We start from the raw sequence: 72089 nt of genomic DNA on the forward strand, positions 1-72089 counted from the left end.
GCGAGAAACACGTGGTTTGAGTTTGAGGAGGCGCAAGCCACCTCGAGGTTGTTGGGCTTCTTCTATCCTCCACGACTATACCCCATAGGTTGGATATCGTTATTGTGGGTGTTAGGACTATTGATAAAAGCTAGGTTTCATCTGCTTCAGAGCCAATGACAATAGTCCTTACATACAGTTCTCAACAAAAGTCTACATGCTTTGTTTCCTTGTTGAATCGTCAACATGTAGTTCTTGACCCTCCTACAATTCTTTGGGGAGACACTAGGTACAAACCTGCCCAAATCGGATGATGGTGACACTTGGCATCGTGTCCCTCCTTGTGTACATCGTCTTAGAGATTGGTTGAACTTCTTACGGGGGTGTCATATGAGTCCTACCCCCCCCCCCCCCACACACAAGAGCTTTGGGAGATACCTTGGCAGCTTCAATAACCTCACCTTGAGAGCTGATCACGTGCCCCAACCCAACTCCAGTTGCATGAAGGAGCATTTTCTTTGTTTCAAGAGTATTCAATTCTGTCATAGGAGAGCAACACCACACACATATGTTGCAACTGCCCTTCCTTTGGTGTGTTGTACACCAATATATCATCCACAAACACATTGAGCATCTTGTACTTCGTGAAGAATTTTGCTCCAGCCAACTCATTGAGCATCTTGTTGACGATTGCTATGAAATGTTTTTTTCTTGATAGTGAGTACATTGATGCGGCTGTAATCCATACAAAAACGCCACCTGCCATCCTTCTTGCACATTAGCGAAACCATAAATGCAAAGGAACTATCAATAAGCTGGATAGTGCCATTGCACAACATAATCATCGTCCCTCTTGCCCCCCATTAATTTTCTCACAACCTGTTATCTTCCCTATGGTGTTCACCCCATTGAAAACCACCTATGTGTGTTTGGTTACATTAGCTACCTCAACACCTATGCCAGAACACAAGATGTTTTGGTGTCTTGTTCTTCACGCGAAAAATGTTAGTGTCCTCCGATGTTAATTTTTACTAACACTGTTTACCTTATGTTTCTTCCACACACATGCCTTCCGTAGAGAAACCCATGCTTCTTGAGTCATTTTGTCTGGTCTACTTCTAGCTCCAACACGACCTACCTCGTACCCTTATACCTGCCACCCACATCTATCCATGACCATCTCCCACTCTAACACACCCACACCACTCCCCTCTGACCAGGCACGCCAGGTGACGCTGTTGTGAAGTAAAATCATCTTCTTGGTTTCATATTCAACAGTTGTCACCATGTGCACCATGTTTTGATAATTTTGCACTTTTAACCGAGAGGTTAGAAGGATAAGTTTTAGAAAAAGAAGCGCAGAGTTACAACAACTGGATTGCTAATTATCTTGATTTCAGATGAGTTTTCTTCTCAAACCCTAATACTTCAAAAGAGATTGTCTAGTATGTACACGAAGTGCATCCGGTTTTTGCGTAACCCTCTCAACTTTTTAGAACATGCTATTTCAGTAAAATTATGATACCATGCCAAATTTCAACCTTTTCAGGGTTCATTTGTAGTGCTTTTCAATTTCAGTGTCATTTAGCTCAAAAAATTATTAAATGCATGAAAAATAGAAAATAGTAAACTAAATATAACATTATTAGATTAACAGAAAGTGTTAGGTTAAACTAATTAGTTAACACAATATAAAATATAAAATTATTAGGTTAACAAAAAGTATTTTATAATATTATTCATTTGTAGTGCTTCTCAATTTCAGGGTCATTTAACTCAAAGAACTCATTAAAATAATCAACTAAGAAGCTTTTATAAAACTCTAATAGCAAAAAGAACCAACTAAAAACAATTAATTAAAATATTTTGTTATGATCAACTAAAACAAAACTATAATATTATTAAATAGCAAAAAGAATTAACTAAAAAACTTTTATAACATACAAAAAAATAAAAAAATGCCAACCTACTAGGCCACAACGGCATGCATACGACTAGAAACCCATCAACAAATGGACCAGGCCGCAGGCCCGCGGGGCAAGTAGGCCCAACTAGGCAGGGCTAAAGATTAGGCATTTATTGTCTGCATTAGAGAGAAGCTCACCACGGTAGCCCCAGCGTGGCTTATAAACAACTGTGAGTTGCCTTCACTCGGCGAGGTGGGGCTAAACTTCCAGTTCACCTCGACCGTTCCAGCACCACCCCGTTAGTCTCGTTTGGTGGCTCCAACCGGGTCTAGGGGGGGGGGGACTTTAGTCCCGGTTAGAGCAACCAACAAGGACTAAAGGTGAAACTTCGCCAGCCGAAAGGGCAGGAGCCCAAACATTTAGTCCCAGTTGGAGGCTCCAATCGGGACTAAAGACTAAAGGTTGGGGTACATAAGCGGCCGCGCGAAAATGAAATCCCCACTTCTCCTTCGATCTGCTCTGACGCCGGCCGCCACGCTGCCGCGACGTGCCTTGCCCCTTGCTGACGCCCTCACCAACACCCTCACTGCGCCCTGCCCCAAGCCGATGCCCTCGCCGCACCCTGCCTCTCCCCGCAACGCCCTCGCCGATACCCTCGCCACGCCCTGCCCCGAGCCGACACCCTCGCCGCCCGCCTTCCCTTCAACAAAAGGTGAGGCCACCTCTCTCACCTCACCTCCCCCTCCGATGACCATGTTGTGGCGAGCCCCCGTGCCCCTCCCCCGAGCCCTTTTAGAACACCGATTTTATTCGTTTCCACAATGTACCACTAATATAATTTCTTCATTTAACTTTGCACCTACTAGAACACTAGAACATGTTTTCTGGTAGAAAAATTCAAGTTGTTTTACTGTTTTTGGAATTTGTTATTCAAAGACAATACTACGTTGGTTCAAACCGTATTTTTATGTCAAACTTTCCCAACTTGACGTGCTTAAATAATTAGCCACAATTTGGCTTGTGTGAGAAAATGTTGGCATACTTTTTTTGTAGTGTATTTTAATGTAGTGAATTTTAAATGTGTTTCATTTTAAGTGTATGTCATATTTAAGTGTATCTTAATGTAGTGTATTTCAATGTAGTGGATGCACCGTTTCATTTTTTGTGAAAAGTTTATTGAATAGTTGTAAAATTTTATTAAATAGTAGGAAATTAAATAGTTGTAGAATTTGTTCTCGACGTCGACGATGCCCGGCCCGCATCCTCGTCGTCGACCCGGTGGCAACAACCTGCTTGAGAGGCGCCATGTCCAGGACGTGGTTCGTCGGGCTAGCACTGGGATGTGCTACCTTCCACGACGCGCATCTTGGTGAGAAACCGGGCTCACGTCATGGACCCGGAGCTTGTTTGGTGACGGTCGCGTGGGCCACTTCCGGTGTGGAGGCAGCCGACCCTCCAGGAGGAGGTAAGTCGCCGTGTCAGGGAGGATGACGAGCACGTCCATCACTACTTGCTTGCGTTGGACGTCAGGTTCTCCAATACCTGACAGGTTCTTCAGGAATCTCACTCGAGCTATGATCCTGTGTTGGTTTTTTTCTCTTTAGGTGTCCACAACACGCGCCTTAGTACAACGGCAGCTCTTTAAGTGATCGGTTTGGTCAGGAACCGCGAGTGAACTAAATTATACTCGAGATGTATTCGAGATTATATTCAATAATATTTAAGATGTATTAAGTGGATTATTCGATGTATTAGTGATATTGTATATATGATGATTTTGCTAGATAAAGTGAATACTAAATAGTTTTATCTTTCTTCTCAATTAGTTAAGCTATGGATGCTATCGAAAATACTTATATCACACACAGGCATACACACATCCCCCCCCCCCCCCAGCGAATCCTACCTTATTGAGCCCTTTTTGTGTGGTCTACTTCCAGCTCTGACCACGACCTACCTCGTACCCATGTGCCTCAGATCCACACCCACTACGATATCGCCTCCCAGTCTAACACACCCGCACCTCTCCCCTCAGAACACGTCACCTGGACCCAGCCAACATCACCCTTTTCCCGCTCGACAATACCACCCTCAGCTCCAGCTCGCTTAATCTTTTGTGCCGTTGACCACATCTTTCTGCCGATCTATGCGCCCTCTCTCTACATAACATGTCAGCCATGTTCCCCACTTAGTTCTATCCCATTAGAGCCACCCCACAATGCACACAAGAAGCACATACATGGGATTTAATTCTTTGTTGTGGAATGACAGTTGGTCTTTTGTTCTTCATCCAACATGTGTGAATACCATCTTGGCGAAATGCATCTTTCGACCCAAATTCAACACGAATGGTGTGTTGGCGAGGTGCAAGGCAAGGAGAGGGGCATGGGGTGTTCGTGGTATATATATTTTTGTGGTAATTTCTTCCTTCAAAATATTAACTCCGGTGACCAAATGAATATAAGCCCGATGTACATGTATCCATGTCGGACTGATATTTGTCATATCAATCTTTCAGTCGTACCCGATTCTCTAGGATTGCATTGGACACATATCCGTGTCCAGTTGTCTTACACTATGTGGAAATCTTTGATGTTCGAATTAGAAATCCAAATCCGAGTCGGATTCGGACAGTTGTGTTTGTGTCCGATGTTGTGCAGTGCGCTCGCATTATAAATATATACCAATGCAGTTAAAAATGGAAAGTTATTGGTTTTGAGTAACACAGTATTCGACATACATGGTTTTGTTTCGTGAAAAATTGGATTTCTTTTGTTTCAGACATATTTCTTGGCCCCATTGTTTTTTGGATTTCCTATATCCAAACAAGGACACTCTTAGAGCGTATATAGAGCCGGAACAGAGCGTGTTAATTACTGCAATGATGCCAATATATATATATCTCCAATATATACATTGTGGAGTAACATCATTAACTTGTGAAATAGTATGTAAGCATGTGACACACTTGACGTTTCACTACAAGACATAAATACTGAAACTATTTCCATTCTTGTTTGCAAAGCTAGTTTTTGGTTTCTTCTAATGAAGAAATGTTTTGGAAATCACAGTGCAATTAATGAGATTATCGTATTGCTAGGACTGGATCGACCCTATTATCATCCATTAATCTCATAGATATACGTATTGTGACCCTTTTCCTGTCAATATGAAATTGACACAGCGCCTGAAAAACAATCTACGCGATTCTCTTTTGAAGTATTGAGAAATCAGATATATGCATGCAATATTGAGCTTGCTATGTATTAATGTGACTCATTAAATAATTCGGAGTCACGATATAAAATTGCTGGAGCTGGATGCATGGTAGTTAAACCAAAGATCTAACTTATAGCAGGTGGGCTAATGTGAAATAAAACAGCACCAAATCAGCTCAAGAAACTAAGAATCTCATGAAATAACCTCAAGAATTAGTTCTAGATGCATCAAAGTAGCAAGCACACACAAACATATATAGCAGCTTAATTGCAGTCATCATTTATTTATCTATTTAGGGGGGATCGATCGAGAGGTATTTGCACCCCAAGTCTGGAAACACAAAGTCAAAGAGAGGAAAGGCAGAATATAATATCGGAGAAGCTAAACACCAAATATAGCACACGCAAGCACAGCTCCAACAACTGTCAACTGAGAACACTTTAGCAAGCTGCTCGATCGATCTGTTGATCACTCCTACTCCTGCTCCTCCTCCTGTTCCTCTGCCTCGGGAGGCAGAAGGTTCAGATCAACGTCGAACACGATGGGCTTCCGAGCTTGTTCGGCGGCGGCTAGCTCCTCCCTCTCGAGCCAGGAGCAGCCTTTCTTACCACTGTGGCTGGCGCGGTGGCCGCCCAGCGCCTGCCGTGTCTGGAATGGCATCTTGCAGCGGTCACACATGTAGCGCCGCTCGAGCTCGAGCTCGAGCTCGCCGAGAGGTTCTGGCCGGGGCGGCTCCATGCCGCGCCAGCTGCGGTCCGTGTGGCTGCGCATGTGTCCATGAACAGCCTTCACAGTGGCGAACATGCGGAAGCAGACGGGGCAACCGTAGGGCTCTACATGTGCTCCACCGGGGACGGCGGCCGGCCTCTTGCTGCCACGGGCGATGGCAGGGACCACGGCGTCCTGCTCGTGCAGGGACTTGAAGGTACAGGGGTAACGAGGATCCTCACCTCCGCCGGCGCCTCCGGCGAGGAGGTAATGGACCTGGCCAGCTCCGGGCATGATGAACACTTGGGAGCTCGATCCTGTCATCATGTTGTGGGTTGGGTCTGCCGTTTCTGTATATTTCTGTGTATGTAGACGAAGACGACACTCTCTAGCAGCACTATATTTTGTGTGTATATAGCGGCTCGGGACTGATGTACTAGTTGTGAGTAGGTGCGCCGCAGGCGTGATGAGTATCTGTTTATCTAGTTCGGTCTGGTCTTTATTAATTCATTCATATTAGTGTCGCCGCTCGCGAGGCTGTAAGCTTTGCTAAGAAATATTTGCAGTAGTTTGTAATTTCATATAAAGACAAAAATAATTTACAATTTCAGTTTCTGGTTAAGAAGAGAAGCCATCCCTGGTTTTTGCAAAAACCCGTGGGCTGTTTATTAAAACCGGGCACTCTCCAAACCCTATCACAACCTGCGTGCTTTCGGTGGTAGGATTTTGTAGTCTTGCCATTGTGAAGGGTTTAAATATGGGGTCCACTCTTCCAAAGGCTTCGGTCACTATTTGCAGATTCCCGTGTGTCCCTATATCTCGTTTTAAGCGACGCATAAGGAAACCCTCGCGCCAGAGCAGCTCCAGATGGTCCTTTGTTTATCTTTTATGTTTTTTTTTCTTTAAGTTAAACCACCAACAATTATAAACGTAAATATTACGAAATATACTTTACATAATGTTTTAAAATAATCTTTGTAATGCCGCTAATATTTGTTAAATGTGTATAGAAAAAATGTTAACAATGTACACCAAAAATGTATTCAAAAAGTATACAATGTGTGAAAAATTCGATAACGTTTTTTTATGAAAATAATTAAGCTGTAAAAAATGTTGAACAAGTATTTAAAAAATGTTTAATTTATACATGAAAATGTTGACTGTGTATTAAAAATGGTTAAACTTGCATTCTAAAGTGTTAATTATGTACAGATAAGATGTTGACCTTGTATTAAAAAAATAATGAACTTATATTTCAAAATGTTAAATCTGTATAGAAAAAATATTGACCATGTGTTCAAAAGATTTTAAACCTGTATTAGAAGAATGTTAAATATGTATAGAAAAAATGTAGACCAACCATGAATATATATAGGTATTGTCGGAGCTGGACGGACGACGAGGAGGAGCGCAAGCACCAATGAAGGCCGATTTCACTGTCTTGACTCTTTTGACATTGTTTAGCCCGATCTGACCCCATCCATGATTTTTTTTTTTGGATCTAACAGTTTTTCCTTCTGCCACCCGCTATGGCGGTAGGCATGCACACCCTACTGCCACTCCCTCTGGTGATAGGGGTCGGGTCAACGCAGATGATGTTGTTGGGTCAACAGGGTCAAACGGCGTCGTCTACATTGACCCAACCCTACCGCCACAAGGAGTGGCGGTAGGGTCTGTATGCCTACGGCCACAGCGGGTGGCGATTGGAAAAAGGGTCAAATCTGTTTTTTTTTTCGCAAATGGGGTCAGATCAGGCTAAATTTAGCAAAAAGAATCAAAACCGTGAATTTGGCCACCAATGAACAACTACACCATCCGTGAGTGACTCATGGAAACAACAATGGAAGAAGACGGAGCTGCTGGATCTACATCGTCCAAACAATGCGGCAAAGACCGTACATCCGACGACTGTACAGAAGAAGAGGATCAGTGCACCCGATCGGTTGAAGCATCAGCGGCCGGACATACAACGCGACATAGCAGGGTTGGACATCCGCCCCTCCCGAAAATTCGGCAGAGAGGCACCCGAATGCCGGCCACCTCTCAAAAATTCGGCAGAGAGGCACCAGAATGTCGGCCCCCTGCCGGAAATTCGGCAGAGATGCATCCGAATGCAACTGAAGAACGGCCACAACTTGGTGAGACATTCGGCGCCTGCGTGCATGAAGCCTCAGGACCAAAGCCCATGTATCCTTCTCATACTTACCCTTTCGCCCCTAGCATTAGAAATAGACCTCATCTCCTCATTTCTAGGGTTAGCTAAGATTAGAACAAAAAACTAGAGCTTAGCTCATGTACCACCCCTTGTGGGGTTCCTCCTAAGGGAGTAGGATCTTATCATAGATCGCCAAGGCCTCGTAAGGTAGAAGGTTTCCCCAAGTGAAGCAGCATGGCTCATCTCTCCTAGATTTGGATGAACTAACCTTGTATCTTTATTTCCCTTGTTGTTCTTGGATCTTGATGCATCCCATGTATTTCTTGTGATTTGAGGAGTACTTGGTATGTATCTTGTTCGATATAGTGTTTTCACCTTTCATTTCTCCATGTTTTCCCCTCATGTTCTTTCTCGAATCCACATCCAATTCGTGAAAATCAAGACAAATTACACTGGTTAGGGTTTCTCCCCATATCATTTACTTAATCAGCATCCCTCTTGCCCCATTAATTTGCTCACACCCTGTCATTTTCCCTATGGGTTTCACCCCATTTATGACCACCTCCGTGTGTTTCCTTGAATTTTCATTCCCAACACCTATGCCGGATTGCATGACAAACTATAACCCTCGGTCCTCTCATTGATTTTTTCTTGGTTACCCAATTAAACAGAAGGGGTACCAGTGTCTTGATTTTCCATGTTAATTTTATCAATAACGTTTACCTTGTTTTTGTATCCGCACATGCATACACATGTGCCCCCCGCAGCGAATCCCGTGCTTTTTGAGCCGTCTTCACTAGTCTACTTCCAGCTCTGACCACGACCTACTTCGTACCCTTGTGACTGACACCCACATCCACTCCTGGATCGCCTCCCACTCCGACACGCCCACACCACTCCCCTCCAAACACGTCGCTTGGACCCAACCCAAGATCACACATTTCCTGCTCGGCAACGTCAGCCTCTGATCCTGCACCACACTAGCTCGCTTTGTATTTTGTGTCGTTGACCACATCTTCCTGTCCATTTTTGTAGCCTCTCCCTACACACCACCTCAGCCATGTTTCCCACTTAGTTCCATCCCAGTAGGGCCACCCCACAAAGCACGCAAGATGCATACATATGGGAAATATCCAGTTATTTCATGACTAAAAGGAAAATTTTGATGTGTATTTTCTAACTCATTTATTCTGTTACCTCTCCTTATAAAGTATCACTTTGGGGTTTGAACTGGTATCATGTAATGTATTTAATGCCTTGTTGCAGAACAGCACTTGGTCTTTCGTACCTCGTCCAACATGTGTAAATGCCATCTTTGGGAAACATATATTTCGACCCAAATCCTCCGAGGGTATGCTAGCGACGTGCAATGCAAGGAGCGCGCGGGGGGTGGGGTGGGGGGGGGGGGAGTCTCCTGCCTACAATAAACATGAGGGTAATTGAACATGCCGAGATATTGGTTCTATTGTCAAACCGTCTATTATTCATATGGTGCCCAGTCTCGCCACATCCTCCTCGTGGCCATATCTTTTGAAGGAGATCACTGTAAAGATAGACTTTCTTAAAAAAGTGAAGGTATAAATGTGAGGATATTGAGCATGGCGAGACATTAGTCCGACTGCCAAACCATCTATTTGAAGGACATTATTGTGAAGAAACACATTCTTAAAAAAAGTGAAGATATATTTTATCGACCAACATACTAGTGTAGGAATCCTTTTTGGATTCAAGTGTCCGTTCTACAAAGACTATTTTGGAAAAATAAAAAACCATAACACTCTGGATCCGTTACATGCATTAAAGTTTGAATCCTAATACATAAGCCACCCCATTTGGTAAAATACCTTTTTCCCTTTTTGAAAAGCCAGGTACACCCTCGCTGTTGCATCAATTGATGCACACACACTAATGAAAAACGCGTCTTTAGTCCCGTAAGGGTCAATCGAGACTAATGGCCGTCCCTTTTTGGTCTTGATCGTGTTACGAACCGGGACTAAAGGGGCTCCAAGTGACCGCTGCGTAGTGCTCAGACAGGAGGCCCTTTAGTACCAGTTTGTAACACCAATCGGGACTAATAGGAAACCACGTGTCAGCCGTTGCGCGCTGGTGTTTAGGTTTTTTTTGAATGGAGGGATTTTGGGGGGTTTAAAGGTTTCATTTTGTGCTTTCCTTTTCATTTTGTGGTTATCATTCAATTCTTTTTCATTTAGGCTTTTCATTTTATATTTTATATTTTTCATTCAACTACACGCTAGCTACTAGTAGCAATGAAGGAACCGTTACACAACATCGTCATGAATATAGAGAAGTAACCTCTTTCTCCATGCTTGGTCGAACAACAAGTTTTTATATATATTCGACGCTACTACACATAGTACACGTTCATGCATATATGCAATATAAATCCCTTACGATCCCTAATATCTAATTAATTACCAAAGTTGCATTCCAATTCGAGATGGTATTCTTCGGTTTTAGCTATGACCTCCTCAAGGAAGAATCCCGCCAATTCCTCTTGAATTGCTCGTATGCGATCCTTTGGTAGGAGTTCGTCCCGCTTAAGTTGGATCTAATTTAAAAAAGAGGGTCAGTATATATATGAAACTCAACACAATTGATGACAATAAAATAAAATTATGAATATTATTTACGTACTTCAAGTTGTTCTAAAAGTCTACCCGTCTCACAGGTCATGTGGCGAATGAACTCGCAAAAGTAGTATCGATATAAATTATTCCCGTCTCCCTGCCTCTAGCACTTTACGAGAATAGAGTTCAACCAAAATAATAATCAAGCATGATAATGATATTGAAACTAGAATCAAAGAGATGCACGGACCGAGCTAGCTAGTACTATTTACATTGAGTTGTTAAAATCACAGCTCCGGTTTCCATTCACCCCTAATCTTCTTGATAAACTCTTTACAAACCCTGTATGGCAAAGAAAATAAATAAAGGAGTTATTAATTACTTGATATCAGCAAAATTGAAAAAAAGTTGACGATATAGTGCGATAATGATTGAAATTACCTCTTGAGCATTTTCTTCAGGTTCACCTACATCTTAAGGTCTTTACGTGTTGAGTCCATGACAAGTACTATTCCTGTGTCAAATTGAATGACTACAATAAAGTGGAACCTACGCACACATAACTCATCAATTACACTTAATATGAGTATATGTTTATCTAGTTCGGTCTGGCCTTTATTAATTCATTCATATTAGTGTCACCGCTCGGGAGGCTGTAAGCCTTGCTAAGAAACATTTCCAGTAGTTTGTAATTTTACATAGAGACAAAAAAATTACAATTTCAGTTTCTGGTTGAGAAGAGAAGCCATCCCTGATTTTGCAAAAAGCTGAGGGTTATCTATTAAAACGGGGCACTCTCCTAACCCTATCACGACCTGTGCGCTTTTGGCGGTCGGATCTTGTAGTCTTGCCATCATGAAGGGTTCTAGTATGGGGTCCACTCTTTCAGGGCTTCGGTCACTATTTGAAGATTCCCGTGTGCCCCTATGTCTCGCTTTAAGCGAGGCCTAAGAAAACTCTCGCATCAGGGTAGCTCCAGATGATCCTTCTTCTATGTTTTACGTTTCAATTTTTTCTTTTAGTTAAATCTCCAAAACTTACAAACATAAATATTACGAAAATATACTTTACATAATATATTAAAAATAATGTTAATAATGCCACTAAAAAATGTTATATGTGTATAGAAAATATGTTAATAATGTACCCGAAAAATGTGTTCAAAAAGTATTCAATGTGTGAAAAAGTTGATAACGGTTTTTTTGTGAAAATAATTAATCTTTAGAAAATGTTAAACAAGAATTTAAAAAATGTTAATCAACCATTTAAAAAATGTTGAATGTGTATAGAAAAATGTTGACTATGCATTAAAAAAAATGCTAAACTTGCATTCTAAATTGTTAATTATGTATAGATAAAATGTTGACAATGTATTGAAAAAAAAATAAACTTAGGAGTATTTCAAAATGTTAAATGTTTATCAAAAAAATATAGACCATGTGTTCAAAATATTTTAAACTTGTATTAGGATAATGTCAAATATGTATAGAAAAAATGAAGACCATGTATTAAAAATATATTAAATGTGTAGAGTAAAAATGTTGACCATGTATTAAAAATAATAATCTTGTATTTGAATAATGTTAAGTGTGTATAAATAAATGTTGACAATGTGCTTCACTGAAATATGTTAAATATGTATAGTAAAAATGTTGACCATGTATTAAAAAAAATTAAACTTGTATTTCAAAAATGTTATATATGTATAGAGAAAATGTTGACCATGTGCTTCACATACATAAAGGTGAACCGTCTCATTTATATGAGTTCACTTGACCCTTTGAGGATGGTGTAATACTTGACACTTTTCTTATGTGCATACATAGGTATTGTGGGAGCTGGGCGAATGACGTGGAGGAGTGCAAGCATCAATGAAGTATGATTTCACTATCTTGATCCTTTTGACATAGTTTAGCCCAATCTGACCCCGTCCATGATTTTTTTTGGATCTGGCCGTTTTTCCTTCCGCCACCCGATGTGGCGGTAGGCATACACACCCTAACACTCACTACTGGAAAACAGATATTTGCCATCTGCTGCTTCTTTGCCGTCTGATGGCTGATGGCAAAGACCCTCTTTGCCATCAGCTACCAGAAACCAGACGGCAAAGAGCAGGCTGATGCCAAAGGTACTATTTGCCATCAGCCAGCTCTTTGCTGTCTGCCAGCTCACGACAAAGAGCATGCAGGCAGACGGCAAAGAGCATGGGCGGCCCACACCGCAGCCCCTCTCTCCCCCCTAACGACCACTTTTTTTGCCGTCTGCCTGCATGCTCTTTGCCGTCGGGAGGCGGACGACAAAGAGGGTCCCCCTAACGACCGTTAGCCCCACCCCTACGCGCCTCTCTCTCCCCCTAACGACCACCCCGACTCCCCTCTCTCTCACCCCCGACACCACCGCCGCCGCCGCGCCCTCCTCCGGCCTCCCTGCGCCTTCCTGCGCCCTCCTCCTCCCCGGCCGCCGTGCTCCTTCCTCCTCCCCGGCCGCCCTGCACCCTCTCCACCGCCGCCCTGCGCCCCCTCCTCCACCCCGACCGCCCTGCACCCTCCTCCACCGCCGCCCTGCGCCCCTCCTCCTCCCCGACCGCCCTGCGCCCCCTCCTCCACCCTGACACCCCTCTTTGTCACCCCCGACACCACCACCGCCGCCGCGCCCTCCTCCGGCCTCCCTGCCCCACCGCCGCCGCTGCCGACGCCACCCCCACCCCAGCGTCCCACCCCACCGCCGCCGCCCTCCTCACGTCCCTCACCGTGCCCCTCCTCCCCCTGCTACCCTCCTCCCCCTCGGCCTCTCCTCCCCCTGCGGCCCTCCTCCCCCCGGTTAGTTTTCTTTCTTCTTTTTTTAATAGTTTTTGTTTAATTAGTTATATGTTTTACTGAGGTTTTGGCTTAGTTTTAGTTTAGTTTAGGTTCAGTTTTAGTTTAGATTTAGTTAGGATAGTTTCCTATTTAATAAAGGAGAAAAGGAGAAGAAGAAGAAGGAGAAAGGAGAAGAAGAAGAAGGAGAAAGAAGAAGAAGAAGAAGGAGAAAGGAGAAGACGAAGAAGGAGAAAGAAGAAGAAGAAGAAGGAGAAAGGAGAAGAAGAAGAAGGAGAAAGGAGAAGAAAAAAATAAGAAGAAGAAGGAAAAGAAGAAGAAGGAAAAGGAAGGGAAGGAGAAGAAAGAAGAAGAAGAAGAAGAAGAAAAATAGGAGAGGAAGAGAAGAATAAGAGGAAAAAATAAAATAATAATAATAATAAGAAGAAGAAGAAGAGAAGAAGAAAACAAGAAGAAGGAGAAGAAGAATAAGAGGAAAAAAGAAAAAAGAAAATAAGAAGAAGAAGAAGAAGAAGAAGAAGAAGAAGAAGAAGAAGAAGAAGAAGAAGAAGAAGAAGAAGAAGAAGAAGAAGAGAAAAAGAAAAGAAGAAGAAGGAGAAGAAGAATAAGAGGAAAAAAGAAAAAAGAGAATAAGAAGAAGAAGAAGAAGAAGAAGAAGAGAAGAAAAGAAGAAGAAGGAGAAGAAGAATAAGAGGAAAAAAGAAAATAAGAAAATAAGAATAATAAGAAGAAGAAGAATAAGAGGAAAAAAGAAAAAAGAAAATAAGAGTTAGGTCACATTATTTTTGATTATCTTATAAAAACATCATATTTGTGTTGATCGGGTGAATTTCAATGTGCAGTTGTTCGACGACCTCCACGTGCGTTGAGCTCCGCCCCTACGTTTGTTGGTGAGCACAAATGACTTCTCCTCCTACCCCCCTTAATTTGCTCTGTCCCGGTCTTCGTGCCGATGAAACTTGCTAGCTATATATAGGTTTCTTCAATCATGAGTATGCGTGACCAGTATGCGTCTCCCGTTCGAAAGGGCGACATCTATAAATATGCATGTCTTTGCATATTTATAACCGCCATCCTTTCGAATTGTCCAACATTATCCATGGACAGCCTGAGTATGTGTAGATTGGGTTCGTTTTCCCGTATGCTGTGCTCTGGATCCGATGCAGAATTTCGTCAGTGCCTCCCTGTTGTTCTCCGGATGCACATCCTCTCTGTTTATTGCGGAGACGTGTATCAGGAGAACAGCGGGGAGATGCTGCCGAAATTTTGCGTTGGATCCGGAGCAGAGCATGGGAAAACGAACCCAATCTACACATACTCGGGTGGGATTAGGACCTATCTTTACCTATTAGCGTATAGGTTGCCTGGACGTAATAAAAATGGCGAACCTGATTAACCGATGAATATAAATGCTAAATTATATATAAATATATTTCTTCTGTCTTTAGTAGCTACGCAAGATGAGTGATCGTGCGTGGATGTATACCGGTCACCCTAGTCAGAAAGAGATGACGAAAGAATGGTTTTTAAAAACAAAGGAATTTGTGAAAGCCGCATTCGCAAATGGCCAGGAAAGAAACTATTGCCCCTGTCCTGGATGCGACAACTATAAAAAGACGACATAGGCTGTAATGATTAAACACCTGCAGAGGAGGGGTTTTAAGCCTAATTATACGGTGTGGACATTTCATGGTGAGTCTATACAACGCACAAGAGCTGAGGTGGTCCGTAGTCGCACGGACGAGCATGGTACTGGGATCGAAGACATGGTGCAAGACTTTGATGATGCTGGTGATTCGGAAGATGAGATGGAGGAATCTGCAAAGGCCTTTTATGAAATGTTGGAGTCTTCAAAACGTCCTCTCCATGAGCACACTGAGCTCTGTCAGCTGGATGCAATTGCACAAGTAATGGCTCTGAAGGCTCAGTTCAACTTGGAAAGAGAATGCTACGACGCGATGATGACACTATTTGGACGTTTCCTACCCAAAGGCCATGTCATGCCTGCAAACCTGTACCAGTCGGACAAAATACTTCGTGTACTTAAGATGCCCTATGAAAAGATAGATGCATGTGAGAAAGGATGTGTCTTATTTAGGAAGGAGTATGCACACTTGGACTATTGTCCCAATTGCGAGTCTTGCAGGTATCTTGTGGTAGACAATGGTATGGGTGAGAAGAGGCAGACCAAAATCGCAGTTAGTGTTCTTCGGTATATGCCAATCGTACCAAGACTTCAACGTCTTTTCATGGTCGAAGAGACAGCCAGACAGATGGCATGGCACAAATTGGGCAGAAGAACCGAACTAGATGCGGATGGGAATAAGGTGATGGTACACACATCGGATGGGGAAGCGTGTAAACATTTCGATGGATTGCATCAGGATAAAGCGGCAGATCCAAGGAATCCTCGAGTCTGCGCCGCCACGGATGGTTTTAATCCCTTCGGCATGACGGCAACCCAATACAGTTGTTGGCCTGTATTTTTCATTCCACTGAATCTCCCCCCGGGCAGATTATGCAAAAAAATAACATATTTCTGACGTTGATAATTCCAGGGCCCAATTATCTGGGGAAGAATATGAATGTGTACCTGCAACCGCTTAAGGATGAATTGGAAGAAGCTTGGGAAAATGGGGTCAAGACATACGATGCCGCTAGAAAAGAAAACTTCAAAATGCATGTGTGGTACATGTACTCTATGCATGACTTGCCAGCATAAGCGCTATTCTCTGGATGGTGTGTGCATAGAAGGTTCCCGTGCCCCCAATGCAAGGCAGCTCTTCAGTTTCATTGGTTGCAGGAGGGTCGGAAGTATTCTTGCTTTGACTTGCATAGACAGTTCCTGGATCCTGACCATCAGTTCAGAAAAGACAAGAAGAACTTTACCAAAGGTAAAGTTGTCAAAAACTTGGCACCACCTGCGTTCACAGGCCAACAGATCCTGGATCAGTTAAACGCCCTCGAGCCTGATCCAGAGCGTCCAGGGTATTTCAAGGGGTATAATTCAAAACATGCCTGGACTCACAAGCCATGCTTCTGGGATCTGCCTTACTTCAAAGACCTCCTTCTTCCACACAATATCGACATGATGCACACTGAAAAGAATACCGGAGAGGCTATTTTTGGTACATTGTTCGACATAGATGGGAAGACAAAGGATAATATTAAGGCTAGATTCGATCAAGAGACACTATGTCATAGACCGTTACAAAACATGCGAGAAGGCAAAGGAAAGCAGAAGTGGTCGAAGCCAAAGGCCTGGTTCAATCTTGGAAGGCCAGCTATGAGGGAAATTATCTTGTGGGTCAAAATGCACTTGATGTTCCCTGATGGGTATGCAGCGAATCTAAAGAGGGGAGCGAGTCTTGAAAAATTAAAAATCTTTGGTCTCAAGTGTCATGATTGGCACATATGGCTAGAGCGGGTAATGCCGGTGATGTTACGTGGCTTTATTCCTGAGGATGAATGGCTAGTACTGGCGGAGCTGAGCTATTTCTTCCGTGTTCTTTGTGCGAAAGAATTGTCGCCTGGCGTGGTAGAAGACATGGAGGAGTTTGCACCGGAGTTGTTGTGCAAGTTAGAGAAGATCTTTCCATCGGGCTTCTTTAATCCAATGCAGCATTTGATTTTACATCTACCGACCGAGGCAAGATTGGGTGGGCCCGTGCAAGATCGTTGGTGCTATGCAACTGAGAGGATGCAGAAGACCCTTCGAGCTAAATGTAAAAATAAGCGTAGAGTTGAAGCATCGATGGCTGAGGCATTCATTACTGAGGAGGTGGCAAACTTTGTGACAGCACACTACGAAGCCAAAAATCATCATTTGCATAATCCGAAGCCTCGGCACAATGATGGAGACCCTAAAAAAGGTGGGTCCAACCTCAGCCTATTCAAAGGGAAGCTCGCACCAGCCGGTGCTTCGAAACCAATAATGTTGGATATCTAAGAATGGCGGAACATTTCGTTGTATATCTTCAACAACCTAACAGAAGTGCGGCCGTACATCGAGTGAGTTCTCGGCACATTTTCCCGTAACTTCTAATTCATTTGAACTGCTCTTATTCCCGGATATTTCAAACAGCCGTTACGTCTTCAAATTCTCGGATGGAGCGGTGATCGAAAATGATTCTGTCGAAGAGTATGAGCTTCTGTCAAAGATAGGAGGCGGCTATCCCGGTTTCATCTCTTGGTTCAAACAAACGGTAACTATCAATAATGGACCATTTCATTCTTGGTCTAACTTGCGGCTAATGCAACAACCGTTTCGTATTAAACTTGTAGGCTAATTCAGAGTCTATGGACGCCGAATTGAGACAAGTCGCTAATGGTTTTGACCATAAGGTCCGTTCATTTGAGAAATACAACATCAACGGGTATCTCTTTCGTACCTTTGGAAAAGAGCTATCTATGCCCGAGCGGAAATCTACAAATTGTGGTGTCTCTGCTATCGGCGAAGGTGTTATCGAGTATTATGGAAGAGTTGAAGCAATTTATGAACTTCAATTCTATGGTGAAAACCCACCGAACGTCGTAGTCTTCAAATGTTATTGGTTCCAGCCGAAAAAGACTTGAAGGACTCATGAACATATAGGACTAGTCGAAATCAATCCAAACACCCATTTAGATGTTCCCGATGTCTATATTACGGCTCAAGAGGCGACCCAAGTTTTCTATCTACCGTGGGCATGCCAAAAGGATAAGAATCTGGAAGGTTGGTATGTCGTTTATGAAGTGCCGCCACATGTCAGACCACCTCTCCAAAATGAACAGGATTATGAACCTCACAGTAACCCAGACACATATGATGGAGAATTCTTCCAGGAAGCACGTCTTTCCAAGAAACGTTTCAAGAACCGCCGTGCTTCATCCAAGAACATGGAAGTAGACAACGACAATGAATCCGATTCCAGCCCTGAGCCACAACCATAAGACCTGGAACTCGTAGAGGTTACTGATGCGGATGACCTGTCAATGCTTCAACGATTAAAGGAAGGCCTTTCACAACTTCACGCCGTTGAACCCGATGAGCACGTCATTCATGAAGACATGCGTGATAGTGATGATGATGATGCATTTATTGATGATGATTATTAGTTTGTAAGATTCACAACTTAAATTATATATATTTGAATCTTTATTATTCATGTACATATTATTATTCATGTTAGTCATTCAATTTTTTTATGTTGTACTAATTTCTTTTAATCTTTATCATGGCAGGTGTTGAAAGATGGTGGGCGTGGGTCCAGAGCGCTCGACGGGTTCTTCCCAGGCGCCCCGCACGAGGGGTGGTACTTCCCTTCCACCCCTATCTCTCCGTAGAGCCTTGGCAGACAGTCTTTCGACACCAGCCGGAGGTTCTTCTTCGTCGGCAACATTGCCCACTGGGAGAGGTGCTGGTCGGGTAGGGAGGAAGGGGAAGGGTATAGGGAGAGGTGGTGGCCGCGGAAGATCCAGGAGGACTGTGGAGCCGTCCTCGCCACCACCACCAGCTCATTCACCCGAGCATCGGACTAGTATGGTCGATCCGTTTGCGGAGGAGGCTACGGGGACTCCGGTCCAGGAGCCTGGTGTTCACGGGCATTCGTCCCATGAGACTTCGGTCCAGGAGCAGCCTCAGGTCGAGGTGCACTCGGCCCAGGAGCAGCCGGAGGAGACTACGGTTCCGGAGGCTTCACCCGACGTGGAGAGGCCCGGATGGGAGCCTTGGCCGGATCGTACCGAGTTGCCGGATTGGACCGAGGGTCCGGGTGGCTCAGGGGGCGGGGATGGCGGGAATGAGCTTACGGATAGCGAGGGCGATGTGCAGGTGGACGGGGCCACCGTGTACAAGTGTGGTAGTACACGTCTCCCGGTCGCCCCGGCTACCCGCAAGCAGAGGCCGGTGATTAAACCTGAAGGAGATAGGTAAGTACATTTACCCTTTTTTTAGCTTTTGCCTTCAAGTGTGTTCAAATATCTAATGCGCTGACCTTATCATACTGCAGGGGATGGGTACACCCTCTTGGAGTCCGCAGGCCGAACTCCGTCCTTGGTGTGCTTTGCCGGACAAATTTCCCGGGGTTTGTCACGTTGCGTGGTGAGGGTCAGGTTCCTACACTAGGATTTACCTGGGAGCACTACCAGGCTGCGCAGGCCCCGCCGGAGGAGATTATAGATGGTGTCTTGTGCCACACGAGGGCCGAGATGGTGATCAAGAGCTTTTGGGTAAATTATCCTTTTACAGAATCTAAAATTAACAATATACCTAATTATTGTACTAATCGGTGTTTTCACGTTTGATTGCAGACCTTCTATAGGTGTGAGGATGGATATGAGGAGGAGGCGGCCAGGGTTCTCGAGGTCGAGTGTAGGCGGTTACTACAGAACTTGCGCCACGAGGCTCGGCCGCAGGCTATTCGAGATTACTACCCCACGCGTGGTATTAAGAAGGAGAAGAAGGATTGCCGCGGAAAGTTTCTAAATAAGGAGCAATACATGAAGGTAATTACCTATTCTTAAGTCCTTCTACGTAGTTTTCTTGATTTCATTCATAGGCGTAGCGCTGAAAATTCTTTCTAATAACTTACAGGTGCCCCCGAGATGGTGTGCGGATAAGATGCATTGTTGGGAGGCGTTGGTTGACGAGTGGTGCACAGGCAGCTGGCGAGCCGTCCACGAGAATGCGAAGGATCGGCGTAGCCAAATGGTTGGTGTGCCACACCATCAAGGCAGCGCCAACTTACTTCAGTTTGGACAAAACTGGGTATGTGATTTGCTTCATGATTCATGCAATTCATTCTTGATGCTAATATTTTGTTCCCCTCTTTTAGGCGCATCACAATAAGACTGAGATGCCACACTTGTACGACCTTTATGGCATGGCCCATACTGCCTCGTACAAGATGGCGAATGCATTCTATGAGTCTGACCTGGATGATCCCAGTAACTTCACCAACATATCATCCCACCAGAAGCTCGTGGCATACAGAGACGTGGGGAAGGCTATGAAAGGGGATGACTTTAACCCTAGCCAGGAACCTTTGGATCCAGAGCTGGTGATGATATCTGGTGGCGGGAGGCCCCATGGCTCGATAGCCATTGGAGATGGGATAATACGTTGTCCACTCACTCTTCTGGAGATCAAGGCGCGCCAGTCGAGCAGATGTCCTGAGATAACGCCTCGTCCACGGCCAGTCGAACTTGCCATCGAGGTTAGTTGTACGGACTAAGAACACTTTCATCCATTTCATTATGTGTGTCACCATAGATCATTACTGTGGTAACGAGGAATGGTTTTTCAGGCTGCTCTTCAGAAAGAGAGAGCGGCAAACCAGGCTGCTCTTGAGAAAGAGAGATTGGCAAGCCAGGCTGCTCTTCAGGCTGCTCTTGATGAGAGGGACCAGACCACGGTACGATTGCTTGAGGAGGAGAGGGTCCGGAATGAGGCGGGTCAACGGGCCCTGTACGAGATTTTTGTGGTATGTTTTTTTTTCACATTAGCCAAATCATGTGTGTAATGTCTGTTTCAATACTAACTAATACGACCCACTCTTCAGGGTCTGTGCGAGAAGAGCGGTCAAGTCCCTCCGCCGATGCCCGTCTTCTCTTCGATTGGCACGGTGAGTTTCATTATAAACTAGTATTAATAATTGAGTGTCATCATGCTAACTGAGACATTGCAAAATATCTTTTCTGCAGAATAACTCCCGAGCGGCATCGCATGACCCTTCTCCAGGGCAACCGTCTCCAAACGAAGCCGGCGCGAGCAACCGTGGTGTTTCTCCTCCTTGATGACCACTACGGTAAGTTTCTCCTCCAAACTTAGCTTGTTTTCCTCTAAAATGAGATAATTAGCCCATTTAGCTCCAAGAAGACATAATTAGGTAATTTAGCTCCAACAAGAGGAGAAGAAATAGGAAAAATGAAAAGAAAGAAGAAGAAGAAGAAGAGAAGAAGGAGAAGGAGGAGGAGGAGGAGGAGGAGGAGAAGGAGGAGAAGGCCAAGGACCTTCTAGTCCTTCTCCTCCTCCTCCTTCTCCTCCTTCTCCTCCTTGATTTCTTCTTCTTCTCCTCCTCCTCCTCTTTCTTCTCCTCTTTCATATTATCCTTGCTTTAATTTCCCCAACAATGACATAATTAGTCCATTTAGCTCCAAAATACCATAATAAGCTCAAAATGGCATAAGAACCTTGGTTAGCTCATGAATATTATATACTTAGCTTGTTTTCCTCTAAAATGGGATAATTAGCCCATTTAGCTCAAAAAAGACATAATTAGGTAATTTAGCTCCAACAAGAGGAGAAGAGGAGAAGAAATAGGCAAAATGAAAAGAAAGAAGAAGAAGAAGAAGAAGAAGAGAAGAAGAAGGAGAAGGAGGAGGAGGAGGAGGAGGAGGAGAAGGCCAAGGACCTTCTATCCTTCTCCTCCTCCTCCTCCTTCTTGATTTCTTCTTCTTCTCCTCCTCCTCCTCTTTCTTCTCCTCTTTCATATTATCCTTGCTTTAATTAACCCAACAATGGCATAATTAGCCCATTTAGCTCCAAAATACCATAATAAACTCAAAATGGCACAAGAACCTTGGTTAGCTCATGAATATTATATACTTAGCTTGTTTTCCTCTAAAATGACATAATTGGAATATTTAGCTCAAAAAAGACATAATTAGGTAATTTAGATCCAACAAGAGGAGAAGAGGAGAAGAAATAGGCAAAATTAAAAGATAGAAGAAGAAGAAGAGATGAAGAAGAAGAGAAGAAGGAGAAGGAGGAGGAGGAGGAGGAGGAGAAGGCCAAGGACCTTCTAGTCCTTCTCCTCCTCCTCCTTCTTCTTGATTTCTTCTTCTTCTCCTCCTCCTCCTCTTTCATATTATCCTTGCTTTAATTAACCCAACAATGACATAATTAGCCCTTTTAGCTCCAAAATACCATAATAAGCTCAAAATGGCATAAGAACCTTGGTTAGCTCATGAATATTATATACTTAGCTTGTTTTCCTCTAAAATGACATAATTGGAATATTTAGCTCGAATAAGACATAATTAGGTAATTTAGCTCCAACAAGAGGAGAACAGGAGAAGAAATAGGCAAAATTAAAAGATAGAAGAAGAAGAAGAGATGAAGAAGAAGAGAAGAAGGAGAAGGAGGAGGAGGAGGAGGAGGAGAAGGCCAAGGACCTTCTAGTCCTTCTCCTCCTCCTCCTTCTTCTTGATTTCTTCTTCTTCTCCTCCTCCTCCTCTTTCTTCTCCTCTTTCATATTATCCTTGCTTTAATTAACCCAACAATGACATAATTAGCCCATTTTGCTCCAAAATACCATAATAAGCTCAAAATGGCATAAGAACCTTGGTTAGCTCATGAATATTATATACTTAGCTTGTTTTCCTCTAAAATGACATAATTAGCCCATTTAGCTCAAAAAGAAGGAGAAGGAAGAAGAAGAAGAAGAAGAAGAGAAGAAGAAGAGAAGGAGAAGGAGAAGAATAAGAAGGAGGAGGAGAAGAAGAGAAGAAGAAGGAGAAGGAGGAGAAGAAGGAGAAGGAGCCCTCCTTCTTCTCCTTCTTCTTCTCTCCTTTTTCTCCTTCTTCTTCTCCTTCTTCTTCTCTTCTTTTTTCTTCTTCTCCTCCTCCTTCTCCTTCTCCTTCCCCTTCCCCTCCTCCTCCTCCTCCTTCTTGTTTTTCTTCTCCTTGTTCTCTTCTTGCTTCTTCTCTTTCTTATTCAATTTAGCTTATTTGTCATATATATGTTGTTGTTGTTCTTCTTCTGACTTTCTTATTCCCATTTTGCAGATTGGATGTACTACATGCATGGAAGCTGGCGTTGGAGTGCTTTAGTGTCCGTTTTTATTTGAGTTGATGAACAATGTGTTGATGAACAATGTGTTGGTTCTTTGTATGTGTTGACGAACAATGTGTTGATGAACAATATATGTGCAACTATATGTATGTATATATGGATGAAACTTTGTATGTGTTGGTTCTTTTGATATATGGGATGTACGTTGATGAACAAATGGCATTGATGAGCTTTATATGTATATCATATATGTGTTGTGATCTATTTATGATATATGTGCTATGAATTATATGTATATGTGCTGTGAAATAGAAAAAATAAATAAATATGTGACAATATAGGCTCTTTGCCGTCTGCCAGCTGATGGCAAAGGCCTTTGCCGTCAGCTGGCCGACGGCAAAGGTGCCACGTGGCGCCCAGCTGTGCAACCTGGGCAGTAGCAGCTGGCCATATAGTCTCTTTGCCGTCTGCTTCCTGGGGGGCAGACGGCAAAGAAGAGGGCACAGAGGAGGAGGCAGACGGCAAGAGTGGAGAGAGGGGGGAGGGGAGGACCCGACAGACGGCAAAGATGGTCGTGGAGGCAGACAGCAAAGATGGAGGGGGAGGGGAGGGGAGGAGAAGGCAGACGGCAAAGATTGACGGGGAGGCAGACGTCAAAGAGTAAGGGGGAGGCAGACGGCAAAGGCTCCGTTAACCCCTAGCGGAGGCAACATGTGTCGGCTGCCGTCTCAAGAGCTTTGCCGACAGCTCCTGAGGAAAGCTGACGACAAAGAGCTTTGTCGTCAGCCTTATGCGGGCAGACGACAAAGAAGGACCTATGCCGTCGTAGGCTGACGCAGAAATTTTGCCGGCCGTGACAATCTTTGCCGTCTGTGGTATTGTCTTTGCCGTCAGGGATACTGTCTTTGACGTCTGTGACGGCAGACGACAAAGAAGGTGATTCCTGTAGTGACTACTCCCTGTGGCGGTAGGGTTTGGGTCAACGCAGATGGCACCGTCGGGTCAGCCGGGTCAAACGACATCGTCTACATTGACCCAACCCAGCGGGTGGCAGTAGGAAAAAGGGTCAGATCTGATATTTTTTGCAAACGGGTTTAGATCGGGCTAAAGTTAGCAAAAATGGTGAAAACCCTGAATTTGGCCAACAATGAACAACTACACCATCCGTGAGGGAATCTTGGAAGCAACAATGGAAGAACACACAGCTGCTGGAGCTACATCGGCCAGATAACGGGGCAAAGACCGTACATCCGGCGCCTGCGCAGAAGAAGAGGAGCAGTGCACCCGAGCAGCTGAAGCATTGATACTTGTGATCTGCGTTTGGTTTTGCATGAAGAGGAAGGGGTTATCGCAACATGATGTGGGTAAGTATTTTTCTAAGTTATGAAACCAAGGTTTATCGAACTAATAGGAATATCAATAACAATCATCTTCAACGGCTGCACACAAAAGAAAAAACAACTTGTACCCAAGGCGGAGAAGAGGGTTGTCAATCCTCTTGTTCTTGTTATTTGCAAGCGAGTGAGGTGTGTAGATAATTATAGATATCAAGATACAATAAAAAAGTAAAGGACACAACAAGGTATTGAAGGTTTTATCAATATGTTGTGAATAAACCCGGAGAGACCATAGTTTCCGTAAATGGCATCTCTCAATAAAAATAGCATACGACGGTAAAAAAATAACCCGAGGAACACAAAGACGTCTTTTGTCCCCTTCTGTCATTCGGATATAGAAAACACGTTTTTTCACAAAAAAATAAAATTTATTTCTGAATTTTTTTTCATCAAAAAACTAAGAAGCACCGATGAAAAACTGAAACACCAAAAAACCGAATAAGCCAATCTAAAAGACAGAAAAACGTGCAAAAAATAAAAAAAATAAAATCCAACGAAAACCCTCAAAAAACGATATGCAACGGCGGCTGAGAACGCGCCAAACAACGACGCATGAAATGGTAGTTGGAAGGCTCCCAAAGGAGTGTTCCCTACTAGTTGCTATCTAGATCGACTCGTGTGAGGGAGCGATGGCCCTAGTGCATAGTCTGCCGGGCGATTTAAGAAGGAAATTGCTTATTTTCAATCGGCTGATAAAAACGACTCGTAAGTCTTCTTTTTTCCGCCATGTGTCCTTTGTAAACTCACACATCATTTTTCTCTCTTCATCTTTTCTTCTTGAACAATCACACAAAGTTTATTCTCACGTGCTTTGTACTTTCTCTCAGATTCCCATTCTCTTCTCCATTGAAGCAGCAACCAGCTATCATCGGCTACAAAGGGACGGAGCAGGGAACACCTGCTTCCCATTCCCGGCAACGACATTTGTAGACGGGCCTGCATCGCAGCTTGGGTGCGTTTCATACCAGCATCCACTTCCGCTGCCCACGCGCTTCTTCATCGTCACATTTGTCACCACCGCCGTGCTGGGTAACGTAGCATAAATTCAAAGTTTTCCTACGCATATTCAGATCTTTCTACGGAGAGACCAGCAATGTGAGAGGGGTAAGAGCATCTTCATACCTTTGAAGATTGCTAAGCGGAAGCGTTGCTAGAACGCGGTTGATGCAGTCGTACTCGCAGCGATTCCGATCTAGTGCCGAACTACGGCTGCTCCGCGTTCAACACACGTGCAGCCCGGTGACGTCTGCCGTACCTTGATCCAGCAAGGAGGAGGGAGAGGTTGGGGAAGAACTCCAGCAGCACGATGACGTGGTGTCGATGGAGAGATGAGGTATCCCGACAGGGCTTCGCCAAGCACTGGCAGAGAGGAGGAGGAAGAAGGGCAGGGCTGCGCCGAGAGAGAGGGAAAAGTCTATCTCCCAATGGTCATAAGTACCGAGTATATATAGGGGAAGGGAGGGGCTGCGCCCCCTTGAGGGTTTCCCCCTCCTGGGGGGGGGGGAGGCAGCCCTAGATGGGGCTGGTGCGGCAGCCAAGGGGGGAGGAGGGGTGTGACGCACCCCTGGTGGGCCTTAGGCCCACCTGGCTTAGGGTTTGCCCCGCTTTTCTCTCCCCTGCGCATTGGGCTGAGTGGGGAGGCGCACCAGCCCACGTAGGGGCTGATTCCCTCCCCCACTTGGCCCATCTTACCTCACGGGGTCGTTGCCCCCTTTCGGTGGACCCCCGGGGCCACCTCCGATGGTCCCAGTGGTCCCGGTACGTTACCGGTGATGCCCGAAACACTTCAGGTGTCCGAAACCATCCGCCCTATATATCAATCTTTACCTCCGGACCATTCCGGAGCTCCTCGTGACGTCCGGGATCTCATCCGGGACTCCGAACAACTTTCGGTAACCTCGTATAACAATTGCCTATAACCCTAGCGTCATCGAACCTTAAGTGTGTAGACCCTACGGGTTCGGGAGACTGGCAGACATGATCTAGACGCCTCTCCGGACAATAACCATCAGCGGGGTCTGGATACCCATGGTGGCTCCCACTTGCTCCACGATGATCTCATCGGATGAACCACGATGTCAAGGATTCAATCAATCCCGTATACGATTCCCTTTGTCTGTCGGTATAGAACTTGCCCGAGATTCGATTCTCGGTATACCTATACCTTGTTCAATCTCGTTACCGGTAAGTCTCTTTACTCGTTCCGTAGCTCGTCATCGTGTGACTAACTCCTTAGTCACATTGAGCTCATGATGATGTTCTACCGAGTGGGCCCAGAGATACCTCTCCGTCACACGGAGTGACAAATCCCGATCTCGATTCGTACCAACCCAACAGACACTTTCAGAGATACCCGTAGTGCACCTTTATAGTCACCCAGTTACGTTGTGACGTTTGATACACCCAAAGCACTCCTACGGTATCCGGGAGTTGCACAATCTCACGGTCGAAGGAAAAGACACTTGACATTAGAAAAGCTTTAGCATACGAACAATACGATCTACTGATATGCTTAGGATTGGGTCTTGTCCATCACATCATTCTCCAATGATGTGATCCCGTCATCAATGACATCTAATGCCCATGATCAGAAAACCATGATCATCTATTGACTAACTAGCTAGCTAACTAGAGGCTTGCTAGGGACACATTGTGATCTATTTATTCACACATGTATTACTGTTTCCTGTTAATACAATTATAGCATGAACAATAGACGATTATCATGAACAAGGAAATATGATAATAACCATTTTATTATTGCCTCTAGGGCATATTTCCAACACGCCGCGCCAGTCGCCGCCGCCACATCGTGCGATGCATAGCAGAAACCACTGTCACCGTCGTGCGATGCGTCGCAACATCCACTAACGAAGCAGCAACATGCCACCACAGGCCAATGATGCAACGAGGGGCACAGCCTGGCTATTTATCATCCCGCCGTCGTGATGTTGTGATGGAGCATCGTCAGAATTGCATTGGGGCATCGTTGGACCGGCGGGGTTAGCGCATGCTATGATGGAGCGTTGCCGGAGTTGCATTGGGGCATCGCCTGGGCCGACGGGGATGGCGCATGTTATGATGAAGCATCGTCGGAGTTGCATTAGAGCATTGCCGGCATCGGCAGGGCTGGCGCGTGTTATGATGGAGCATCATGGGGGCCGATGGGGGTGACGCATGTCGTGATGGAACATCACCGGAGTTGCATTGGGCATCGTCAGGACGACGGGGTCGCATGATGGAGTGATGGAGCATTGGCGGACTTGCATTGGAGCATTGCCGGAGTTGCCTTGGAGTATTGTTGAGGCTACATGGTGTTCCCTTGGAGCATCTCGGGATAGGACACTGGTCCGGCAAACATTGGCGAGGCTGCACTCCGGATAGAGGTTGTTCCGCTGTTACGACCCGCCGTAACAGCATCATGCTCATGTTTGGAGCAGATCATGCCTAACGGCTGGGACGCTTTGCATCTGACGGCATGCTAGGCGACTGATCCCTTGCGGAGATAAGTCGATGGTATGTAGCACATGATGCACGAGGTTCAACGTATGTGCTAGCTGCGAAGGCCGTGTGTCGGAGGTCCACGCACCGCACTGGGCGGACAATAATTGCGCCCCGTGCTAGTTATATGCCTATTTGGGCCTGCACATTAGGGCCTGCACATTAGCATCCGCAATTCCGCATGCCTTCTCCTGTCTAATAAAAAGACTACGACTAGTATGCTACGGGCATTATATTTGATGATCTTTTCCATGCCATTTTTCCAAACTAAAAATTGATCAAAAATTCAAAACCTAGACGATAACCACTACACGCATGGTGAAAGCAAAGTCCGACCACACGATAACGACCGCACACGTGGTGGAAGCAACATTCGATCACACACCTCATGATTATAGATTGAGTTATGTCACCGCATGGATGCACAAGTGATGAAATTGATGATATCAGCACGTATCCTTCTGTCATTTTAGTTTTTAAAATGATTTATCTCACAAATAAAAATCCGATTGAAAAACTGTTTTCACCATTAAATCCGTCGTTACAAGATCTTCGAAACCAGATCTCATATCAATATGTTTCGGCGAATTTTTATTTTTTGGTTAAAAGTCGTCATATCTATTACACAAAAATTCCCATCATAATTAGAATGAATTTGCTATGATATATTTCAACTATTTTTTTCTTCTATGTTGAAGTAAATTTTGACAAGTTACAAAAAAGGAATTACTAAAATCTGTAATAATGATGAATTACTAAAAATTTTCATGATCCATGAAATAATTTTGGCATGATTCGTAAGTAAAAACAAATTATGTCATCAATTACTTAAAAATGTGTGGTTAGTGGCTCAAATTTTCCATGAACCACAAACTAAAATTGACATGATGAATTACTTCAATTTTTCATGATACATGCACTAAAATTTGCCATGGTTCATACAACTAATACGTTCGGTGTTCAAAATATTAGAATTGCCATGGTCAAAATACTAATATTGTCATGATTTATAAACTCAATTTGACATGATGAATTAATAAAAAATTCCATGGTCCATGAATTTAAAAGATACACCATTTCTAAGTCTAAAAAACTAAAAAGATCCGGTGATGTCATATGTTTGATGTGGCAAGATGGATGGATATCAAGGCGTGCGGACCATATTGCCTCAGCCACACGTGTGGGCGTTATCATTTAGGTAAATTTATAAAAAAAGTCATAACTGAAAAAATGTTTGACGCTTCCTGAAATAGTTCTAAAATTTCAAAAATGTTTTGAGTATCAAATTTGATGAATTTAAATAATATTGATGAGAAATATATTTATTGAATAAACTCATAAATCTACTCCCGGTATAAAATTTGTTATCAGCATACCTAGAAAAAGTTCATTATTTATTATAAAATATGTGCATCATATATAGAAAATAGTCCTCATGTATTTAATAGTTTTATTTTTCATTGAAACAATACTACCTTTTATTTCCAAAATTGTTCATCATGTATTCAGAAATATTCCCTATACATTTCAAAAGTCATCAGGTATTGACATCATCCGTTGAATATCTCAATAATATTATTATTTTATGTGAAACTTTAATCATGTAAATGAAAAATAGGTTTAGTGTACTTTAGCAAATATTCATGGTATAGTACAAAATTGACCATATTGTATTATAAAATACTTGTCATGTATAAAAAAAAGTTCAACGTGTACTTAATTAAAATAAATTTCATTAAATGTTTTTTCATCAAATTTAATAAGAAGTACTTGCATCTAAAAAATTAATCAAACATTTGAAAAGCATTATCCGATATTATAAGAGTGATGCACTTTTTTGAAAAAATCAGAAAAAATAAAATAAAAATAAGAAATTAGGATAGGAAAAGGATAAAATCATGAAATGGAATAAAATAGGAAACACTCCTCAAGTAGAAAGGAGACATACCTATATTGGGCTTCCTTAATGCATGACAAACCTCGATGTGCGGCCACTAGCCTTTGCTGGCAGATCGATGGGTTTTCTTATTTCCCGCCGGTTGCCGAAAACAGAGTACTCTATGTATGTGAAGGCACCCCTCTAATAGCGTGTTTCTATAGTGGGGCGATCCTTATAAAGTCTCCCTTCTATCCAATTTTCAGAAACTCCTAGAAGCCCTGTTAAAGAATTCATCCAATCAACGACTTAACTTGCCGATTAATCCCTACTCGTAGAGTCACCGAGTAGCCAATAAACCAAAAAATCATTTGATTAATTGATTAAATGGCTGATTACCTTGCCGATTAGCCCATGAATCCCCAAATCATCACCCAACCTAGCAGCTACCAATTAACGATTTCCTCAATAATGCGTAGAAGAATTTGGCTGGTTTCTTTGTTTTTTTTTCGTTTTTCAATATTTATCTTCTGACTTATTACTTTTTGTATTTTTTTAAAAAGTTAATGAACATTTGTTTTGTCAAATTTGTGAATAGCTTTTAATTATTGAACAATTCTAAATTTTTTGATGATTTTCTAATTTCATTACATTTTTTCCTATTTCATATTTCTTCCAAAAATTGGGTAAATATTTTTATATTGTTCAAATGCATGAAAATGGTTTCTAACTTGTTGGCAATTTTATGACTTCGTGAGCATTTTTTAACTTTTTGAACACTTGTTAAAACTGTTGAACATTTTTTCAAATTGCCAAAAGTTCTTAAAAAAGCATTTTTTTGTGCATTTACAATTTTTTTTTCAAATATTGAATATTTTTCAAATCCATGATTTTTTTAAAAAATTGATGAAGATTCTTCAAACTACCAACAAAGCAGAGCTGACTGAGCCAAATACCTACAGGGCGGCAAGCAATGCACCATAACTAATGGTTGGGGTGTGTCGTTGCGGGCCACGTGGGAGGAAGCTGTGTGTACCACACCTTTTTCTCGATTTTTTTTAAAGAACTCATATCATGTGAACATCACATCCATCTCAAAACGAAAAAAACTTTTCTAGAAAAGAAAAAAGTCTCACTTTTATTTTAAAAAGAACTCTAAAAAAGCAAAAACTTTCTCACTGCGACCAACCAGCATGCGCCACGTGGCGTAGCTGGTTAGCTTTTAAAAAAAACTCTAAAAAACCAAAAGCTTTCTCACCGCGGCCAATCAGCATGCGCCACATGGCATTACTCGTTAGCCACCATTCTAGCGATGCTTAATGTGTTTGATGTTCTCGGATGACATGGCGCTACGTGAAGAATGGTTATAGTTAGACAAGTTCGTCTGCGACCGGAAACACAAGGCGAACGATCTATACAGTCTGACAGAATAGAAGACATTCATGAGATCAGCCACAACTACAAAAGTTAAGTGGTGTAGATGGACTACTCGGTATGGTAACATGCATGCAGCACAATGTGCGTCAACCTAGCTGGCGATAGTGCGGGGTTGATTCAAGGTGATATATACACGTGAGCTTGAAGTTGATTGGGGTGAGGGTAACCCCTTGACACCTACATGGGAGTTGTGTTGAAGGTAGAGCTAGAGTCTGCTGAAATACTTCAGTCGATGCTAATGGAGGGGGTATAATGTACGAGCTCAAAGAATTCAAGCTTATTTCAACCAGAAAAGCGAGAAACACGTGGTTTGAGTTTGAGGAGGCGCAAGCCACCTCGAGGTTGTTGGGCTTCTTCTATCCTCCACGATATCGTTATTGTGGGTGTTAGGACTATTGATAAAAGCTAGGTTTCATCTGCTTCAGAGCCAATGACAATAGTCCTTACATACAGTTCTCAACAAAAGTCTACATGCTTTGTTTCCTTGCTGAATCGTCAACATGTAGTTCTTGACCCTCCTACAATTCTTTGGGGAGACACTAGGTACAAACCTGCCCAAATCGGATGATGGTGACACTTGGCATCGTGTCCCTCCTTGTGTACATCGTCTTAGAGATTGGTTGAACTTCTTACGGGAGTGTCATATGAGTCCTACCCCCCCCCCCCCCACACACACACACAAGAGCTTTGGGAGATACCTTGGCAGCTTCAATAACCTCACCTTGAGAGCTGATCACGTGCCCCAACCCAACTCCAGTTGCATGAAGGAGCATTTTCTTTGTTTCAAGAGTATTCAATTCTGTCATAGGAGAGCAACACCACACACATATGTTGCAAGTGCCCTTCCTTTGGTGTGTTGTACACCAATATATCATCCACAAACACAAGTACCGAGCGACGCATCAGTGGCTCAAAGAGTTGGTTCATGATGCTCTAGAATGTTGTGGAAACGTTTGTCACGACAAAAGGCATCAAGGAGAATTCGTACATGCCTTGGTGAGTGTGAAAGGAAGTATTGTACTCGTCCTCGATATCAACTCGAATATGTTGGTAGCTTTATCGGAAACCCAACTTCGTGAAGAATTTTGCTCCAGCCAACTCATTGAGCATCTTGTTGACGATTGCTATGAAATGTTTTTTTCTTGATAGTGAGTACATTGATGCGGCTGTAATCCATACAAAAACGCCACCTGCCATCCTTCTTGCACATTAGCGAAACCATAAATGCAAAGGAACTATCAATAAGCTGGATAGTGCCATTGCACAACATAATCATCGTCCCTCTTGCCCCCCATTAATTTTCTCACAACCTGTTATCTTCCCTATGGTGTTCACCCCATTGAAAACCACCTATGTGTGTTTGGTTACATTAGCTACCTCAACACCTATGCCAGAACACAAGATATTTTGGTGTCTTGTTCTTCACGCGAAAAATGTTAGTGTCCTCCGATGTTAATTTTTACTAACACTGTTTACCTTATGTTTCTTCCACACACATGCCTTCCGTAGAGAAACCCATGCTTCTTGAGTCATTTTGTCTGGTCTACTTCTAGCTCCAACACGACCTACCTCGTACCCTTATACCTGCCACCCACATCTATCCATGACCATCTCCCACTCTAACACACCCACACCACTCCCCTCTGACCAGGCACGCCAGGTGACGATGTTGTGAAGTAAAATCATCTTCTTGGTTTCATATTCAACAGTTGTCACCATGTGCACCATGTTTTGATAATTTTGCACTTTTAACCGAGAGGTTAGAAGGATAAGTTTGAGAAAAAGAAGCGCAGAGTTACAACAACTGGATTGCTAATTATCTTGATTTCAGATGAGTTTTCTTCTCAAACCCTAATACTTCGAAAGAGATTGTCTAGTATGTACACGAAGTGCATCCGGTTTTTGCGTAACCCTCTCAACTTTTTAGAACATGCTATTTCAGTAAAATTATGATACCATGCCAAATTTCAACCTTTTCAGGGTTCATTTGTAGTGCTTTTTAATTTCAGTGTCATTTAGCTCAAAAAATTATTAAATGCATGAAAAATAGAAAATAGTAAACTAAATATAACATTATTAGATTAACAGAAAGTATTAGGTTAAACTAATTAGTTAACACAAAATAAAATATATAATTATTAGGTTAACAAAAAGTATTTTATAATATTATTCATTTGTAGTGCTTCTCAATTTCAGGGTCATTTAACTCAAAGAACTCATTAAAATAATCAACTAAAAAGCTTTTATAAAACTCTAATAGCAAAAAGAACCAACTAAAAACAATTAATTAAAATATTTTGTGATGATCAACTAAAACAAAACTATAATATTATTAAATAGCAAAAAGAATTAACTAAAAAACTTTTATAACATACAAAAAAATAAAAAAATGCCAACCTACTAGGCCACAACGGCATGCATACGACTAGAAACCCATCAACAAATGGACCAGGCCGCAGGCCCGCGGGGCAAGTAGGCCCAACTAGGCAGGGCTAAAGATTAGGCATTTATTGTCTGCATTAGAGAGAAGCTCACCACGGTAGCCCCAGCGTGGCTTATAAACAACTGTGAGTTGCCTTCACTCGGCGAGGTGGGGCAAAAATTCCAGTTCACCTCGACCGTTCCAGCACCACCCCGTTAGTCTCGTTTGGTGGCTCCAACCGGGTCTAGGGGGGGACTTTAGTCCCGGTTAGAGCAACCAACCAGGACTAAAGGTGAAACTTCGCCAGCCGAAAGGGCAGGAGCCCAAACATTTAGTCCCAGTTGGAGGCTCCAACCGGGACTAAAGACTAAAGGTTGGGGTACATAAGCGGCCGCGCGAAAATGAAATCCCCACTTCTCCTTCGATCTGCTCTGACGCCGGTGGCCACGCTGCCGCGATGTGCCTTGCCCCTTGCTGACGCCCTCACCAACACCCTCACTGCGCCCTGCCCCAAGCCGATGCCCTCGCCGCACCCTGCCTCTCCCCGCACGCCCTCGCCGATACCCTCGCCACGCCCTGCCCCGAGCCGACACCATCGCCGACACCCTCGCCGCCCGCCTTCCCTTCAACAAAAGGTGAGGCCACCTCTCTCACCTCACCTCCCCCTCCGATGACCATGTTGTGGCGAGCCCCCGTGCCCCTCCCCCGAGCCCTTTTAGAACATCGATTTTATTCGTTTCCACAATGTACCACTAATATAATTTCTTCATTTAACTTTGCACCTACTAGAACACTAGAACATGTTTTCTGGTAGAAAAATTCAAGTTGTTTTACTGTTTTTGGAATTTGTTATTCAAAGACAATACTACGTTGGTTCAAACCGTATTTTTATGTCAAACTTTCCCAACTTGACGCGCTTAAATAATTAGCCACAATTTGGCTTGTGTGAGAAAATGTTGGCATACTTTTTTTGTAGTGTATTTTAATGTAGTGAATTTTAAATGTGTTTCATTTTAAGTGTATGTCATATTTAAGTGTATTTTAATGTAGTGTATTTCAATGTAGTGGATGCACCGTTTCATTTTTTGTGAAAAGTTTATTGAATAGTTGTAAAATTTTATTAAATAGTAGGAAATTAAATAGTTGTAGAATTTGTTCTCGACGTCGACGATGCCCGGCCCGCATCCTCGTCGTCGACCCGGTGGCAACAACCTGCTTGAGAGGCGCCATGTCCAGGACGTGGTTCCGTCGGGCTAGCACTGGGATGTGCTACCTTCCACGACGCGCATCTTGGTGAGAAACCGGGCTCACGTCATGGACCCGGAGCTTGTTTGGTGACGGTCGCGTGGGCCACTTCCGGTGTGGAGGCAGCCGACCCTCCAGGAGGAGGTAAGTCGCCGTGTCAGGGAGGATGACGAGCACGTCCATCACTACTTGCTTGCGTTGGACGTCAGGTTCTCCAATACCTGACAGGTTCTTCAGGAATCTTACTCGAGCTATGATCCTGTGTTGGTTTTTTTCTCTTTAGGTGTCCACAACACGCGCCTTAGTACAACGGCAGCTCTTTAAGTGATCGGTTTGGTCAGGAACCGCGAGTGAACTAGATTATACTCGAGATGTATTCGAGATTATATTCAATAATATTTAAGATGTATTAAGTGGATTATTCGATGTATTAGTGATATTGTATATATGATGATTTTGCTAGATAAAGTGAATACTAAATTGTTTTATCTTTCTTCTCGATTAGTTAAGCTATGAATGCTATCGAAAATACTTATATCACACACAGGCATACACACATGCCCCCCCCCCCCCCCGCAGCGAATCCTACCTTATTGAGCCCTTTTTGTGTGGTCTACTTCCAGCTCTGACCACGACCTACCTCGTACCCATGTGCCTCAGATCCACACCCACTACGTATCGCCTCCCAGTCTAACACACCCGCACCTCTCCCCTCAGAACACGTCACCTGGACCCAGCCAACATCACCCTTTTCCCGCTCGACAATATCACCCTCAGCTCCAGCTCACTTTATCTTTTGTGCCGTTGACCACATCTTTCTACCGATCTATGCGCCCTCTCTCGACATAACATGTGAGCCATGTTCCCCACTTAGTTCCATCCCATTAGAGCCACCCCACAATGCACACAAGAAGCACATACATGGGATTTAATTCTTTGTTGTGGAATGACAGTTGGTCTTTTGTTCTTCATCCAACATGTGTGAATACCATCTTGGCGAAATGCATCTTTCGACCCAAATTCAACACGAATGGTGTGTTGGCGAGGTGCAAGGCAAGGAGAGGGGCATGGGGTGTTCGTGGCTTCAATAAAGCGAGGATGTTGAGTAGGGAAACACATTAGTCCGATTATCAAGTCGGCTATTATTCATATGGTGCTCAATCTCGCCAGATCTTTTAAAGAAAGTGAAGATATACTATATCGACCCACATACTAGTCTAGGGATCATATTTGGCTTGAGGTGTTCGTTCTAGAAAGAGTATTTCGAATTTATAAAAAGTCTTAGCACTCCGGAATCGGTACATGCATTAAAATTTGAATCCTTATACATAATAAGCTGACCCATTTGGTAAAATACCATTTTTTTACTTGTTGAAAAAGAAGGGTACACCCCGGCTGGTGCATCAATTGATGACTTATGTTTGTCGAATTTAGGTGTACTTTATTTTAAAAAGGGAGAATAAAGCTAGGAAGATTACACTAGGGGGAGGTGTTTTGGCTCCAGGGAGCATTTGCTCCCGCATAAACAGTAACACAAAAAATGTACCGATGTTTTCAAAAAATTCTGAATGTTTTTGTGGGTGTTCTTATTAGTGTCCCAAGCATGCCTGATAATTTCCGTGTAAAACGGAGCAGAACTATTTCGTCGATGAAAAAAAAACAATTTTGGAGTGACATTTTTGGGTAACATTTCGTGTTTCATTTTTTTTTTTCACAGGCCAAAATATTTTACCTTTTTGCCTAAAAAATTTCAAGTAGCATTTGGATGTGACGTTGATCCCCTCAGCATCATGGGCTGTGGTTTATATCTCTATATCCATGCAAGGCAATGACGCTTGACACACTTTGGTGGTACTAGGACTATATAGCTAGAGACGTGATGAGTGTGTGGAAATGGTAGGTGAGGGTTACGTGGATTCTCTAAGTAGCATTAGTGTAGCAGTATTCTCCGATAGCAAGCAATTATTAATTCTGCATTTATTTTAATTAGCAAGTGTGACAATTTTTTTTTGTTGGGTATTGATTTCAAAATATCAATAAGGCGTAAATTTGTATGCAACGAATATATATTTTTGTGACCAAATGAATATAAGCCCGATGTACATGTATCCATGTCGGACTGATATTTGTCATATCAATCTTTCAGTCGTACCCGATTCTCTAGGATTGCATTGGACACATATCCGTGTCCAGTTGTCTTACACTATGTGGAAATCTTTGATGTTCGAATTAGAAATCCAAATCCGAGTCGGATTCGGACAGTTGTGTTTGTGTCCGATGTTGTGCAGTGCGCTCGCATTATAAATATATACCAATGCAGTTAAAAATGGAAAGTTATTGGTTTTGAGTAACACAGTATTCGACATACATGGTTTTGTTTCGTGAAAAATTGGATTTCTTTTGTTTCAGACATATTTCTTGGCCCCATTGTTTTTTGGATTTCCTATATCCAAACAAGGACACTCTTAGAGCGTATATAGAGCCGGAACAGAGCGTGTTAATTACTGCAATGATGCCAATATATATATATCTCCAATATATACATTGTGGAGTAACATCATTAACTTGTGAAATAGTATGTAAGCATGTGACACACTTGACGTTTCACTACAAGACATAAATACTGAAACTATTTCCATTCTTGTTTGCAAAGCTAGTTTTTGGTTTCTTCTAATGAAGAAATGTTTTGGAAATCACAGTGCAATTAATGAGATTATCGTATTGCTAGGACTGGATCGACCCTATTATCATCCATTAATCTCATAGATATACGTATTGTGACCCTTTTCCTGTCAATATGAAATTGACACAGCGCCTGAAAAACAATCTACGCGATTCTCTTTTGAAGTATTGAGAAATCAGATATATGCATGCAATATTGAGCTTGCTATGTATTAATGTGACTCATTAAATAATTCGGAGTCACGATATAAAATTGCTGGAGCTGGATGCATGGTAGTTAAACCAAAGATCTAACTTATAGCAGGTGGGCTAATGTGAAATAAAACAGCACCAAATCAGCTCAAGAAACTAAGAATCTCATGAAATAACCTCAAGAATTAGTTCTAGATGCATCAAAGTAGCAAGCACACACAAACATATATAGCAGCTTAATTGCAGTCATCATTTATTTATCTATTTAGGGGGGATCGATCGAGAGGTATTTGCACCCCAAGTCTGGAAACACAAAGTCAAAGAGAGGAAAGGCAGAATATAATATCGGAGAAGCTAAACACCAAATATAGCACACGCAAGCACAGCTCCAACAACTGTCAACTGAGAACACTTTAGCAAGCTGCTCGATCGATCTGTTGATCACTCCTACTCCTGCTCCTCCTCCTGTTCCTCTGCCTCGGGAGGCAGAAGGTTCAGATCAACGTCGAACACGATGGGCTTCCGAGCTTGTTCGGCGGCGGCTAGCTCCTCCCTCTCGAGCCAGGAGCAGCCTTTCTTACCACTGTGGCTGGCGCGGTGGCCGCCCAGCGCCTGCCGTGTCTGGAATGGCATCTTGCAGCGGTCACACATGTAGCGCCGCTCGAGCTCGAGCTCGAGCTCGCCGAGAGGTTCTGGCCGGGGCGGCTCCATGCCGCGCCAGCTGCGGTCCGTGTGGCTGCGCATGTGTCCATGAACAGCCTTCACAGTGGCGAACATGCGGAAGCAGACGGGGCAACCGTAGGGCTCTACATGTGCTCCACCGGGGACGGCGGCCGGCCTCTTGCTGCCACGGGCGATGGCAGGGACCACGGCGTCCTGCTCGTGCAGGGACTTGAAGGTACAGGGGTAACGAGGATCCTCACCTCCGCCGGCGCCTCCGGCGAGGAGGTAATGGACCTGGCCAGCTCCGGGCATGATGAACACTTGGGAGCTCGATCCTGTCATCATGTTGTGGGTTGGGTCTGCCGTTTCTGTATATTTCTGTGTATGTAGACGAAGACGACACTCTCTAGCAGCACTATATTTTGTGTGTATATAGCGGCTCGGGACTGATGTACTAGTTGTGAGTAGGTGCGCCGCAGGCGTGATGAGTATCTGTTTATCTAGTTCGGTCTGGTCTTTATTAATTCATTCATATTAGTGTCGCCGCTCGCGAGGCTGTAAGCTTTGCTAAGAAATATTTGCAGTAGTTTGTAATTTCATATAAAGACAAAAATAATTTACAATTTCAGTTTCTGGTTAAGAAGAGAAGCCATCCCTGGTTTTTGCAAAAACCCGTGGGCTGTTTATTAAAACCGGGCACTCTCCTAACCCTATCACAACCTGCGTGCTTTCGGTGGTAGGATTTTGTAGTCTTGCCATTCTGAAGGGTTTAAATATGGGGTCCACTCTTCCAAAGGCTTCGGTCACTATTTGCAGATTCCCGTGTGTCCCTATATCTCGTTTTAAGCGACGCATAAGGAAACCCTCGCGCCAGAGCAGCTCCAGATGGTCCTTTGTTTATCTTTTATGTTTTTTTTTCTTTAAGTTAAACCACCAACAATTATAAACGTAAATATTACGAAATATACTTTACATAATGTTTTAAAATAATCTTTGTAATGCCGCTAATATTTGTTAAATGTGTATAGAAAAAATGTTAACAATGTACACCAAAAATGTATTCAAAAAGTATACAATGTGTGAAAAATTCGATAACGTTTTTTTATGAAAATAATTAAGCTGTAAAAAATGTTGAACAAGTATTTAAAAAATGTTTAATTTATACATGAAAATGTTGACTGTGTATTAAAAATGGTTAAACTTGCATTCTAAAGTGTTAATTATGTACAGATAAGATGTTGACCTTGTATTAAAAAAATAATGAACTTATATTTCAAAATGTTAAATCTGTATAGAAAAAATATTGACCATGTGTTCAAAAGATTTTAAACCTGTATTAGAAGAATGTTAAATATGTATAGAAAAATGTAGACCAACCATGAATATATATAGGTATTGTCGGAGCTGGACGGACGACGAGGAGGAGCGCAAGCACCAATGAAGGCCGGTTTCACTGTCTTGACTCTTTTGACATTGTTTAGCCCGATCTGACCCCATCCATGATTTTTTTTTGGATCTAACAGTTTTTCCTTCTGCCACCCGCTATGGCGGTAGGCATGCACACCCTACTGCCACTCCCTCTGGTGATAGGGGTCGGGTCAACGCAGATGATGTTGTTGGGTCAACAGGGTCAAACGGCGTCGTCTACATTGACCCAACCCTACCGCCAGGTCTGTATGCCTACGGCCACAGCGGGTGGCGATTGGAAAAAGGGTCAAATCTGTTTTTTTTTCGCAAATGGGGTCAGATCAGGCTAAATTTAGCAAAAAGGATCAATACCGTGAATTTGGCCACCAATGAACAACTACACCATCCGTGAGTGACTCATGGAAACAACAATGGAAGAAGACGGAGCTGCTGGATCTACATCGTCCAAACAATGCGGCAAAGACCGTACATCCGACAACTGTACAGAAGAAGAGGATCAGTGCACCCGACCGGTTGAAGCATCAGCGGCTGGACATACAACGCGACATAGCAGGGTTGGACATCCGCCCGTCCCGAAAATTCGGCAGAGAGGCACCCGAATGCCGGCCACTTCTCAAAAATTCGGCAGAGAGGCACCCGAATGTCGGCCCCCTCCCGGAAATTCGGCAGAGATGCATCCGAATGCAACTGAAGAACGGCCACAACTTGGTGAGACATCCGGCGCTTGCGTGCATGAAGCCTCAGGACCAAAGCCCATGTATCCTTCTCATACTTACCCTTTCGCCCCTAGCATTAGAAATAGACCTCATCTCCTCATTTCTAGGGTTAGCTAAGATTAGAACAAAAAACTAGAGCTTAGCTCATGTACCACCCCTTGTGGGGTTCCTCCTAAGGGAGTAGGATCTTATCATAGATCGCCAAGGCCTCGTAAGGTAGAAGGTTTCCCCAAGTGAAGCAGCATGGCTCATCTCTCCTAGATTTGGATGAACTAACCTTGTATCTTTATTTCCCTTGTTGTTCTTGGATCTTGATGCATCCCATGTATTTCTTGTGATTTGAGGAGTACTTGGTATGTATCTTGTTCGATATAGTGTTTTCACCTTTCATTTCTCCATGTTTTCCCCTCATGTTCTTTCTCGAATCCACATCCAATTCGTGAAAATCAAGACAAATTACACTGGTTAGGGTTTCTCCCCATATCATTTACTTAATCAGCATCCCTCTTGCCCCATTAATTTGCTCACACCCTGTCATTTTCCCTATGGGTTTCACCCCATTTATGACCACCTCCGTGTGTTTCCTTGAATTTTCATTCCCAACACCTATGCCGGATTGCATGACAAACTATAACCCTCGGTCCTCTCATTGATTTTTTCTTGGTTACCCAATTAAACAGAAGGGGTACCAGTGTCTTGATTTTCCATGTTAATTTTATCAATAACGTTTACCTTGTTTTTTATCCGCACATGCATACACATGTGCCCCCCGCAGCGAATCCCGTGCTTTTTGAGCCGTCTTCACTAGTCTACTTCCAGCTCTGATCACGACCTACTTCGTACCCTTGTGACTGACACCCACATCCACTCCTGGATCGCCTCCCACTCCGACACGCCCACACCACTCCCCTCCAAACACGTCGCTTGGACCCAACCCAAGATCACACATTTCCTGCTCGGCAACGTCAGCCTCGGATCCTGCACCACACTAGCTCGCTTTGTATTTTGTGTCGTTGACCACATCTTCCTGTCCATTTTTGTAGCCTCTCCCTACACACCACCTCAGCCATGTTTCCCACTTAGTTCCATCCCAGTAGGGCCACCCCACAAAGCACGCAAGATGCATACATATGGGAAATATCCAGTTATTTCATGACTAAAAGGAAAATTTTGATGTGTATTTTCTAACTCATTTATTCTGTTATCTCTCCTTATAAAGTATCACTTTGGGGTTTGAACTGGTATCATGTAATGTATTTAATGCCTTGTTGCAGAACAACACTTGGTCTTTCGTACCTCGTCCAACATGTGTAAATGCCATCTTTGGGAAACATATATTTCGACCCAAATCCTCCGAGGGTATGCTAGCGACGTGCAATGCAAGGAGCGCGCGGGGGGTGGGGTGGGGGGGGGGGGAGTCTCCTGCCTACAATAAACATGAGGGTAATTGAACATGCCGAGATATTGGTTCTATTGTCAAACCGTCTATTATTCATATGGTGCCCAGTCTCGCCACATCCTCCTCGTGGCCATATCTTTTGAAGGAGATCACTGTAAAGATAGACTTTCTTAAAAAAGTGAAGGTATAAATGTGAGGATATTGAGCATGGCGAGACATTAGTCCGACTGTCAAACCATCTATTTGAAGGACATTACTGTGAAGAAACACATTCTTAAAAAAAGTGAAGATATATTTTATCGACCAACATACTAGTGTAGGAATCCTTTTTGGATTCAAGTGTCCGTTCTACAAAGACTATTTTGGAAAAATAAAAAACCATAACACTCTGGATCCGTTACATGCATTAAAGTTTGAATCCTAATACATAAGCCACCCCATTTGGTAAAATACCTTTTTCCCTTTTTGAAAAGCCAGGTACACCCTCGCTGTTGCATCAATTGATGCACACACACTAATGAAAAACGTGTCTTTAGTCCCGGTTCGTAAGGGTCAATCGAGACTAATGGCCGTCCCTTTTTGGTCTTGATCGTGTTACGAACCGGGACTAAAGGGGCTCCAAGTGACCGCTGCGTAGTGCTCAGACAGGAGGCCCTTTAGTACCAGTTTGTAACACCAATCGGGACTAATAGGAAACCACGTGTCAGCCGCTGCGCGCTGGTGTTTAGGTTTTTTTGAATGGAGGGATTTTGGGGGGTTTAAAGGTTTCATTTTGTGCTTTCCTTTTCATTTTGTGTTTATCATTCAATTCTTTTTCATTTAGGGTTTTCATTTTATATTTTATATTTTTCATTCAACTACACGCTAGCTACTAGTAGCAATGAAGGAACCGTTACACAACATCGTCATGAATATAGAGAAGTAACCTCTTTCTCCATGCTTGGTCGAACAACAAGTTTTTATATATATTCGACGCTACTACACATAGTACACGTTCATGCATATATGCAATATAAATCCCTTACGATCCCTAATATCTAATTAATTACCAAAGTTGCATTCCAATTCGAGATGGTATTCTTCGGTTTTAGCTATGACCTCTTCAAGGAAGAATCCCGCCAATTCCTCTTAAATTGCTCGTATGCGATCCTTTGGTAGGAGTTCGTCCCGCTTAAGTTGGATCTAATTTAAAAAAGAGGGTCAATATATATATGAAACTCAACACAATTGATGACAATAAAATAAAATTATGAATATTATTTACGTACTTCAAGTTGTTCTAAAAGTCTACCCGTCTCACAGGTCATGTGGCGAATGAACTCGCAAAAGTAGTATCGATATAAATTATTCCCGTCTCCCTGCCTCTAGCACTTTACGAGAATAGAGTTCAACCAAAATAATAATCAAGCATGATAATGATATTGAAACTAGAATCAAAGAGATGCGCGGACCGAGCTAGCTAGTACTATTTACATTGAGTTGTTAAAATCACAGCTCCGGTTTCCATTCACCCCTAATCTTCTTGATAAACTCTTTGCAAACCGTGTATGGCAAAGAAAATAAATAAAGGAGTTATTAATTACTTGATATCAGCAAAATTGAAAAAAAGTTGACGATATAGTGCGATAATGATTGAAATTACCTCTTGAGCATTTTCTTCAGGTTCACCTACATCTTAAGGTCTTTACGTGTTGAGTCCATGACAAGTACTATTCCTGTGTCAAATTGAATGACTACCAGAATAAAGTGGAACCTACGCACACATAACTCATCAATTACACTTAATATGAGTATATGTTTATCTAGTTCGGTCTGGCCTTTATTAATTCATTCATATTAGTGTCACCGCTCGGGAGGCTGTAAGCCTTGCTAAGAAACATTTCCAGTAGTTTGTAATTTTACATAGAGACAAAAAAATTACAATTTCAGTTTCTGGTTGAGAAGAGAAGCCATCCCTGATTTTGCAAAAAGCTGTGGGTTGTCTATTAAAACGGGGCACTCTCCTAACCCTATCACGACTTGCGCGCTTTTGGCGGTCGGATCTTGTAGCCTTGCCATCATGAAGGGTTCTAGTATGGGGTCCACTCTTTCAGGGCTTCGGTCACTATTTGTAGATTCCGGTGTGCCCCTATGTCTCGCTTTAAGCGAGGCCTAAGAAAACTCTCGCATCAGGGTAGCTCCAGATGATCCTTCTTCTATGTTTTACGTTTCAATTTTTTCTTTTAGTTAAATCTCCAAAACTTACAAACATAAATACTACGAAAATATACTTTACATAATATATTAAAAAAAATGTTAATAATGCCACTAAAAAATGTTATATGTGTATAGAAAATATGTTAATAATGTACCCGAAAAATGTGTTCAAAAAGTATTCAATGTGTGAAAAAGTTGATAACGGTTTTTTTGTGAAAATAATTAATCTTTAAAAAATGTTAAACAAGAATTTAAAAAATGTTAATCAACCATTTAAAAAATGTTGAATGTGTATAGAAAAATGTTGACTATGCATTAAAAAATGCTAAACTTGCATTCTAGATTGTTAATTATGTATAGATAAAATGTTGACAATGTATTGAAAAAAAAATAAACTTAGGAGTATTTCAAAATGTTAAATGTTTATCAAAAAAATATAGACCATGTGTTCAAAATATTTTAAACTTGTATTAGGATAATGTCAAATATGTATAGAAAAAATGAAGACCTTGTATTAAAAATATATTAAATGTGTAGAGTAAAAATGTTGACCATGTATTAAAAATAATAATCTTGTATTTGAATAATGTTAAGTGTGTATAAATAAATGTTGACAATGTGCTTCACTGAAATATGTTAAATATGTATAGTAAAAATGTTGACCATGTATTAAAAAAAATTAAACTTGTATTTCAAAAATGTTATATATGTATAGAGAAAATGTTGACCATGTGCTTCACATACATAAAGGTGAACCGTCTCATGTATATGAGTTCACTTGACCCTTTGAGGATGGTGTAATACTTGACACTTTTCTTATGTGCATACATAGGTATTGTGGGAGCTGGGCGAATGACGTGGAGGAGTGCAAGCATCAATGAAGTCTGATTTCACTATCTTGATCCTTTTGACATAGTTTAGCCCAATCTGACCCCGTCCATGATTTTTTTTGGACCTGGCCGTTTTTCCTTCCGCCACCCGATGTGGCGGTAGGCATACACACCCTAACACTCACTACTGGAAAACAGATATTTGCCATCTGCTGCTTCTTTGCCGTCTGATGGCTGATGGCAAAGACCCTCTTTGCCATCAGCTACCAGAAACCAGACGACAAAGAGCATGGGCGGCCAGGTACTATTTGCCATCAGCCAGCTCTTTGCTGTCTGCCAGCTCACGGCAAAGAGCATGCAGGCAGACGGCAAAGAGCATGGGCGGCCCACCCCGCAGCCCCTCTCTCCCCCCTAACGACCACTTTCTTTGCCGTCTGCCTTCATGCTCTTTGCCGTCGGGAGGCGGACGACAAAGAGGGTCCCCCTAACGACCGTTAGCCCCACCCCTACGCGCCTCTCTCTCCCCCTAACGACCACCCCGACTCCCCTCTCTCTCACCCCGACACCACCACCGCCGCCGCGCCCTCCTCCGGCCTCCGTGCGCCTTCCTGCGCCCTCCTCCTCCCCGGCCGCCGTGCTCCCTCCTCCTCCCCGGCCGCCCTGCACCCTCTCCACCGCCGCCCTGCGCCCCCTCCTCTACCCCGGCCGCCCTGCACCCTCCTCCACCGCCGCCCTGTGCCCCTCCTCCTCCCCGACCGCCCTGCGCCCCCTCCTCCACCCTGACACCCCTCTCTGTCACCCCCAACACCACCACCGCCGCCGCGCCCTCCTCCGGCCACCCTGCCCCACCGCCGCCGCCGCCGACGCCACCCCCACCCCAGCGTCCCACCCCACCGCCGCCGCCCTCCTCACGCCCCTCACCGTGCCCCTCCTCCCCCTGCTGCCCTCCTCCCCCTCGGCCTCTCCTCCCCCTGCGGCCCTCCTCCCCCCGGTTAGTTTTCTTTCTTCTTTTTTAATAGTTTTTGTTTAATTAGTTATATGTTTTACTGAGGTTTTGGCTTAGTTTTAGTTTAGTTTAGGTTCAGTTTTAGTTTAGGTTTAGTTAGGTTAGTTTCCTATTTAATAAAGGAGAAAAGGAGAAGAAGAAGAAGGAGAAAGGAGAAGAAGAAGAAGGAGAAAGAAGAAGAAGAAGAAGGAGAAAGGAGAAGACGAAGAAGGAGAAAGAAGAAGAAGAAGAAGGAGAAAGGAGAAGAAGAAGAAGAAGGAGAAAGGAGAAGAAAAAAATAAGAAGAAGAAGGAAAAGAAGAAGAAGGAAAAGGAAGGGAAGGAGAAGAAAGAAGAAGAAGAAGAAGAAGAAGAAGAAGAAGAAGAAGAAGAAAAATAGGAGAGGAAGAGAAGAATAAGAGGAAAAACGAAAATAATAATAATAATAAGAAGAAGAAGAAGAGAAGAAGAAAACAAGAAGAAGGATAATAAGAATAAGAGGAAAAAACAAAAAAATAAAATAAGAAGAAGAAGAAGAAGAAGAAGAAGAAGAAGAAGAAGAAGAAGAAGAAGAAGAAGAAGAAGAAGAAGAAGAAGAAGAAGAAGAAGAAGAAGAAGAAGAAGAAGAAGAGAAAAACAAAACAAGAAGAAGGAGAAGAAGAATAAGAGGAAAAAAGAAAAAAGAGAATAATAATAATAATAATAATAATAATAATAAGAAGAAGAAGAAGAAGAAGAGAAGAAAAGAAGAAGAAGGAGAAGAAGAATAAGAGGAAAAAAGAAAAAAAGAAAATAAGAATAATAAGAAGAAGAAGAATAAGAGGAAAAAAGAAAAAAGAAAATAAGAGTTAGGTCACATATTTTTTGATTATCTTATAAAAACATCATATTTGTGTTGATCGGGTGAATTTCAATGTGCAGTTGTTCGACGACCTCCACGTGCGTTGGACGAGCTCCGCCCCTACGTTTGTTGGTGAGCACAAATGACTTCTCCTCCTACCCCCCTTAATTTGCTCTGTCCCGGTCTTCGTGCCGATGAAACTTGCAAGCTATATATAGGTTTCTTCAATCATGAGTATGCGTGACCAGTATGCGTCTCCCGTTCGAAAGGGCGACATCTATAAATATGCATGTCTTTGCATATTTATAACCGCCATCCTTTCGAATTGTCCAACATTATCCATGGACAGCCTGAGTATGTGTAGATTGGGTTCGTTTTCCCGTATGCTGTGCTCTAGATCCGATGCAGAATTTCGTCAGTGCCTCCCTGTTGTTCTCCGGATGCACATCCTCTATGTTTATTGCGGAGACGTGTATCAGGAGAACAGCGGGGAGATGCTACCGAAATTTTGCGTTGGATCCGGAGCAGAGCATGGAAAAACGAACCCAATCTACACATACTCGGGTGGGATTAGGACCTATCTTTACCTATTAGCGTATAGGTTGCCTGGACGTAATAAAAATGGCGAACCTGATTAACCGATGAATATAAATGCTAAATTATATATAAATATATTTCTTCTGTCTTTAGTAGCTACGCAAGATGAGTTATCGTGCGTGGATGTATACCGGTCACCCTAGTCAGAAAGAGATGACGAAAGAATGGTTTTTAAAAACAAAGGAATTTGTGAAAGCCGCATTCGCAAATGGCCAGGAAAGAAACTATTGCCCCTGCCCTGGATGCGACAACTACAAAAAGACGACATAGGCTGTAATGATTAAACACCTGCAGAGGAGGGGTTTTAAGCCTAATTATACGGTGTGGACATTTCATGGTGAGTCTATACAACGCACAAGAGCTGAGGTGGTCCGTAGTCGCACGGACGAGCATGGTACTGGGATCGAAGACATGGTGCAAGACTTTGATGATGCTGGTGATTCAGAAGATGAGATGGAGGAATCTGCAAAGGCCTTTTATGAAATGTTGGAGTCTTCAAAACGTCCTCTCCATGAGCACACTGAGTTCTGTCAGCTGGATGCAATTGCACAAGTAATGGCTCTGAAGGCTCAGTTCAACTTGGAAAGAGAATGCTACGACGCGATGATGACACTATTTGGACGTTTCCTACCCAAAGGCCATGTCATGCCTGCAAACCTGTACCAGTCGGACAAAATACTTCGTGTACTTAAGATGCCCTATGAAAAGATAGATGCATGTGAGAAAGGATGTGTCTTACTTAGGAAGGAGTATGCACACTTGGACTATTGTCCCAATTGCGAGTCTTGCAGGTATCTTGTGGTAGACAACGGTATGGGTGAGAAGAGGCAGACCAAAATCGCAGTTAGTGTTCTTCGGTATATGCCAATCGTACCAAGACTTCAACGTCTTTTCATGGTCGAAGAGACAGCCAGACAGATGACATGGCACAAATTGGGCAAAAGAACCGAACTAGATGCGGATGGGAATAAGATGATGGTACACACATCGGATGGGGAAGCGTGGAAACATTTTGATGGATTGCATCAGGATAAAGCGGCAGATCCAAGGAATCCTCGAGTCTGCGCCGCCACGGATGGTTTTAATCCCTTCGGCATGACGACAACCCAATACAGTTGTTGGCCTGTATTTGTCATTCCACTGAATCTCCCCCCGGGCAGATTATGCAAAGAAATAACATATTTCTGACGTTGATAATTCCAGGGCCCAATTATCCGGGGAAGAATATGAATGTGTACCTGCAACCGCTTAAGGATGAATTGGAAGAAGCTTGGGAAAATGGGGTCAAGACATACGATGCCGCTAGAAAAGAAAACTTCAAAATGCATGTGTGGTACATGTACTCTATGCATGACTTGCCAGCATATGCGCTATTCTCTGGATGGTGTGTGCATGGAAGGTTCCCGTGCCCCCAATGCAAGGCAGCTCTTCAGTTTCATTGGTTGCAGGAGGGTCGGAAGTATTCTTGCTTTGACTTGCATAGACAGTTCCTGGATCCTGACCATCAGTTCAGAAAAGACAAGAAGAACTTTACCAAAGGTAAAGTTGTCAAAAACTTGGCACCACCTGCGTTCACAGGCCAACAGATCCTGGATCAGTTAAACGCCCTCGAGCCTGATCCAGAGCGTCCAGGGTATTTCAAGGGGTATAATTCAAAACATGCCTGGACTCACAAGCCATGCTTCTGGGATCTGCCTTACTTCAAAGACCTCCTTCTTCCACACAATATCGACATGATGCACACTGAAAAGAATATCGGAGAGGCTATTTTTGGTACATTGTTCGACATAGATGGGAAGACAAAGGATAATATTAAGGCTAGAGTCGATCAAGAGACACTATGTCATAGACCGTTACAAAACATGCGAGAAGGCAAAGGAAAGCAGAAGTGGTCGAAGCCAAAGGCCTGGTTCAATCTTGGAAGGCCAGCTATGAGGGAAATTATCTTGTGGGTCAAAATGCACTTGATGTTCCCTGATGGGTATGCAGCGAATCTAAAGAGGGGAGCGAGTCTTGAAAAATTAAAAATCTTTGGTCTCAAGTGTCATGATTGGCACATATGGCTAGAGCGGGTAATGCCGGTGATGTTACGTGGCTTTATTCCTGAGGATGAATGGCTAGTACTGGCGGAGCTGAGCTATTTCTTCCTGTTGGAAATATGCCCTAGAGGCAATAATAAATTAGTTATTATTATATTTCTTAGTTCATGATAATCGTTTATTATCCATGCTATAATTGTATTGATTGGAAACACAATACTTGTGTGGATACATAGACAAAACACTGTCCCTAGTAAGCCTCTAGTTGACTAGCTCGTTGATCAAAGATGGTCAAGGTTTCCTGGCCATAGGCAAGTGTTGTCACTTGATAACGGGATCACATCATTAGGAGAATCATGTGATGGACTAGACCCAAACTAATAGACGTAGCATGTTGATCGTGTCATTTTGTTGCTACTGTTTTCTGCGTGTCAAGTATTTATTCCTATGACCATGAGATCATATAACTCACTGACACCGGAGGAATGCTTTGTGTGTATCAAACGTCGCAACGTAACTGGGTGACTATAAAGATGCTCTACAGGTATCTCCGAAGGTGTTAGTTGAGTTAGTATGGATCAAGACTGGGATTTGTCACTCCGTGTGACGGAGAGGTATCTCGGGGCCTACTCGGTAATACAACATCACACATAAGCCTTGCAAGCAATGTAACTTAGTGTAAGTTGCGGGATCTTGTATTACGGAACGAGTAAAGAGACTTGCCGGTAAACGAGGTTGAAATAGGTATACGGATACTGACGATCGAATCTCGGGCAAGTAACATACCGAAGGACAAAGGGAATGACATACGGGATTATACGAATCCTTGGCACTGAGGTTCAAACGATAAGATCTTCGTAGAATATGTAGGATCCAATATGGGCATCCAGGTCCCGCTATTGGATATTGACCGAGGAGTCTCTCGGGTCATGTCTACATAGTTCTCGAACCCGCAGGGTCTGCACACTTAAGGTTCGACGATGTTTTATGCGTATTTGAGTTATATGGTTGGTTACCGAATGTTGTTCGGAGTCCCGGATGGGATCACGGACGTCATGAGGGTTTCCGGAATGGTCCGGAGACGAAGATTGATATATAGGATGACCTCATTTGGTTACCGGAAAGTTTCCGGGCATTACCGGAAAAGTTTCGGGCTCATCGGTAGTGTACCGGGAGTGCCGGGAGGGGTGCCGGGGACCATCGGGAGGGGTGTCACGCCCCAAGGGGTCTCATGGGCTATGGGAAGAGATAAACCAGCCCCTAGTGGGCTGGAATAAGTTCCCACTAAGGCCCATAAGGTTTGAGAAGGAAAAAACACAAGGTGGAAAGAGTTTCCAAGTGGGAAGGTGGAATCCTACTCCAAGTAGGATTGGAGTAGGACTCCTCCACCTCCAATTTCGGCCAAACCTTTGGGTTTTGAGGCTGCCTCCTCCCCTCCCTCCCACCTATATATACGGAGGTTTTAGGGCTGATTTGAGACGACTTTCTCACGGCTGCCCGACCACATACCTCCATAGTTTTTCCTCTAGATCACGTTTCTGCGGAGCTCGGGCGGAGCCCTGCTGAGACAAGATCATCACCAACCTCCGGAGCGCCGTCACGCTGCCGGAGAACTCTTCTACCTCTCCGTCTCTCTTGCTGGATCAAGAAGGCCGAGATCATCGTCGAGCTGTACGTGTGCTGAACGCGGAGGTGCCGTCCGTTCGGTACTAGATCGTGGGACTGATCGCGGGATTGTTCGCGGGGCGGATCGAGGGACGTGAGGACGTTCCACTACATCAACCGCGATCTCTAATCGCTTCTGCTGTACGATCTACAAGGGTACGTAGATCGCTCATCCCCTCTCGTAGATGAACATCACCATGATAGGTCTTCGTGCCCGTAGGAAATTTTTTGTTTCCCATGCGACGTTCCCCAACAGTGGCATCATGAGCTAGGTTCATGCGTAGATGTCTTCTCGAGTAGAACACAAAAGGTTTTGTGGGCGGTGATGTGCGTTTTGCTGCCCTCCTTAGTCTTTTCTTGATTCCGCGGTATTGTTGGATTGAAGCGGCTTGGACCGACATTACTCGTACGCTTACGAGAGACTGGTTTCATCGTTACGAGTAACCCCCTTTGCTCAAAGATGACTGGCAAGTGACGGTTTCTCCAACTTTAGTTGAATCGGATTTGACCAAGGAGGTCCTTGGATGAGGTTAAATAGCAACTCATATATCTCCGTTGTGGTGTTTGCGTAAGTAAGATGCGATCCTACTAGATACCCCCGGTCACCACGTAAAACTTGCAACAACAAAATTAGAGGACGTCTAACTTGTTTTTGCAGGGTATGCTTGTGATGTGATATGGCCAACGATGTGATGTGATATATTGGATGTATGAGATGATCATGTTGTAATAGAAATATCGACTTGCACGTCGATGGTACGGCAACCGGCAGGAGCCATAGGGTTGTCTTTATAACTAACGTTTGTGCTTGCAGATGCGTTTACTATTTTGCTAGGACGTAGCTTTAGTAGTAATAGCATGAGTAGCACGACAACCCCGATGGCGACACGTTGATGGAGATCATGATGATGGAAATCATGGTGTGACGCCGGTGACAAGAAGATCGTGCCGGTGTTTTGGTGATGGAGATCAAGAAGCACGTGATGATGGCCATATCATGTCACTTATGAATTGCATGTGATGTTAATCCTTTTATGCACCTTATTTTGCTTAGAACGACGGTAGCATTATGAGGTGATCTCTCACTAAAATTTCAAGACGAAATTGTGTTCTCCCCGACTGTGCACCGTTGCTACAGTTCTTCGTTTCGAGACACCACGTGATGATCGGGTGTGATAGACTCAACGTTCACATACAACGGGTGCAAAACAGTTGCGCACGCGGAACACTCGGGTTAAGCTTGACGAGCCTAGCATGTGCAGACATGGCCTCGGAACACATGAGACCGAAAGGTCGAGCATGAATTGTATAGTTGATATGATTAGCATAGAGATGCTTACCACTGAAACTATTCTCGACTCACGTGATGATCGGACTTGAGATAGTGGATTTGGATCATGTACCACTCAAATGACTAGAGAGATGTACTTTTTGAGTGGGAGTTCTTAAGTAATATGATTAATTGAACTAATTGTCATGAACATAGTCTAATGGTATTTGCGAATTACGATGTAGCTTGCGCTATAGCTCTACTGTTTTTATATGTTCCTAGAGAAAATTTAGTTGAAAGTTGATAGTAGCAAACTTTGCAGACTGAGTCTGTAAAACCGAGGATTGTCCTCGTTGCTGCACAGAAGGCTTATGTCCTTAATGCACCACTCGGTGTGCTGCACCTCGAGCGTCGTCTGTGGATGCTGTGAACATCCGACATACACGTTTCTGATTACTACACAATAGTTCAGTGCAAGATACTTAATGGCTTAGAAGCAAGGCGCCGAAAACGTTGTAAAACGTCACGGAACATAAGTGATGTTCTAAAGAGATGAAATTGTGATTTCATGCTTATGCCCTTGTTAAGAGGTACGAGACCTCCAACAAGATTCTTTGTCCACAAAGTAAAAGAGAAAAGCTCAATCGATGAGCGTGTGCTCAGATTGTTTGAGTACGACAATCACTTGAATCAAGTGGGAGTTAATCTTCCAGATGAGATGGTGATGGTTCTCCAAAAGACACTGCCACCAAGCTGTGAGAGCTTCGTGATGAACTATAACATATTGAGGATAGATACAATGATCCTTGAGCGATTCGTGATGTTTGACACTGCGAAAGTAGAAATCAAGAAGGAGCGTCAATAGTTGATGGTTTGTAAAACCACTAAGTTTCAAGAAAGGCAAGGGCTAGAAGGGATACTTCGTGAAACGGCAAAACAGTTGCTGCACTAATGAAGAGACCCAATATTAAACCCAAACCCGAGACTAAGTGCTTCCGTAATGAGGGGAACAATCACTGAGGCGGAGCAACTCAAGATACTTGGTAGATAAGATGGCTGGCAAAAGTCGAAAGAAGTGTATTTGATATACATGATGTTGATGTGTACTTTACTAGTACTCCTAGTAGCACGAGGGTATTGGATACCAGTTCAGTTGCTAAGTGATTAGTGACGCGAAATGAAAGCTACGGCATAAACGGAGACTAGCTAAAGGCGAGGTGACGATACGTGTTGGAAGTGTTTCCAAGATTGATATGATCAAACGTCGCACGCTCCCTCTATCATCGGGATTGGTGTTAAACCTAAATAATTGTTATTTCGTGCTTGCGTTAAACATGAACATGATTGGATCGTGTTTATTGCAATACGATTATTCATTTAAAGAGAATAATGGTTACTCTCTTTTCTTGAATAATCACCTTCAATGGTTTATTGAATCTCGATCGTAGTGTTACACATGTTCATGATATTGGTGCCAAAAGATACGAGTTGATGATGATAGTACCACTTACTTGTGGCACTGCCGCTTAAGTCATGTTAGTATAAATTGCATGAAGAGGCTCCATGCTGATGGATCTTTGTACTCACCTGATTTCGAATCACTAGTGACATGCAAATCATACCACATGAGCAAGGCCTTGTTTTCATTGAGATGAAATAAGATAGTAACTTGTTGAAAGTGATACATTTTGATGTATGCAGTCCAATGGGTGCTGAGGCACGTAGTGGATATCATTATGTTCTTACTTCACTGACGATTTGAGTAGATACAGGAGTATTTACTTAATGAATCACAAGTCTGAAATGTTGAAAAGTTCAATTCCGTTTCAGAGTGAAGTTCGTCGTAACAAGAGGATAAACTGTCTACGATATGATCATGGAAATGAATATCTGAGTTATGAGTTTTGGTACGCAGTTAAGACAATGTGGAAATTGTTTCGCAGTTCATGCCACCTGGAACATCATAGTGTGATGATGTGTCTGAACGTCATAGCCACGCACTATTTGGTATGGTGCATACTATGATGTCTCTTATCGAATTACCACTATCGTTTATGGGTTATGCATTAGAGACAACCGCACTCACTTTAAATAGGGCACCGCGTATTTCCGTTGAGATGACACAGTATAGACTGAGGTTTAGAGAAATCTAAACTGTCGTTTCTTGAAAGTTTGGGGCTTCGACACTTATGTGAAAAAGTTTCAGTCTGATAAGCTCGAACCCAAAGCGGATAAATGCATCTTCATAGGATATCCAAAACAGTTGGGTACATCTCCTATCTCAGATCCGAAAGCAAAGTGTTTGTTTCTAGAAACGGATCCTTTCTCGAGGAAAGGTTTCTCTCGAAAGAATTGAGTGGGAGGGTAGTAGAACTTGATGAGGTTATTGAACCATCACTTCAACCAGTGTGTAGCAGGGTGCAGGAAGTTGTTCCTGTGGCGCCTACACCAATTGAAGTGGAAGCAGATGATGGTGATCATCAAGCATCGGATCAAGTTACTACAAGCCTCGTAGGTTGACAAGGTCGCATACTACTACAGAGTGGTACGGTAACCCTGTCTTGGAGGTCATGTTGTTGAGCAACAGTGAACCTACGAGTTATGGAGAAAGCGATGGTGGGCCCAGATTCTGACAAATGGCTGGAAGCCATGAAATCCGAGAGAGGATCCATGTATAAAACAAAGTGTAGACTTTGAAAGAACTACTTGATGGTCATAAGACTATTGAGTAAAGATGGATCTTTAAAAGAAGACAGACGATGATGGTGATAAGTCACTATTAAGAAAAGCTCGACTTGTCGCAAAGATGTTTTCGACAAGATCAAACAGTTGACTATGATGAGACTTTCTCACTCGTAGCGATGCTAAAGGTCTGTTGGAATTATGTTAGTTGTTGATGCATTATTTATGAAATATTGCACGTAGGATGTCAAAACATTGTTTTCTCGACGGTTTCCTTGAGCAAACATTGTATGTGATACAACCAGAAGGTTTTGACGATCCTAAAGATACTAACAAGTATGCAAGCTCCAGTGATCCTTCAATGGACTGGTGCAAGCATCTCGGAGTTGGAATATACACTTTGATGAGATGATCAAAGATTTTGGGTTTGTACAAGGTTTATGAGAAACTTGTATTTCCAAAGAAGTGAGTGGGAGCACTATAGAATTTCTGATAGGTATATGTGGTTGACATATTGTGGATCAGAAGTAATGTAGAATTTCTGTAAAGCATACAAGGTTGTTTGAAAGAAGTTTTCAAAGGAGTACCTGGATTACGCTACTTGAACGTTGAGCATCAAAGATCTATGGAGATAGATCGAAAGCGCTTAATAGAAGTTTCAACAAGATGCATGCCTTGACAAGTTTTTGAAAGAGTTCAAAATAGACCAGCAAAGAAGGAGTTCTTGGTTGCGTTGTGAGGTGTGAATTTGAGTAAGACTCAAAACCCGACCACGGCAGAATAAAGAGAATAGACGAAGGTCGTCTTCTATGCCTTAGCCGTAGAATCTAAAGTATGCCATACTGTGTACCGCACCTGAAGTGTGCCTTGACTCAAAGTATGTTGAGAGGTACAGAGAGTGATCCATGATTGAATCACTAGCAGCGGTCGAAATTTATCCTTAGTAACTAATGGACTAAGGAATTTTTCTCGGTTATGGAGGTGGTTAAAGAGTTCGTCGTAAAGGGTTACGTCGATGCAAGCTTTGACACTAATCCGAATAACTATGAGTAGTGAAACGGATTCGTATAGTAGAGTAGATATTTGGAGTATTTCCGAATAGCACGTAGTAGCAGCATCTATAAGATGACATAAAGATTTGTAAAGAACGCACGGATCTGAAAGTTTTAGAACCGTTGACTAAAACCTCTCTCACGAGCAAGACGTGATCAGACTCCATAACTATATGGGTGTTGGATTCGTTGGAATCACATGGTGATGTGAACTAGATTATTGACTCTAGTGCAAGTGAGAGACTGTTGGAAATATGCCCTAGAGGCAATAATAAATTAGTTATTATTATATTTCTTAGTTCATGATAATCGTTTATTATCCATGCTATAATTGTATTGATTGGAAACACAATACTTGTGTGGATACATAGACAAAACACTGTCCCTAGTAAGCCTCTAGTTGACTAGCTCGTTGATCAAAGATGGTCAAGGTTTCCTGGCCATAGGCAAGTGTTGTCACTTGATAACGGGATCACATCATTAGGAGAATCATGTGATGGACTAGACCCAAACTAATAGACGTAGCATGTTGATCGTGTCATTTTGTTGCTACTGTTTTCTGCGTGTCAAGTATTTATTCCTATGACCATGAGATCATATAACTCACTGACACCGGAGGAATGCTTTGTGTGTATCAAACGTCGCAACGTAACTGGGTGACTATAAAGATGCTCTACAGGTATCTCCGAAGGTGTTAGTTGAGTTAGTATGGATCAAGACTGGGATTTGTCACTCCGTGTGACGGAGAGGTATCTCGGGGCCTACTCGGTAATACAACATCACACATAAGCCTTGCAAGCAATGTAACTTAGTGTAAGTTGCGGGATCTTGTATTACGGAACGAGTAAAGAGACTTGCCGGTAAACGAGGTTGAAATAGGTATACGGATACTGACGATCGAATCTCGGGCAAGTAACATACCGAAGGACAAAGGGAATGACATACGGGATTATACGAATCCTTGGCACTGAGGTTCAAACGATAAGATCTTCGTAGAATATGTAGGATCCAATATGGGCATCCAGGTCCCGCTATTGGATATTGACCGAGGAGTCTCTCGGGTCATGTCTACATAGTTCTCGAACCCGCAGGGTCTGCACACTTAAGGTTCGACGATGTTTTATGCGTATTTGAGTTATATGGTTGGTTACCGAATGTTGTTCGGAGTCCCGGATGGGATCACGGACGTCATGAGGGTTTCCGGAATGGTCCGGAGATGAAGATTGATATATAGGATGACCTCATTTGGTTACCGGAAAGTTTCCGGGCATTACCGGAAAAGTTTCGGGCTCATCGGTAGTGTACCGGGAGTGCCGGGAGGGGTGCCGGGGACCATCGGGAGGGGTGTCACGCCCCAAGGGGTCTCATGGGCTATGGGAAGAGATAAACCAGCCCCTAGTGGGCTGGAATAAGTTCCCACTAAGGCCCATAAGGTTTGAGAAGGAAAAAACACAAGGTGGAAAGAGTTTCCAAGTGGGAAGGTGGAATCCTACTCCAAGTAGGATTGGAGTAGGACTCCTCCACCTCCAATTTCGGCCAAACCTTTGGGTTTTGAGGCTGCCTCCTCCCCTCCCTCCCACCTATATATACGGAGGTTTTAGGGCTGATTTGAGACGACTTTCTCACGGCTGCCCGACCACATACCTCCATAGTTTTTCCTCTAGATCACGTTTCTGCGGAGCTCGGGCGGAGCCCTGCTGAGACAAGATCATCACCAACCTCTGGAGCGCCGTCACGCTGCCGGAGAACTCTTCTACCTCTCCGTCTCTCTTGCTGGATCAAGAAGGCCGAGATCATCATCGAGCTGTACGTGTGCTGAACGCGGAGGTGCCGTCCGTTCGGTACTAGATCGTGGGACTGATCGCGGGATTGTTCGCGGGGCGGATCGAGGGACGTGAGGACGTTCCACTACATCAACCGCGATCTCTAATCGCTTCTGCTGTACGATCTACAAGGGTACGTAGATCGCTCATCCCCTCTCGTAGATGAACATCACCATGATAGGTCTTCGTGCGCGTAGGAAATTTTTTGTTTCCCATGCGACGTTCCCCAACACTTCCGTGTTCTTTGTGCGAAAGAATTGTCGCCTGGCGTGGTAGAAGACATGGAGGAGTTTGCACCGGAGTTGTTGTGCAAGTTAGAGAAGATCTTTCCACCGAGCTTCTTTAATCCAATGCAGCATTTGATTTTACATCTACCGACCGAGGCAAGATTGGGTGGGCCCGTGCAAGATCGTTGGTGCTATGCAACTGAGAGGATGCAGAAGACCCTTCGAGCTAAATGTAAAAATAAGCGTAGAGTTGAAGCATCGATGGCTGAGGCATTCATTACTGAGGAGGTGGCAAACTTTGTGACAGCACACTACGAAGCCAAAAATCATCATTTGCATAATCCGAAGCCTCGGCACAATGATGGAGACCCTAAAAAAGGTGGGTCCAACCTCAGCCTATTCAAAGGGAAGCTCGCACCAGCCGGTGCTTCGAAACCAATAACGTTGGATATCTAAGAATGGCGGAACATTTCGTTGTATATCTTCAACAACCTAACAGAAGTGCGGCCGTACATCGAGTGAGTTCTCGGCACATTTTCCCGTAACTTCTAATTCATTTGAACTGCTCTTATTCCCGGATATTTCAAACAGCCGTCACGTCATCAAATTCTCGGATGGAGCGGTGATCGAAAATGATTCTGTCGAAGAGTATGAGCTTCTGTCAAAGATAGGAGGCGGCTATCCCGGTTTCATCTCTTGGTTCAAACAAACGGTAACTATCAATAATGGACCATTTCATTCTTGGTCTAACTTGCGGCTAATGCAACAACCGTTTCGTATTAAACTTGTAGGCTAATTCAGAGTCTATGGACGCCGAATTGAGACAAGTCGCTAATGGTTTTGACTATAAAGTCCGTTCATTTGAGAAATACAACATCAACGGGTATCTCTTTCGTACCTTTGGAAAAGAGCTATCTATGCCCGACCGGAAATCTACAAATTGTGGTGTCTCTGCTATCGGCGAAGGTGTTATCGAGTATTATGGAAGAGTTGAAGCAATTTATGAACTTCAATTCTATGGTGAAAACCCACCGAACGTCGTAGTCTTCAAATGTTATTGGTTCCAGCCGAAAAAGACTAGAAGGACTCATGAACATATAGGACTAGTCGAAATCAATCCAAACACCCATTTAGATGTTCCCGATGTCTATATTACGGCTCAAGAGGCGACCCAAGTTTTCTATCTACCATGGGCATGCCAAACAGATAAGAATCTGGAAGGTTGGTATGTTGTTTATGAAGTGCCGCCACATGTCAGACCACCTCTCCAAAATGAACAGGATTATGAACCTCACATTAACCCAGACACATATGATGGAGAATTCTTCCAGGAAGCACGTCTTTCCAAGAAACGTTTCAAGAACCGCCGTGCTTCATCCAAGAACATGGAAGTAGACAACGACAATGAATCCGACTCCAGCCCTGAGCCACAACCAGAATACCTGGAACTCGTAGAGGTTACTGATGCAGATGACCTGTCAATGCTTCAACGATTAAAGGAAGGCCTTTCACAACTTCACGCCGTTGAACCCGATGAGCACGTCATTCATGAAGACATGCGTGATAGTGATGATGATGATGCATTTATTGATGATGATTATTAGTTTGTAAGATTCACAACTTAAATTATATATATTTGAATCTTTATTATTCATGTACATATTATTATTCATGTTAGTCATTCAATTTTTTTATGTTGTACTAATTTATTTTAATCTTTATCATGGCAGGTGTTGAAAGATGGTGGGCGTGGGTCCAGAGCGCTCGACGGGTTCTTCCCAGGCGCCCCGCACGAGGGGTGGTACTTCCCTTCCACCCCTATCTCTCCGTAGAGCCTTGGCAGACAGTCTTTCGACACCAGCCGGGGGTTCTTCTTCGTCGGTGGCATTGCCCACCGGGAGAGGTGCTGGTCGGGTAGGGAGGAAGGGGAAGGGTATAGGGAGAGGTGGTGGCCGCGGAAGATCCAGGAGGACTGTTGAGCCATCCTCGCCACCACCACCAGCTCATTCACCCGAGCATCGGACTAGTATGGTCGATCCGTTTGCGGAGGAGGCTACGGGGACTCCGGTCCAGGAGCCTGGTGTTCACGGGCATTCGTCCCATGAGACTTCGGTCCAGGAGCAGCCTCGGGTCGAGGTGCACTCGGCCCAGGAGCAGCCGGAGGAGACTACGGTTCCGGAGGCTTCACCCGACGTGGAGAGGCCCGGATGGGAGCCTTGGCCGGATCGTACTGAGTTGCCGGATTGGACCGAGGGTCCGTGTGGCTCAGGGGGCGGGGATGGCGGGGATGAGCTTACGGATAGCGAGGGCGATGTGCAGGTGGACGGGGCCACCGTGTACAAGTGTGGTAGTACACGTCTCCCGGTCGCCCCGGCTACCCGCAAGCAGAGGCCGGTGATTAAAACTGAAGGAGATAGGTAAGTACATTTACCCTTTTTTTAGCTTTTGCCTTCAAGTGTGTTCAAATATCTAATGCGCTGACCTTATCATACTGCAGGGGATGGGTACACCCTCTTGGAGTCCGCAGGCCGAACTCCGTCCTTGGTGTGCTTTGCCGGACAAATTTCCCGGGGTTTGTCACGTTGCGTGGTGAGGGTCAGGTTCCTACACTAGGATTTACCTGGGAGCACTACCAGGCTGCGCAGGCCCCGCCGGAGGAGATTATAGATGGTGTCTTGTGCCACACGAGGGCCGAGATGGTGATCAAGAGCTTTTGGGTAAATTATCCTTTTACAGAATCTAAAATTAACAATATACCTAATTATTGTACTAATCGGTGTTTTCACGTTTGATTGAAGACCTTCTATAGGTGTGAGGATGGATATGAGGAGGAGGCGGCCAGGGTTCTCGAGGTCGAGTGTAGGCGGTTACTACAGAACTTGCGCCACGAGGCTCGGCCGCAGGCTATTCGGGATTACTACGCCACGCGTGGTATTAAGAAGGAGAAGAAGGATTGCCGCGGAAAGTTTCTAAAGAAGGAGCAATACATGAAGGTAATTACCTATTCTTAAGTCCTTCTACGTAGTTTTCTTGATTTCATTCATAGGCGTAGCGCTGAAAATTCTTTCTAATAACTTACAGGTGCCTCCGAGATGGTGTGCGGATAAGATGGATTGTTGGGAGGCGTTGGTTGACGAGTGGTGCACAGGTAGCTGGCGAGCCGTCCACGAGAATGCGAAGGATCGGCGTAGCCAAATGGTTGGTGTGCCACACCATCAAGGCAGCGCCAACTTACTTCAGTTTGGACGAAACTGGGTATGTGATTTGCTTCATGATTCATGCAATTCATTCTTGATGCTAATATTTTGTTCCCCTCTTTTAGGCGCATCACAATAAGACTGAGATGCCACACTTGTACGACCTTTATGGCATGGCCCATACTGCCTCGTACAAGAAGGCGAATGCATTCTCTGAGTCTGACCTGGATGATCCCAATAACTTCACCAACATATCATCCCACCAGAAGCTTGTGGCATACAGGGACGCGGGGAAGGCTACGAAAGGGGATGACTTTAACCCTAGCCAGGAACCTTTGGATCCAGAGCTGGTGATGATATGTGGTGGCGGGAGGCCCCATGGCTCGATAGCCATTGGAGATGGGATAATACGTTGTCCACTCACTCTTCTGGAGATCAAGGCGCGCCAGTCGAACAGATGTCCTGAGATAACACCTCGTCCACGGCCAGTCGAACTTGCCATCGAGGTTAGTTGTACGGACTAAGAACACTTTCATCCATTTCATTATGTGTGTCACCATAGATCATTACTGTGGTAACGAGGAATGGTTTTTCAGGCTGCTCTTCAGAAAGAGAGAGCGGCAAACCAGGCTGCTCTTGAGAAAGAGAGATTGGCAAGCCAGGCTGCTCTTCAGGCTGCTCTTGATGAGAGGGACCAAACCACGACACGATTGCTTGAGGAGGAGAGGGTCCGGAATGAGGCGGGTCAACGGGCCCTGTACGAGATTTTTGTGGTATGTTTTTTTTCACATTAGCCAAATCATGTGTGTAATGTCTGTTTCAATACTAACTAATACGACCCACTCTTCAGGGTCTGTGCGAGAAGAGCGGTCAAGTCCCTCCGCCGATGCCCGTCTTCTCTTCGATTGGCACGGTGAGTTTCATTATAAACTAGTATTAATAATTGAGTGTCATCATGCTAACTGATACATTGCAAAATATCTTTTCTGCAGAATAACTCCCGAGCGGCATCGCACGACCCTTCTCCAGGGCAACCGTCTCCAAACGAAGCCGGCGCGAGCAACCGTGGTGTTTCTCCTCCTTGATGACCACTACGGTAAGTTTCTCCTCCAAACTTAGCTTGTTTTCCTCTAAAATGAGATAATTAGCCCATTTAGCTCAAAAAAGACATAATTAGGTAATTTAGCTCCAACAAGAGGAGAAGAGGAGAAGAAATAGGCAAAATGAAAAGAAAGAAGAAGAAGAAGAAGAAGAAGAGAAGAAGAAGGAGAAGGAGGAGGAGGAGGAGGAGGAGGAGAAGGCCAAGGACCTTCTATCCTTCTCCTCCTCCTCCTACTTCTTCTTGATTTCTTCTTCTTCTCCTCCTCCTCCTCTTTCTTCTCCTCTTTCATATTATCCTTGCTTTAATTAACCCAACAATGGCATAATTAGCCCATTTAGCTCCAAAATACCATAATAAGCTCAAAATGGCACAAGAACCTTGGTTAGCTCATGAATATTATATACTTAGCTTGTTTTCCTCTAAAATGACATAATTGGAATATTTAGCTCAAAAAAGACATAATTAGGTAATTTAGATCCAACAAGAGGAGAAGAGGAGAAGAAATAGGCAAAATTAAAAGATAGAAGAAGAAGAAGAGATGAAGAAGAAGAGAAGAAGGAGAAGGAGGAGGAGGAGGAGGAGGAGGAGGCCAAGGACCTTCTAGTCCTTCTCCTCCTCCTCCTTCTTCTTGATTTCTTCTTCTTCTCCTCCTCCTCCTCTTTCTTCTCCTCTTTCATATTATCCTTGCTTTAATTAACCCAACAATGACATAATTAGCCCATTTTGCTCCAAAATACCATAATAAGCTCAAAATGGCATAAGAACCTTGGTTAGCTCATGAATATTATATACTTAGCTTGTTTTCCTCTAAAATGACATAATTAGCCCATTTAGCTCTAAAATGACATAATTAGCCCATTCCTCTCTTTCTTATTCAATTTAGCTTATTTGTCATATATATGTTGTTGTTCTTCTTCTTCTGACTTTCTTATTCCCATTTTGCAGATTGGATGTACTACATGCATGGAAGCTGGCGTTGGAGTGCTTTAGTTTCCGTTTTTATTTGAGTTGATGAACAATGTGTTGATGAAAATGTGTTGGTTCTTTGCATGTGTTGACGAACAATGTGTTGATGAACAATATATGTGCAACTATATGTATGTATATATGGATGAAACTTTGTATGTGTTGGTTCTTTTGATATATGGGATGTACGTTGATGAACAAATGGCATTGATGAGCTTTATATGTATATCATATATGTGTTGTGACCTATTTATGATATATGTGCTACGAATTATATGTATATGTGCTGTGAAATAGAAAAAATAAATAAAAATGTGACAATATAGGCTCTTTGCCGTCTGCCAGCTGATGGCAAAGGCCTTTGCCGTCAGCTGGCCGACGGCAAAGGTGCCACGTGGCGCCCAGCTGTGCAACCTGGGCAGTAGAAGCTGGCCATATAGTCTCTTTGCCGTCTGCTTCGTGGGGGGCAGACGGCAAAGAAGAGGGCACAGAGGAGGAGGCAGACGACAAAGAGTGGAGAGAGGGGGGAGGGGAGGACCCAGCAGACGGCAAAGATGGTCGTGGAGGCAGACAACAAAGATGGAGGGGGAGGGGAGGGGAGGAGAAGGCAGACGTCAAAGAGTAAGGGGGAGGCAGACGGCAAAGGCTCCGTTAACCCCTAGCGGAGGCAACGTGTGTCGGCTGCCGTCTCAAGAGCTTTGCCGACAGCTCCTGAGGAAAGCTGACGGCAAAGAGCTTTGCCGTCAGCCTTACGCGGGCAGACGACAAAGAAGGACCTATGCCGTCGTAGGCTGACGCAGAAATTTTGCCGGCCATGACAATCTTTGCCATCTGTGGTATTGTCTTTGCCGTCAGGGATACTGTCTTTGACGTCTGTGACGGCAGACGACAAAGAAGGTGATTCCTGTAGTGACTACTCCCTGTGGCGGTAGGGTTTGGGTCAACGCAGATGGCACCGTCGGGTCAGCCGGGTCAAACGACATCGTCTACATTGACCCAACCCAGCGGGTGGCAGTAGGAAAAGGGTCAGATCTGATATTTTTTGCAAACGGGTTTAGATCGGGCTAAAGTTAGCAAAAATGGTGAAAACCCTGAATTTGGCCAACAATGAACAACTACACCATCCGTGAGGGAATCTTGGAAGCAACAATGGAAGAACACACAGCTGCTGGAGCTACATCGGCCAGATAACGGGGCAAAGACCGTACATCCGGCGCCTGCGCAGAAGAAGAGGAGCAGTGCACCCGAGCAGCTGAAGCATTGATACTTGTGATCTGCGTTTGGTTTTGCATGAAGAGGAAGGGGTTATCGCAACATGATGTGGGTAAGTATTTTTCTAAGTTATGAAACCAAGGTTTATCGAACCAATAGGAATATCAATAACAATCATCTTCAACGGCTGCACACAAAAGAAAAAACAACTTGCACCCAAGGCGGAGAAGAGGGTTGTCAATCCTCTTGTTCTTGTTATTTGCAAGCGAGTGAGGTGTGTAGATAATTATAGATATCAAGATACAATAAAAAAGTAAAGAACACAACAAGGTATTGAAGGTTTTATCAATATGTTGTGAATAAACCCGGAGAGACCATAGTTTCCGTTAATGGCATCTCTCAATAAAAATAGCATACGACGGTAAAAAAATAACCCAGGGAACACAAAGACGTCTTTTGTCCCCTTCTGTCATTCGGATATAGAAAACACGTTTTTTCACAAAAAAATAAAATTTATTTCTGAATTTTTTTTCATCAAAAAACTAAGAAGCACCGATGAAAGACTGAAACACCAAAAAACCGAAAAAGCCAATCTAAAAGACAGAAAAACGTGCAAAAAATAAAAAAAAATAAAATCCAACGAAAACCCTCAAAAAACGATATGCAACGGCGGCTGAGAACGCGCCAAACAACGATGCATGAAATGGTAGTTGGAAGGCTCCCAAAGGAGTGTTCCCTACTAGTTGCTATCTAGATTGACTCGTGTGAGGGAGCGATGGCCCTAGTGCGTAGTCTGCGGGGCGATTTAAGAAGGAAATTGCTTATTTTCAATCGGCTGATAAAAACGACTCGTAAGTCTTCTTTTTTCCGCCATGTGTCCTTTGTAAACTCACACATCATTTTTCTCTCTTCATCTTTTCTTCTTGAACAATCACACAAAGTTTATTCTCACGTGCTTTGTACTTTCTCTCGGATTCCCATTCTCTTCTCCATTGAAGCAGCAACCAGCTATCATTGGCTACAAAGGGACGGAGCAGGGAACACCTGCTTCCCATTCCCGGCAACGACATTTGTAGACGGGCCTGCATCGCAGCTTGGGTGCGTTTCATACCAGCATCCACTTCCGCTGCCCACGCGCTTCTTCATCATCACATTTGTCACCACCGCCGTGCTGGGTAACGTAGCATAAATTCAAAATTTTCCTACGCATATTCAGATCTTCCTACGGAGAGACCAGCAATGTGAGAGGGGTAAGAGCATCTTCATACCTTTGAAGATTGCTAAGCGGAAGCGTTGCTAGAACGCGGTTGATGCAGTCGTACTCGCAGCGATTCCGATCTAGTGCCGAACTACGGCTCCTCCGCGTTCAACACACGTGCAGCCCGGTGACGTCTGCCGCACCTTGATCCAGCAAGGAGGAGGGAGAGGTTGGGGAAGAACTCCAGCAGCACGATGGCGTGGTGTCGATGGAGAGACGAGGTATCCCGACAGGGCTTTGCCAAGCACCGGCAGAGAGGAGGAGGAAGAAGGGCAGGGCTGCGCCGAGAGAGAGGGAAAAGTCTATCTCCCAATGGTCATAAGTACCGAGTATATATAGGGGAAGGGAGGGGCTGCGGCCCCTTGAGGGTTTCCCCCTCCTGGGGGGGGGGGGGGGCAGCCCTAGATGGGGCTGGTGTGGCAGCCAAGGGGGGAGGAGGGGTGTGGCGCACCCCTGGTGGGCCTTAGGCCCACCTGGCTTAGGGTTTGCCCCCCCTTTTCTCTCCCCTGCGCATTGGGCTGAGTGGGGAGGCGCACCAGCCCACCTAGGGGCTGATTCCCTCCCCCACTTGGCCCATCTTACCTCACGGGGTCGTTGCCCCCTTTCGGTGGACCCCCGGGGCCACCTCCGATGGTCCCAGTGGTCCCGGTACGTTACCGGTGATGCCCGAAACACTTCAGATGTCCGAAACCATCCGTCCTATATATCAATCTTTACCTCCGGACCATTCCGGAGCTCCTCGTGACGTCCGGGATCTCATCCGAGACTCCGAACAACTTTCGGTAACCTCGTATAACAATTGCCTATAACCCTAGCGTCATCGAACCTTAAGTGTGTAGACCCTACTGGTTCGGGAGACAGGCAGACATGACCTAGACGCCTCTCCGGACAATAACCATCAGCGGGGTTTGGATACCCATGGGGGCTCCCACTTGCTCCACGATAATCTCATCGGATGAACCACGATGTCAAGGATTCAATCGATCCCGTATACGATTCCCTTTGTCCGTCGGTATAGAACGTGCCCGAGATTCGATCGTCGGTATACCTATACCTTGTTCAATCTCATTACCGGTAAGTCTCTTTACACATTCCGTAGCACGTCATCGTGTGACTAACTCCTTAGTCACATTGAGCTCATGATGATGTCCTACCGAGTGGGCCTAGAGATACCTCTCCGTCACACGGAGTGACAAATCCCGATCTCGATTCGTACCAACCCAACAGACACTTTCAGAGATACCCATAGTGCACCTTTATAGTCACCCAGTTACGTTGTGACGTTTGATACACCCAAAGCACTCCTACGGTATCCGGGAGTTGCACAATCTCACGGTCGAAGGAAAAGACACTTGACATTAGAAAAGCTTTAGCATACGAACAATACGATCTAGTGCTATGCTTAGGATTGGGTCTTGTCCATCACATCATTCTCGAATGATGTGATCCCGTCATCAATGACATCTAATGCCCATGATCAGGAAACCATGATCATCTATTGACTAACGTGCTAGCTAACTAGAGGCTTGCTAGGGACACATTGTCATCTATTTATTCACACATGTATTACTGTTTCCTGTTAATACAATTATAGCATGAACAATAGACGATTATCATGAACAAGGAAATATGATAATAACCATTTTATTATTGCCTCTAGGGCATATTTCCAATAGTCTCCCACTTGCACTAGAGTCAATAATCTAGTTACATTGTGATGTATCGAACACCCATAGCAGTATGGTGTTGATCATGTTTTGCTCGTGGAAGATGTTTAGTCAACGGGTCTGCAATATTCAGATCCGTCTGTACTTTACAAATATCTATTACTCCACTCTGGACATGGTCCTGGATGGAGTTGTAGCGGCGTTTGATGTGCTTCGTCTTCCGGTGAAACCTGGGCTCCTTGGCTATGGCAATGGCCCAGTGTTATCACAGAAGAGTGTCATTGGACCCGACGCGCTTGGAACCACTCCAAGGTCGGTGATGAGCTCCTTCATCCAAATTCCTTCATGAGCCGCTTCTGAAGCAGCTATGTACTCCGCTTCACATGTAGATGCTAGCACGACTTCTTGCTTGCTGCTCCACCAGCTCACTGCCCCATCATTCAAAACATATACATATCCGGTCTGTGACTTAGAGTCATCCGGATCTGTGTCGAAGCTAGCGTCGGCATAACCCTTTACGACGAGCTCTTCGTCACCTCCATAAACGAGAAACATTTCCTTAGTCCTTTCCAGGTACTTAAGGATATTCTTGACCGCTGTCCAGTGTTCCATACCGGGATTACTTTGGTACCTCCCTACCAAACTTATGGCAAGGTTTATATCAGGTCTGGTACACAACATGGCATACATTAGAGAGCCTACGACTGAAGCGTAGGGGACAAAACTCATCTTCTCTCTATCTGCTGCCGTGGTCGGCGACTGAGTCTTACTCAATCTCATACCTTGCAAAACTGGCAAGAACCCTTTCTTTGAGTTTTCCATATTGAACTTCTTCAATATCTTGTCAAGGTATGTACTTTGCGGAAGACCTATGAGGCTTCTTGATCTATCTCTATAGATCTTGATGCCTAATATGTATGCAGCTTCTCCAAGGTCCTTCATTGAAAAACTCTTGTTCAAATAGGCCTTTATGCTCTCCAACACCTCTATATTATTCCCCATCAATAATATGTCATCCACATACAGTATGAGGAAAGCTATAGAGCTCCCACTCACTTTCTTGTACAGACAGGCTTCTCCGTAAACCTGTATGAACCAAAACGCTTTAATCACCTCATTAAAGCGAATGTTCCAACTTCGAGATGCTTGCACCAGCCCATAGATGGAGCGCTGGAGCTTGCACATTTTGTTAGCACCCTTAGGATCGACAAAACCTTCTGGTTGCATCATATACAACTCTTCCTTAAGGTTCCCGTTAAGGAACGATGTTTTGACGTCCAGTTGCCAAATTTCATAATCATAAAAGGTGGCAATGGCTAACATGATTCGGACTGATTTCAGCTTCGCTACGGGAGAGAAAGTCTCTTCGTAGTCAACTCCTTGAATTTGTCGAAAACCCTTTGCGACAAGTCGAGCTTTATAAACGGTTACATTACCGTTTGCATCAGTCTTCTTCTTGAAGATCCATTTATTTTCTATGGCTCGCCGGTCATCGGGCAAGTCCACCAAAGTCCATACTTTGTTCTCATACATGGATCCTATCTCGGATTTCATAGCTTCAAGCCATTTGTTGGAATCCGGGCCCGCCATCGCTTCTTCATAGTTCGAAGGTTCACCATTGTCTAACAACATGATTTCCATCACAGGGTTGCCATACCACTCTGGTGCGGAGCGTGCCCTTGTGGACCTTCGCGGTTCAGTAATAACTTGATCCCAAGCTTCATGATCATCATCATTAACTTCCTCTTCAGTTGGTGTAGGCGCCATAGGAACAACTTCCCGCGCTGCGCTACTATCCTGTCCGAGAGGGGGTGTAATTACCTCATCAAGTTCTACCTTCCTCCCACTTACTTTTTTCGAGAGAAACTCTTTCTCTAGAAAGGATCCGTTCTTGGGAACAAAGGTTTTACCTTCGGATCTAAGATAGAAGGTATACCCAATAGTTTCCTTAGGGTATCTTATGAATACACATTTCTCCACTTTGGGTTCGAGCTTTTCTGGTTGAAGTTTCTTCACATAAGCATCGCAACCCCAAAATTTAAGAAACGACAACTTAGGTTTCTTGCCAAACCACAGTTCATACGGTGCCGTCTCAACGGATTTAGACGGTGCCCTATTAAAAGTGAATGCTGCAGTTTCTAATGCGTATCCCCAAAATGATAGCAGTAGGTCGGTAAGAGACATCATAGATCGTACCATCTCCCCTAAGAATAAAGCGCGCAGCGCTTCTGTCGCCCGTCGTCGATCATTTTGCATAAAAGCCCTCACAGTTTCAGGTAATTAATCCGCAGTCCAACTTTAAGTCAGAACGAACCGTTTTCTGTTGTTTTGCAGAAAAGTCCTCACAGTTTTAGATAATCAACCCGCAGTACATCTTTTAGTCAGAGCCGAACCGTTTTTTTGCATTTTATAGAAAACTCCCTAATATTTCAGGTAATCAACCTGCCATCCCTATTTAAGTCAGCCGAAACGATTTTTTGTTTTAACAAAAAAAACCCTGACTTTTCACTTAATCAATCCATATTTTATCTAAAACAAAATTATCCATATCTTTTAAACCGAACTCCGATTTTAACATTTTATATATGAAATTTGATTAAAAAAATGTGTAGAATCTAAATAGGATGTTATTTTTAGCTATTGAATACTTCTTAAATATTATTTTTGGTGCAAACTTAATCTGTAATGCACTGTCTTTTTTTTCTCTCTTTCCGACGACCATACGAATTGCAATAAATATCCATTAAATTAAAACCAAATTGCGAGGAAAGAAAACATCGTTAACCACACATGCACACCTTTGGAAATCTCGTGGGGAGAAACAACATATTTCTCATCTTATTCCGATTGATTGTACATTCAAACGCGTTTTCGTTGTGTGAGCACTGAGGCCATCGTCGACAATACAAATGTGCTAATATATTACGTTCAAAGCATGTGTTATTTTCTCTTCCGTTGCAACGCACGGGCTTTTTTGCTAGTATCTAATAAAGTGTGATTACGACGTTCAGACACTCCGTTGCATTGCGGTGTGCCAGGCGGCATCAGTTGTGAAACGATTCCACACTTCCTTAGGTGTGTGCCAAACTCGTGACTCAAATATTCTCCTCCACGATCAGACCGTAGACACTTGATTTTTCTGTCACGTTGATTCTCGACCTCACTCTGAAATTCCTTGAACTTTTCAAATGTCTCAGATTTGTGCTTCACCAAGTAGATATACCCATACCTACTCAAATTATCGGTTAGAGTGAGAACATAACGATAGCCACCGCGAGCTTCAATGTTCATTGGACACATCAGTATGTATTATTTCCAATAAGTCGGTTGCTCTCTCCATTATTCCTGAGAATAGAGTCTTAGTCATCTTGCCCATGAGGCCCGGTTTGCATGTGTCAAATGATTCAAAGTCAAGAGACTCTAATAGTCCATCAGTATGGAGCTTCTTCATGCGCTTAACGTCGATATGACCAAGGCGGCAGTGCCACAAGTATGTGGGACTATCATTATTAACTTTACATCTTTTGGTACTCACACTACGAATATGTGTAACATCACGATCGGGATTCATCAATAATAAACCATTTACCAGTGGAGCATGACCATAAAACATATCACTCATATAAATAGAACAACCATTATTCTCTGACTTAAATGAGTAGTTGTATCGCATTAAGCAAGACCCTGATACAATGTTCATGCTTAAAGCCGGTACTAAATAACAATTATTAAGGTTTAAAACTAATCCCGACGGTAGATGTAGAGGTAACGTGCCGATGGCGATCACATCGACCTTGGAGCCATTCCCGACGCGCATCGTCACCTCGTCCTTTGCCAGTCTCCGCTTATTCCGCATTTCCTGCTTTGAGTTGCAAATGTGAGCAACAGCATCGGTATCAAATACCCAGGACCTACTACGAGCGCTGGTAAGGTACACATCGATAACATGTATATCACATATACCTTTAACGTTGCCGGCCTTCTTGTCCGTTAAGTATTTGGGGCAGTTTCGCTTCCAGTGACCCTTTCCCTTGCAATAGAAGCACTCAGTCTCAGGCTTGGGTCCATTCTTTTTCTTCTTCCCGGCATCTGGCTTACCGGGCGCGGCAACAACTTTGCCGTCTTTCTTGAAGTTCTTCTTACCCTTGCCCTTCTTGAAACTAGTGGTCTTGTTGACCACCAACACTTGATGCTCTTTCTTGATTTCTACTTCTGCAGACTTGAGCATCGAGTACAACTCGGGAATGGTTTTCTCCATCCCTTACATGTTGTAGTTAAGCACAAAACCTTTGTAGCTTGGTGGGAGAGACTGGAGGATTCTGTCAATTATAGCATCATCCGGAAGTTCGACTCCAAGTGAAGTCAAACGACCGTGT

The sequence above is a fragment of the Hordeum vulgare genome, chromosome 7H (assembly GCF_904849725.1).
Source record: "Hordeum vulgare subsp. vulgare chromosome 7H, MorexV3_pseudomolecules_assembly, whole genome shotgun sequence".
Lineage (NCBI taxonomy): Eukaryota > Viridiplantae > Streptophyta > Magnoliopsida > Poales > Poaceae > Hordeum > Hordeum vulgare.